Source organism: Terrapene carolina, unplaced genomic scaffold (assembly GCF_002925995.2).
Source record: "Terrapene carolina triunguis isolate 2854851 unplaced genomic scaffold, T_m_triunguis-2.0 Scaffold104, whole genome shotgun sequence".
Taxonomy (NCBI): Eukaryota; Metazoa; Chordata; order Testudines; family Emydidae; genus Terrapene; species Terrapene triunguis.
The window spans coordinates 652,007-724,095 of NW_020664455.1; the positions used below are offsets into that span (position 1 = coordinate 652,007).

The following is a 72,089-nucleotide window of genomic DNA, read 5'->3' on the forward strand; positions in this document are numbered from 1 at the left end:
ATTCTTGCATATAGTTTTGTTAGAACCTATGCAATTTAAACGAAATATAAAGATGGTGACATGAGTACTACTTTAATGCAAATAGATAGTAGTAACTAAATTCAGTCCTTTCACACTGTAAAGCGAATGATCCTGTACATTTAAAATTCACTTGAAAATTTAAAAAAGTCATACTTTGGACTTCAGTGTTAGTTTCCCCAGATGCTGCTATGAACAAGGATAGTAAAGCAGTTAATCAGTGTCATTCAGACTTGTCGCTTTTTTCTTTAGCAGATTTCTTTTATCGAGAACTCATTTTTTTTTAAATTCACTTTTGTTTGGGGGTAGGGGAATTTTACCTTTGATTCTTACTAATTCAATCAGTCTTGTGCCCATGTGAATGCTCCTGGAAATTCTCCCTCCATACTAATGACCACTTACAACTGATATTTCTTCCACACACCCTGTACTTGTTTCATTGGAGAAGAACAAACTTGGAACAATTATGTGCACTTCGAACAAGTTGCAAATCTTTAAGCCACCCCCTCCAATTCCCAAGGTGGGGGAAAACATATTCTCTGTAGAAATGTTAACATGAAGGTCTCTTGGCATGACAACAGAACACGTACATTATGTGGTAAAGCGTTTACTGTGACAAATATCAATTGCACAATATTTTGAAAAAATGACCAAACAAGCAAAATGACTCTATGTAGCTAGTCTTGTGCGAGCATAATGTTCTGTAAGCCAAATTTAAGTCAGTCAAGCACACTACGTGACCTAGCTGGAGACAGAGCACTTGAACTCTACAGGCAGAGATACGCACAGTGAAGTGGGTTATCCTCAATTTTCAGGAAGACTCATGATGATTTATCTAACCTGGCCCTCAAAAATATGATGACAGGCATCTTTTTAGTGAACTCCTCACTATGCTATATAGGTGCCAAATAGAAGAATTAAAAATCTGTGTTGTCGATCCAGGTACAAGCTATCTTCTGTGCTCCTCCTCCAATGAAGATGGTGTTTCACTGGTTTTCATGGGAGTGGGGAGGAAAGGGGAAGGCAGGTGGCTGGTTTGTTTACTGCTGCCTTTGTTGGGGAGGAAGCTTTTGCAAAGAGGTGTATCTTGCATTGTGTTCTGAAGGAGGCAAGATATGAAACCCATCCAATGGCAGAGAATTTCGGTTGATGGCCATACATCAAGAACACCATATTCCCATCTCTGGAGAGATTTATAATAGCTATCATTGTCCTTGTTGACTTTGGTATGATGCACAGGCAGAGATGCCCCCTCAGGTAGTCAGGCCCAATTCACGAAAAGTCTTGAGGATGAGCACTAGACCTTCACTGGGTATGGTATTGAACAGGATGTCAGGGCAATGCATGGAGGGCCAAACGGGATATGTTGCATCTGTCTCTTCTGCTCAAGAGAGGGGACGCTGGGTTGATCAAGCAGTGAGTAAGGAGTAATCAGAAATGAAATTTTGGATGTTTGGGCCATCTCTTCCACATAATGCACTCAATACAAAGGGAGCGCTGCACTCAGTCTGCGCCCAGTGTGAAGAGCGGAGAGGATTGTCCAGTTGTTAAAGCGCAGGACTGGAGTCAAGGGTCCTAAATTCTATCCCTGTTTCTACCACTGATCACTGTGTGATCTTGGAGAAGTCTAACCTTTCTGTGCCTCATTGTTCTCATCTCCAATGTGAGATGAATACCTAGCTAGCTTCACAGAAACGTTAGGAAGCTTAGTCAGTCAGCTGTAAAATGCTTTGAGAGCCTCAGGTTAAAGGTACTACAGAGGGGTGCAAAGCATTATTTTTAAAACAGAAGGGTGGAGCTTTGTCCAATATGGCACATGAATCCAATTTTACTGGGGAGAGCTAGTGCGAAGCACGGATTAATTTATTTTAAGCTAGTGCCAACCCCTTAGCTCTAAACTCAAAGTGCCTTGCCGTACACATTTGGGAAAACAAAAACAAAACACCTTTCGCTGCATTTCTCCATGGGTAAGTAGCAGTAGATCAGTCAAGATGCGTAATAACACGCCAGTATTTTGAGATGAGAATGGGGTTCTTAGAATGAATGGTGAGTTTGGTTTTGCAAGTGATTCCCACCTTCTTTTGGGGGGAGGGATAGCTCAGTGGTTTGAGCATTGGCCTGCTAAACCCAGGGTTGTGAGTTCAATCCTTGAGGGGGCCACTTAGGGATCTGGGGCAAAATCAGTACTTGGTCCTGCTAGTGAAGGCAGGGGGCTGGACTCAATGACCTTTCAAGGTCCCTTCCAGTTCTAGGAGATGGGATATCTCCATTTATTTATTTATTTATTTATTATTTTTTCCGGACAATATCTACCAGCATCCAATATGAGCAGTATTTCTTTTCTTTTCTTTTTTAAAGAAAGCTTTTAGTTGCTACCAAGAAGGAAGAGCTAATTCACAGTCTATAATATTTAAAGGGGGAAAATAGAGTGAAACAGACTAAGAGTGAAATCCTGGCCCCATTGAAGTCGATGGCAAAACTCCCATTGACTTCGATAGAGCTAGGATTTCATCTTAAAGCTGACGGTATAATATAAACACACAAAGCAGAGAGCACATAAGGTTTGGGGGCGGGGGGGAGGAGAGGTCATGAAAAGCACTAGTTACGATGCTACAAAAGTACTTTATTACTAACACTATTACCTGTGCATTTTTTTAAACTGAAATTTCAATTTTAGTTCAAATGGAAAAGGTCTGTACCCCTGTAGTATTAAAAATTCTTCCTAACTTTTTAAGAACTTTAGTTTCAAAATAAAATGGCAGCATTACAAAATGCTGTAGGAACGTGTTACTCTGGATTATATATTAGGATACGTGACATCCTAGAGTATTTAAACTTTTTTGATGCTGTGAAGCTGTTAGAGGTTTTTTAGCAACTAACCTTTAAACAGAGCAAAACAATAACGTTTACATTCTACTATATAATGCTCAGGTTAATTTAAGGATGAATCATGCAGGCTGTATATTTAAAAACAAACTCATTCCATGGCCTGAAATTAATTATTCTAACCAACATAGTAATTCAATCATAAAAACATGAGTTTATTAGTAGTGAAGCAGCTGAAGAACTGCATAGTCCACCGGTTGATACATTTTTTTCTATACTCGGTTATGAAATGCAGTGTTGCAATTTTACAAGGTACATATTTTCAATTAGCAAGAGAATGTTACAGAACACAAACATGGAGTGAATATTTGTATTTAATGGAATTTAAACCAATAAGTCAACTGAAAGAGAGATCACCTCTGGCTATAAAATGTGGTGAAAAAAATCAAATTTTGAATGAATGTGGCAATATATAAATTTTAGAGCCATACAGCAGATATGTATCCTTCATACTGTATGACATTCATTGCATATCCATGTCAAAAAGAAAAGTCTAACTGATGGCTTAAAATTTGTATAATAATTAAAGCATTTAATATTTTTGCTTAATTTTGATATTGACTGAGTTAATACTTTCATTGTGTAAAAACATTGTGTACATTAAAAAAAAAATCACACAAACCAATTTAAAAAATATTTAAGTACAATTACTCTGCTGCAGTTAATGTTAATGAAACCAACTCCATTTGGCTACGCTAAGGTTTTGGAAGAAAAACATATGAACAATGAATATGCTTCAACTGTTTTGTTTAGTACCTTAGGATCTCCCTTAAAGAACTTTCTACTGCAATTAGACTATAATATCTCCCTGCTTTATTGTGTGGCTGTGGTTACTAAAACATCTGAACACATTTAAAAATCTGGAAAATCCATAGCCATTCTACACACTTTCATTTATTGTCCGGACAATTAAAGTACAAATAATTCAAACACAACAAGGTTATTAAAAAACCATTTACAATACTTTCCCTCAGAAATGATCTAAACTAGCAAGGTTAACATGAAGTCATTCATTATAACTAAAGTATACAACTGCCTGGTTCTAAGAAAGTTTTTTTCCTTTAAATTATTATTCAGCTAGTAAAACACATTGTAGAGAAAAGATTCTGACATGCCTTCCCCACTAATGCTTAGCAAATGCATCAAAACTTTCCCAGCGAACTGCGCTCATTCATAGCAGATGATGTATAAAGGTTTCCCTGAACATTGAATGAGTGTTCTTTAGAACTAAAATATTTTAAAAATAAAAAAAAACTAATAAAATTATGATGCTTTTGTTTTATCTGTCTACTACAAAAGTTTGCCTCTTCAGTGTGGAAAAAAAAACAATACTTAATCTACGTGCAGTTAGTGGGTATAGCATGGAAAAAATGCACAAAATAAGCACAAGTTATAAATAACCATAACGTTTTATTACCATTAAGACTAAACTTGTATTGAAAAGATTTTATATAACAAGACAAGAAAAGCAATAGCAAATTTAACTATCAACTAGATTATGCATAGCGAGTAACTGTTTCTAGTACTCAGGGAAGAGCATGACCCTTTTTTGTTTTAAATATATAACCGTACAAAGCACAAACATACTAAAATGATCAGTGCACTGGACATGGGAGAGCACCCCCTCAGTCATTTTGTTCCCTTAGCTCTGTTTTCCCCAATCTGAATTACATTAAAATAAAGACCCAGTTGTTTTCTTTTCTACTGTGCAGTAAGAAAAAATATTCACAACAAACATGACAATATATCAAACAATATTTCTACACAAGTTACCTTGATACCTCTGTCACTTAAGTATCATAAGAAAACATTTTAAGACATATACAAACAAAACTAGCAAAGTGTTACAACTTATAATAAATTAACAAAAAGAAAAAATAACTTTATATATATATATTTATATTATATATACACATACACACACAACAAAATGACACAATAATATGCTTCTTCCCATAGTTTAAGTAAACAAATAAGTAGACTAGCCAAACTAGCTATATTTGATTTTGGCCATATGCATCACATCGGCAATTAAATAAATAAGTGTTTCAAGCAACATAAACAGTGTTCCAAATGTGCCAACACAGCCCAATTTATATCAGCATGGGCTATAAAGTGAATTTGAAAATTCTTAACAAATTTTAAGCAAATTATTTTTTCTAAACACATTACATTTAACTATGATACTAAGATATGTAAATAATTCTGTAGCACCTACTGCTCAAACCAAGGAAGTTTTTGATCAAAACAATTATTTTTTTTTAAACTTTTGTTCTGCTGATATCCCATACTGATGACTTAAAGAAAAACTGTCTTGCAACTCATCTCCTTGCTTTTGGGTTTTGACTGTGGGTAACTGTGTGCCTGGGAAGAACACTCTCCCGTACTGTATTTAATATTTTTATTACATGCTATGAAAAGATACGAAGATCATCTGTTTGTAGCCCATCCTTCAAAAAACAATCTACTAATCCAGTTTAAAACACACGTCTTGATCTCTAAAAAGTTACCAGTGCAGTATGAACATGACAAAGTTGTCAATTTCCCCTAAATTAGCCAGTCAAAATATTTTTTCTCAAATCCAGATTCTCTTGTAAAAATTCTTTATATTTTATAAAAATAGATTTTTCTTGAAACCCATTTTCAGCAAAGAGACCACCTCTTTGGCAACATTGTTAATGTTATTTAAATTGTTCTGTCATCAGGTATCCCCCTTTTACCCCATTCCCTAACAGAAGACTGTTTAGTTCACATGATATAAAAGAAAAAAGGAAAAATAAAAAAGGTTGCAAAAGTATGTGTTTTTTTGTTGGTTTTTTTTTTGCAATTTTTATTGTTCCTCTTTAATTTATAGGGGGGGTTTACCAATCTGATTGGATCAAAATTTGAAAAAAAAAAAAAAGAAAAATATTTTTTTTTTCTTTCTTTTAATCCCATTAGTTTGTAAAAATTGTTTTTGTTTTTTATTTTTTTTCAAATGAGCGAATGGTCGTCTTAAAAAGAGCCACCTTCAAGAAAGGTAGTAAAACTAACTGGCTGGGTAAAAATCCCTGCACATTGTTATCGATGTATATTATATTCAACAACGACAGCTATGAAAGAACATTCAATGCATCAAAGGTTTTTTTTGTTTTTGTTTTTTTTTCTAAGCATTATAAAATCCTTTCCTGTTCATCACAGGATATCCAATGTTTTAATACTTAGGCAACACTGGCTTATAAAGTCCATGGTTGAATATAAGCCTTGCAGAGTTTTTGTTTGTTCGTATATATATTTATATATATATATATATGTTTTAGTAAGTAAGGATATGAAATTCAGGATTTGTGGGTTTTGTTGGTTTTAAAGGAAACTTGCAATACTCTGTCTCCTAAACGGTATCCATTAAGGCTGGCAATTGCCATGGCAGCTTCGTCATAGTTGGTCATAGTGACAAAGCCAAATCCCTTGCACTTGTTGGTGTTGAAATCGCGGATCACCTTGACGTTATTAACTGCTCCGAAGGGGCCAAAGAGCTGCCACAGCACACTTTCATCTGAGTCGGGAGACAAATTGTAGACAAAGATACACCATCCAGTCCCAGTGTGGCCAGGAATATTCATTCCAACAAGGCTCGTCATCCCATCAATTGTGATCGGGGAAAACCTACCAAATAAAAAGAGGGGACTATTCTAGACATAGCGCTTAGCACAAATTACACGGAACTGAGACTTAAAATAAAGCTCATTACGGTTTCATGATCCAGTCCTTGGGATGTAAACTATATGTCCATCTTTGCTCTCAGTTACACAGGTGCCACTAACACCTACTGAAATGAATGGTAGCTGGGAACAATGTAACAGACGAGAACTGGGCACAATGACGTTTCCCTTCCACAATAAGTTCTAGTTTGCTGTGTCTGAGGTCTAATAAAGGGAATTCTTAAGGAACATCTAAATAAGCATGGGCCAAATCTTGCAGTGCTAATTAGGAATTTCACTGAATGAGTAAGAAATGCAGCATTTGGCCTGACATTTCTATCAATAAAACAACTCAGCTAAAGGACTGTGGACAGAACTGCAAAGTTACCAACGATTTAACACGTTACATCCCCTACCAGACCCTCATGGAAAAATGGATCTCTTAGGGCTTGGTTTTAACATTGTCAAATTTCAGCAATATCTCTGTATTGAGCCTTTTTATATATCCTAAAAGCATTTGAGAGATTTTTAGATAGAAAACAAGAAGTTTTGTCTGTTTCTAGTATACAGACTTTTATTCAAATATATTTTTTAAAAATTAATTGTTGGTAACGTTATCTTAAAAATGTCTGTGCATATCAATGAGCATATGTGTAGTAATTGTAAAGTAGGAAAACCAGTGCATGAAGACAACTTGCTTGGTTAAATCACCCCCTTTAGCAGTTGATAAAACACCATCATTTTTGAGGCCATTATCAATGGGTTACATTTAAAGTAACTGTTACATGTAAGAAAAGTCTTGCTAAAAATCGTATTTCCACACTGAATTTTAAAGCAGGCATCCTCAATGAATTTTAATTCCTATACTGAATAATTCTTACCTTTGTTTTGCAATGCAGATGTGCAGACTGCAAGCTCTCTATTAGAAAACTTGTAATAATATTTATAATATTTTTAGTTACATTTAGTGAATAGAACTCCTTAACATTACTCTACTGCAAGTGGAAGTGAACAGACAATACAAGGAATTTTAGTGTGTTGATTGCTTATCTTCTATGTGGAATTACACTTAAAGTCTTGACTGCCCTTTGACGTACATCCAGAACACTTCTGGATATTGCACCTAAATAGAGAAATATCACTCAATTTTTTCTACAGCCTGCAAACACTTATGCAAATCAGCAACTTTATTCACACACATAACAGCTTGGAGGACTGGGCCCTCTGACTCATATGCAGGCTTGCAAAAGTGTTCAGGGTTGCAGTAACTCTACTCTTATTGAAGTCACTGCAAACAATTCCTACTGAATTCCACTTTAGAAAAATCCCACCCAGAATATCTGTAATGCTTTTTTTTTCATTTTTGTATACTTAAACTAATTATCATACTGGCACAGCACCGTTTTGCTAGTGTAGACTTCTTTGTGCATTTCCTCAGCTGGTGCAAACAGACAGCTAAAGCTGTGCGAATAACTGATTTTTAAGTTTGCGAATAGTTGAGTCTGGATTGAACTAAACCTTCAGTTCAAACCAAAACAAAATATTTAGTTTCTGATTTTTACATTTTTAATTTTTTTGTATTCTAAAATTAAAATAAATTTCTAAATGAAAAGTTGTTTTGAATCAAAAAATCAAAATGTTTTGCTTCAAAAATGTCTAAATGAATCATTCTGATTTTTTGGGGAAACCTTTTAGGGCTTTAAAAAAAAAAAAACACAACACTGAAGCAATTCAGCAAAATCAATACACCTCTACCCCGATATAACGCTGTCCTCAGGAGCCAAAAAATCTTACCGCGTTATAGGTGAAACCGCGTTATATCGAACTTGCTTTGATCCACCGGAGTGCGCAGCCCCGCCCCCCCGGAGCGCTGCTTTACCGTGTTATATCCAAATTCGTGTTATATCGGGTCGCGTTATATCGGGGTAGAGGTGTACAAATATGCCAAATGTTTCTGTCAAAACAAATCCACCGTTTTCAATGAAAAAAAACATTTTGTCTGAAAAACGTTATCCAGCTCTAGACAAAGCTGGAGCTATGTCTTTTTATACCAGCTGAGAATCTGGCCCATTAGATAGTAAGTTCTCTTCTCTACAAGGAATACATTTCAACAAATTGAGGGTACAGCTAATTACTGAACAAAATCCTTTCAGCCAGCAGAACAGGCTTCTTTGAGTACAATCAGCAAATGGGATCTTGAAGTTTGCAAACTTTAACAGCCTACATAAAGGCCAGCAAATACTATTTATGCTGTTATACTTTATACGGAGTGTGTTTGTGTAAGAATATTTGACTGTGTACTTCCATACAAATCATGTTAACAGACTGATTATATGGTGCACACACAGTTGTGCAGTACAACAGTATGCTAGTTTTTTGGATCTAAGGTTGCCAAATGCACAAGAAATACGATTATATAATTAAAGACTTGCGATGCACATGCACCATGAGTCAAAGGTTCATATTCAACCTTAACATTATCATTTTTTCCAGATGTTTGAGAATTCAACTGTGCAAACTTAATCTTCCCTTAATATAATTTTTAATAGAATTTTCTATGTTTATTTTTAAACTAAAATAGAGCTATTTAGCTATACATCACCAGAATGCCTTCTAGCACTTTCAGAGGTTCACAAGAGAGAGCCTCTCTCCTCCAAACCTCAGGAGCTGTGCAGCTTTTACCTGCTCATGAAACCTTAACTACAGCAACTGCTTCATCTCTCACTATAATATAGGCTGATGTGGTATAAAAGTTTACTGACATGAGTTTGGGATGGCGTATTATTCACTAGTGGCAAAGCCGTGAATTATAGAAGTCAACCCCAATGAATCTTTCATTCCATGCCAAATCATCCTGTATTTTGTATAGGATACATATTTTATAGCAAAATTTATCTGGGGATGTTTTAGAGACGGTTTCAGAAGTTTTTATTTATACATCCAAATAACACAGAGTTTTCTAGGAGGGTAAGTACAATTCTTCAGGACTTGCAGGGAGAAGAAAATAACTAACAATTTTAAGAAACTTCAATAAACACTGAAAAAAAAGCTGTTGTGATGTTTAATGCCTGATGTCTCATGATCTATCAGTGCCAGAAACAAAAGCCTTAGAACAGCGGAAAGGAGATACCTGGCTCTCTAACGATATTAGTCTGCTTTTCCTTGCCTTGATGAGTCACATGAAATCAGAAATTAAACCTTCCGCAGTCTAGGACAGAACATGGTTTGTCCTGTACCACAGGTCAGTGTAATTCTGGGTAGGAAATTAAACATTTGGGAGAAAAAAAAATTCTCAAACAGTTATTTGTAAGTGGCAGCTGTTTGAAGCTGCTAAGAGTTTTGGAACGTTACTAGCAGGACTGAAAGATGGATTAGTGGGCAGACTGCAGGTGAGGCAGTGAAAGGGGCATAATGAATTGCAGAACCATGCAGCAAATTTTGATTCACGTGCTGATCATGGGACACATGATTTGGGTTTTTTGGATAGATGTAAAACATGTAATTTGAAAGTTACTTTGGCGTACAAGTAATCTTATGGTGTACATGGCATTACGTTGCTCAATTGCCATTACTGTAGTAGTTAAGACTTACTCTACTGTCCACTTCTGAACAGTTTAAAGATATACTTACCATGCCATGTTTGGGATGAGCTTTATAAAAGAGCACCTAGTTTTCATGAATGTGCACGGCTGACCATTCCTGTAGACTAAGGTGCTTCCTCAGCTCATAGTGCAGGGCTATAGGTGCACAGCTCTGCATAATGTCAGGAATGAGACTATGCCCCTATAGTTCTGAAAGGTTCCCCAGTGTCGATGTGTGTCGTTAACAAAGAGGAAACACTAACATATATCAACTTCTTTTTTCCGATTGAACATGGAACACACTCATTATGGAACATGAATGTTTCAAAATCAACTGAGCTTTAATTCCAATCTGAACACACAAACCTGTGTAAATTAAAACAAACACACAAAGAAACAAATCACAAGCACTAAGAAATATTGGCAACAATTGTTAAACCTGTAACAAAAGAAACTTAGGGCTGATTAAGGTGCATACAGTTACACTTTTAAAGATAACTTTGTGGTAGGACACAGCTAGAGGAAAGGATGAGGCTATTTAATTCTATTTTCCTCTGACAATTTTCACAGTATCAGATCAGAGATTAGCAAAAACTTCAGTTTAATAGTTTTGATTCAGGAAAATATGCCATTTAGCAGCACTATTGGTGTTAGAATACTTATAGCTGTTGCACCTAAACCATCTGAGAAGCCCACCTGTAAATAAAAGAAAAGGTGAAAAAAACCCACACACAACTTTTGAGTGTGGCCTTAAAGTAACAAAACCAACTGAAGTCCAAACTTAAAAAAAGAATTTGACATGCTGGTGGAAGAAAAGAAGGAATTAAAAAAAATAAAGTTAGTGATTTAAAAAATAAATTGTAGCACCAATCTGTGCCAACATGGACATCTGGCAATCTGTGGAATTCTAATTACCTCTTTACGCCATAGGCCATATTAAGCAAATTGTCCAGCCTGAAAAGAGAAGGAGGGTCTTTGGGTTAATGTCTCACAGATGGCAAGATCGCTCAATGGAACTATTATTAATAATGTTCCATTTTCAAAGAAGAAATGTTCAACAAGTTTCTCACACATCTAAGGAGTTTAGGAAACAGGAACTCTCTTGAGTTTCAAACTGCATTCAGATTTCAATCACAATATTTAATGCCATTTTTAACATGCTTTGAGATTTCAGAAAGGTGAACTCTCACTAAATAGCTATATCTCAAGATTTGACTGAGTGTTAAAAATTCCCCTTTGATTTTTCATTTGTAGATTATATTAGTATGAAATCATAACAAGTACAATACTTCAACAGTTCACCTTTCATTGCAATAAAACTTGTGAATAAAATGTTACAATCCAAAATTAGAGGAATAGAAACATACTGGTTATAAGCAACTCTTGCTTCCCAGTTTCACAAAACTGTTTAGACTTTTTCTTTTGTTTAGAAACATATTTAGTAATAACGATCTCCAAAAGCTGCCAATGTAAATTACCATTGAATTTGGGAAATTAAATTTAATCTACTTTATGTTTAATACACAATATGAAAAATCCTTTATCTACATAAGGAGTCAGTGGTAGCCTCAGTGGCTTTTATACCCTTACCAAAGATGTTTTAAATATACACTTGTTTTCATATAAACCAGGCAGGTGACTGACCTTTTCTGTGTTCTTCTTTAATTCATTTCAGATTTTAAAATTTGCAAATTTCACAGTAAAATAAATTTAATAGCTAATATTTATCTTAACCACGCAAGTAAGTCCAAGCATTCCTATTTAATATTTTTTAAAGAAAGACCTTTTGCTAAAAATGCTAGGTTGCCTAAATATTATACATAATCAAAATAACACAGAGAGAACCCAGTACTGCTAATACTGTGTTACATATGAGATACAAGCAGTACTTTCAAAATGTAAATCATAAAACATCACACAGCATCTCAGCACTCATATCAAAGACTACACAAGGTCTCTTTATACCTTGAGCAGACATCTGAAGCTAATAATGTCATAAAACTACTGCTGAATAGAATAAACACTCAACTTTTTGCCAGCCACCAGCCCTACACTCAATGTTAAATTGAAAGTTGCATGAAAACCACAATAATACTGCAGAAAAAGTTGATAACAAAACAAAAACAAAAAAAAAAAAACAGAAAAGTCACTTTCCATTTCAGTATCAATATAACCTTTTATTCTGTCATCCTTTACCTAAGGCCTCATGAGATCTGATTGTATAGTTGAGATGTTTTAGTCAATATGGAATGACTATGGCTGTGAGCAGATTTTCCTGTTCACTCACTTGGAAATAATGTTTTATTTGACAAAGAAATTGAAGTCAATCTACAATTCCAAAATACATTTTTAACACAACCCCTACCCCAAGTCATCATAGATGGTAGAGCTCCAGTTCTTTTGCAGATCGATAGTTACCTGAATCTCTGAGCCTGGTGGTGTAGTGGTCCAGGGTAGCGTCTGTTGGGAGACTGGTACAGCTGCGAAAGGAGTGCCTGGCTTGTCTTCTGACTGGGGTTATTGGCGAACTTCACAGTAATTGGTTCTGTAGCACCACTAGGTTTCTGGCCATTTAGTCCCTTTATGGCTTCTTCTGCTTCTATTCTCTTATCGAAACGGATAAATCCCACACCTCGAGAGACACCTGGGAATAAAGAAAAGACCTTGTTAAATAAAGGTTAAAAAAAAGTAAGAACAGCTTCAGGAGTCTTTCACATATCTAAGGAAACAAAACAACATGTTCATTTTGATCTGAGTTCAGAACACACTACTTTGTGATATAAAAATTATTTTCCCCATCAAAGGGAAAAAACCCTGCTCTCTTAAGATCATTTACTGAACCTTCCCTCCTACGTTATATTGTGATAATTGTAGCAGATGACAGACATACAAGTAGTAAATTGCTTGATACATTCCCCTTAAATATGGATTACCAGTAATTTTTAAAAGATTCTGCATTTAAAAAACACCCAGTGCATTTACTTCCCCTTAAAGTTACATATATAAAGAACTGTGTATGTACAGTAACATCTATCTCTATACGATTACATTTTACATCCAAAGTCATGGCTTCTTACTGTACATCTGTACAGTTTGCTGCTTCACTATAACCATTCTGCTTCAAAAGCATTTAAGTTTGCCATTTTCTGAAAATACTTAAAGTTTTAAAAAAGTTTTTTTAACCTGTGACTTGATCAACCAGAATTCGTGAGGTGATGATGCGCCCATATTGTGAAAATAACTGTTCTAGTTCTTTCTGGGTCATCGTTTTTGGAAGGCCGCTAACATACAAGTTAGCATCTCTGATTGATGCTGAACTTGGACGGGCGTATGACACCTAGGGGATTAAAAATAAAGAATTAATACACTTTCCATGAATGCATGTACCTCATACATTTAAATCAACAGATTATTTATTGTCTTTACAATCCATAGCATTGGTTTAAATAACCCTGCAATTCAGATTTTAGCTGTTCTTTTACAAGCAACAAGGACTAGGAAAATGTGAGGGAAAACAAAAGGAAAGCAGGAGATAACTTGAACAAATGTAAGGATAAGGCCTCTCTAAGTGAAAGCACAAAATAGCTACTGTACAGCGGTAGATTAACGCACAACTTCCCACGCACAGCTTTGTAAATTTACCCCATAGTCTGTGGATGTACAGATAATTTACTGTATTCAACACAACAATCTTTGAATATACCAAGCTTTCTGAGGTTCCAGTGTGTTTTGTTTCAAGCACTTGAAACAGATCAGGTTAGTTGCAAAGAGATCTTTTACACTATATCCCTTTGTATTTTCATTCTAAGCTGGCAACATCTTTCCTTGCTGAATTATAATGTACTAGTGTATCAGGCTAAATCAACATCTACGTCAGGAACCATAAATACAGTGTATCTGCCATTTTATTTCAAAAAGTCCCTTGCAATGTAAGCCTGAAACCAGACTGTAAAAATACTATGCCCAAATAAGCAAAAATCCAGTTGATGCATTACGTATGTATTGTGAAAAAATTATTACACCAGATTTCTGTTAAGGGCTTAACGTTTTTCTACCAAAACGCAAACACAATCCAAATAGAATTTCAAATGGGTTTACATCTGTACCACACTCATAAGCAAAACTTAACACTTACTGTATTCAGAATTCTTTTTTTATTTTAAAAGAAAAACACACTCTTAAAAACAATCTACATCTTAGATTAATAAAAGCACTCCCTGATAAAGGTGTTTCTTGCATGGCTAGTATGAAATAAAGATTGTGAAGAGATTTATTTTACAGCACATTTGAAACACTGTTCGCTCTAACTTTCTGAACAATTTGAATTTCATCTAATGCAATGTATTTAAATCTACACATCTATAAATTCCCACTGTCTACACATACGGTATACGCAGGTAGGCAGGGGAGGGAAGGTCCAGTCACGAATATGATGCATTAAGCAAGCCTGTCTCCCTCTCCCCAACACAATGATAGATGTCTTTATGTGCTCCACACCTAAAAATAGATGTTGACTCAACACAGAAAAGTACGTGAATGACTAATATTTGCTTCCACAGCCTTTTGCATGTAACAGGAGACAAACTCTCTACTGATTTTACATTGTAAAGTTTTTGGTGACTTTTTTTTTTTTAAATAACTCACGTGTTTGTACATAACTTTTGTTAAAACTCATGTTAAACAATAAGACTAAAGGGAAATGGATGAAAAGTAAGGAAAATGCTGAAAAAGAGTGTAGCTAAAACATTTACACCCAAGATGGCAGGCACAGACAATGCTATACCATGGCACTGGCACAAGTAACCAGTCTCACAGTTTTCCAATATCAATGGAGTAAAGAACATTGTAGGTGGGATTTCAGTAAGTGCCCCCATGACTTCAGAGCTTGAGTCTCATGGACTTTCAATGGGTCAAGTGCTCCTAAGTCACTTACAGGCCTTGTAAAAGCCCACCCTGGGTGTTTAGTGTGGCGCTGAGAGTACAGTCCATGTAGCTCAGCGTTCCTTCATGTAATTCCTACATGATGCCTGATGGTTTGGTGGAGAGGTCCAAGGGTTTCATAGACTGGCCTTTCATCTGTGGAGAACACAGTTAAAATCTTGTCTTAGATCATACATGAGTTTGGTGGTTTCTTATTCTCAGTTTATGTATAATCACAAAACCGCCACGTATTTTGGAGCAAGTTATGGGATAACTGGCAGGCACTGCTTAAGGCGGATCCAGAATTAAAATAGCTGGGGTGGGGGGGTCACATGCTAACTCTGGAGTACACTTGCAGGGCAACATCTGGGAGATTTCACAGCACTTGTTCACTCTACGCCAGGCTTCAGATGCTATGATTAACCTCTGTTTTCAAGAGAAATAAACTACGTCTTGGCGTAAAATCCTGGCTCCACTGAAGTCATAGAGAGTTTTGCCACTGACTTCAATGGGGCCAGGATTTCACCCTGAATTTTCAGAAAGAATCTACTACCTCAAAATAATTTTCTATAAACAGCCTATCTTAATAAGGGCACACAGTCAAGGTTCACACCTCTAGAATTCAACCTACTTTAGGGGGAAAAAAACACTTTAAACCTACCCTTTGGAAAAATCTATCTGCTCCTAAAAACTGAGAACTGCAAGACACACAAAATTCTTTGGCAAACTGCCAAATCCAGGTCCTGGGTTTCTTCACATTAGCACATTCAGCAACCCAGTGCCTTATTCTACCCTGAGCAGAAAAGGTATATGGATAGAGGAAAATACCACTTTTGGGGGCACTGAAAGACTGGGATTCTTGTATATTTTAATACTCTGCTCTGTTCTTGTGAGCCATGCAGACAGGCAAAGTGGGTGGAGAGAGAGAGAGAGAGATTGTGCAAAGTTCACTCTCACACAAACACATCCACCCACACCGCATGTAAACCACATCATTAACTGAGATCTAATTTTAGTTCCACCTGCCTTAAAACAGTCAGGTTGCAGGGGATTCTGGGCAAGGAGCTGCCAAAGGTTAGTCAGCGATCCTCAATCTCCAAGACATAGGGTTCGGAGTGTGAGATGGACACAAGGCTAGTGAAGGCTATTTCTTCTCCTCAGTCTTTTCCCGACTTCCCTCCCAGGTCAATCAAGTACAAATCCATTGGTTAGACAGACCCATCCTCTTAAGTTATTGTTCAATTAGTAGTGTGCACCCACATGTTTTTATAAGGGGTTACAGGAAAAAATCCCAACACTTCACCATGCTGCGAAGGGGTCAGAACAGTTATTATGGAGATGTGCCAAAACAGGCTCCCGTTTTGTTACTGAAAATTGTAGAACACTCCGAAAATGTGTCGCACGAATTCTTTATGTTTACACTTATCTCCCATTAGGAACCTTAGTTTGCTTTTACCAGCATGAGGGATCTGAAATACAAAAGACTAGTTAAAAAAGAAAAAAAAATCCTTACAACTGCAAGTTCATATTAATGATTGCGAACAGGACAACTGCAAGAGAAAGGTTGGTCCTGGCACTTTATAGCTTGGAAGTGGAGGGCTGTTCCACTCCATCAGATCATTTTCAAGCTGCTTGGGTCAAATTGCCAAGGGAGACAATGTGATATTGTTGGGTTTGTTTTATGGCTCACCAGTTTCCAATGTTAATTTGCATACATATATACACAAAATAATTATGGAGAAAATATTTTTGCTAGACTACTACCAATCCTACAAGAAATAGGATTTCAAAGGACTGTCTCTTCATTAGACAACCTTCCGTTCTTAAGAGACTGCCCTAAACCCTCTCTAAGAATTATAGGACAGATGCTAGCTCCATCCCCTTTGTGCTGCTCAGTGCTTTGTGACTCTGTTTGTCAAATGACACCACTGTACTCGGTGCTGGATCAATATACTTCTCTACTCAAGCCACTCAGGAATGGAGTAATTTGCTGCAGCCTCCCTTTGGCAAGTGTGCAGTACAAACATCATGCCTCAGAGTTATGTGTGTTCCAGAATTTCATGTCCTCCATGGATGAAATTACGTAATATTTTCAGTCCACTGGCCCAGAAAAATCTTCAGGTTCAACAGGAAGACAAATTCCTCCTATTTCCTCATAGCCCTCAAGAACATAAACTGATACAGTCTAGTCTTCCTATTACACAGACCCTAACAAAAGCAGTAAAGGAGGTGTGAACTTGTCCCATTCCTCTCAACAAGGCCAGAACTCTGACGCTTAAGAGCAACAATTTAAATGCTGACAACCATTTCGCTGCTGATACGCTCAGCTAATGTGTTTATCCAGTTATTGGACATACTCAAAATATGATAGACTTATTTGTTCATCTGAAATAAGACTAGACAGTTTAAGTTAACAAAATTACAGAATAGCCTCAGACTTCTTTTCCCCATTTGGTCCTTTAGAGGAACTTGTTCCTCTTGCACTGCAATGATGTTCCTTGTCATAACACAGTGGTTTGGAGTACATCAGCTCATCTCTATCTGGCTGCAAAAGCTGCTTTATGTGACATAAGGTGCTCACTTCTTGTCAAGAAATTAGTGCACTGACTCTTGCACTGCTCCCAGTCAATGTCAGCTTGGAGCTCATGAGACTAGTGTTGAGCATTTAACCTGTGAATGTCGCATGCACAAATGCCCTAAGACCACGGGAACAACTCTTATAGCACTATTATTCAAATAGCTGAGACATAGCTACAATCTTTGTAAGTTAAGGTACAAGCAATGTTTGCTGTGCTGCCAGTGCAGCCCTGGGATTTTGTAGACTGTCTGTGAAATGTGGTCGAGTGACAAAGACAGTTCACTCTATAATGACCTTATTAACAATTCTGAAAGAGTCTACTTGTCCCTTAGATGGACCTAGGGAGGAAGGATGGTCTTCTGTTCAAATCATTAGACTGGGATTCCAAAAATCTGGGTTCAATTTTTGGCTCTGCCACAGATTTTCTGTGTGGCCCTGGGAAAGTCACTTAACCTTTTTTGTCCCTCCGCTCTCCAGCATTTACTTCCCCTTGCCCAACCACTGTCTTATGTATTAGATTGTAAGCACTCTGATCGTAATTGTCCTTTATTAGGCATATGTCCAGCACAACAGGGTCTGATTGAGGTCTCAACCTGCTACTGCAATACTACACCATGCCCACTCTCCCAAAAAATCCCGCTGATTTATATTCATTACTATCCACTTCCCCGTATTTCCATTCGTTACAATATTTTTTTTATAGCTGCCTTCACTTCTCCTCTAAATCACATTTTTTTTTTAACCATTATGGCCTTCTTGTTGATTATGGGATTTTGGGCATCTCCTAAGGTGTTCTTAAATGATTGCCAATTATCATTCAATATAATTTCTTCATCCCAGCTGATTTGGCTCATAATTGTTTTTCACTTTGTGAAATTGGCCCTATTAAAGTACCAACTATAAATACTGTTGTTCTGGACTTTATTCTGGTTGAATATTATAAATGTGATGAAGTCAGGATCACTTGAACCTAAGCTAACATTAGTTTTAGTTCTGTGATCAGTTCCTCTTTATCTACCTTTAAAGAATTTCCCCATGTTGGCCACAACACTTTTTGAGTTAGGAAATTGTCATATATAATGTTTAGAAATTCCAAGAAACAGAACCCTTGCCTCCACATTTCCAATTGCATGCTCTAACTCCTGCAAAAATCCAGATTTGTGAAAATACCCTGCAGAAAAAAACCCTACTGATTTGGCCAAATTCCTTGCATATTTGTGTCATTCCTGTCTAAGAGCCAGAGCATCATCATCCCATAAGACTACTCTTTTTTCCTTGGGGTCGTGAGTTGTTTTACACTTGGCATTTCAATGCAGCTTTATTGAGATTAATTATGATTATAGATAAGAAAGAAGGGTCTGTCCCATTTCTTCAGGGAGGCTATCCATAGATAATGACCAGGCAGCACTCTGGGAAACATCAAGAGTAGTGCTAAGAGAAATAATTGCTCATGATGCGTCGAATGGAAAGGACTCCTTGGCAAAAGTGAAGCAGTTAGAAAGTAAGAGATCTCAATTAGAGCAGATGCACAAAACTGAGAGATAAAGACTCTCTGGTGCACGCTGAATGCAGCAAAGCCAAATTAGAATCTTCACGAACGTAAGCACTGAAAAGGTCCCCTTCGTTATAGCGACAGTGCTATTATGGGCAGAAGGGTGAAAGAGAATGTTAATGAGCATCACGAAGTCCAGAAGGTTAGACAGACAGAGCCGCCTCTTAAAGACCAAAAAACCAGGAAGCAAGTTAGTAAGTTTTCTGAGCTCTGCGGTACCGTTAAAGCTTTTTGTCTGAGATTTTATCACCATGGCTTTACAATCACAGCAGAAAGTCTCTCTGTTATGACTAATACTCATCTGCTACACAGTGGAAAAAAATACACTTAATTTTAAAAGGAACAGGCGGGGAAAAGCTATCTGCCAAGTTTGCAACCCATAATCTGTATTTTCATAAAGAGAAAGCAACAAATGCCCATTTGTTCCCTTCCCCCTCCCAATACTTATAAAGCTTTCCTGGGGCTGGGGAGGAAGAAGCAGGGTGCCTGAGTGCAGCTAAACGTACTCGACAGATCGGTTAAATGCACCTTAGGTGCGGTCACCCTATTTCAGAATGAAACGCCATTATTCCAAGAGAGCATCAATTGGTATGTTCAGCCACCCCTTTCCAAGGGAGCACCCTGCTGCAATTATCCATGCTTTTGTCACCTGGAGGTTAGATTACTGCCATGTGCTCTACATGGGGATTATATACTGAGACCATGTGGAAACTGGAGCTAGTGCAAAATGGAAGCACCCACTTATTTAGCAAAGCATCATGCGGAAGGCACACATCGTCAGCACTCTGTAATTAGCATCACCAAGCTGCCAATACATTTCTGGCTGGAGTTCGCTATGTTGGTTTTAACCCACCAAGCTCTAAATGGTTTGGGACCTGGTAACATACTGCTGCAGCTATGACCAGAAGCCCACCCTCAATCTGAAGGGGATTGGGTGCTGCTGGCAGAGCATTTGTGGCTTTGGAAATCCTTGGTCTGCCTGAGGCGTCATTTGTTAACATTTGGGCATGCTTCACAGCCAATTTTTTCTTTTCAGCATGACTGGGTGTGAGGGGGACTGGTGACTATTATTTGCTTGCCTTGCAGTAAGGTACAGGCAGGTCTGAGTGTGCAAATAATTTTAAAATCTGGCATGGTGAAAAAAACTAAAACAAATACATTAACATTTTAAAGTAATGCTGCCACATTCTGCTGTAGAGAAACACAACAGTAAAGTAGCTAATCAATCTTTCTGGTCTTAGCCAACATTTTATCCGATGTGTTTTAAATTATCATCATCACCAACACCTCCAGTCCCGGGGACCTACACAAAACAGAGTTTAGCAACAGCAAACATTTCTAACTAACACTAGAAAGTATTAAATATCAGCACTTATATATTGCACTATTAACTTCATTTTCAAAAAGCGTGACATTGTAGTAACTTGAGATGCACAGAAAGCCTTTGATCACACTGAATGGTCTTGGGTGTTGAATCTGTCTCTAAGCACAGAAGTTTAAAATACTGGATTATACTAGCAGGAATCAGGAATTTAAGCCAGGTTGGTTCTTTATGCTAGCCCAAATTTTGCCTGATAAGATGCTATTTGTCAGGACCTCCCCCTGCACCTCTTCTGTTTGTTCTCATGAGATAGCACACTGCTTACTTCTGCCAGAGAGGGAGGAAATCTATTTCTCTCAAGGTAGGGCAAGGGAAAGTGAATAGGACTGTGCTTTCGGCAGACAATACTATTCTTTTGATTTCAAACCTCCCTTCAAAGTTCTATATCCCCTCCTTGTTCTAACGCCCTTAAACATAATGCTCAGATCTTCTGAATCATTTGAGAACATTATGAAACACTTCCTCCACATCCTCTTAAATGTTATCCATTTTATTCAGTGCTCAGGAGCAGAGTTTAAGCAATCTGTAGGTTATGCAGAGTACATCTTGCTTCCTTTCTGATATTTCATTCAACTTCTAGCCAATCTTCAGCATTAGCAGTGACCTTTACAAGTAGGCTGCCATAGCACTTTCTTGGATGGACATAATTAATCTTTTTAAAATGGATACCAGCTCCAGCAGATGGATTTGTTTCAAACATGAGACATATCTTCATTCACCCAAAAGTGTTTTGTGGAACTACATAAAAGTTTTCACTGCAACTATAAATAGTGTCCCCTCCCTCACAAAAAGATGACAATAATATACAATAGCTTTGTTGAAATATGCAATATGATTAGCGGAATATGATTACCGCTCATATAATCATCTACACCTAAATACATGAATATACACGCACATCCATTATCTGGACTCTTCCCCCGGAATAGATATTCTGCTAAACAATCTCCTCTCAGCTCTGATTATAAAGGACATTGAACAAAACACTTAAATATGAATATTTTAGCTCTTATTGATAAAAGGGATTACTTATTATAATACCAAGAGATTAAAGACAAAAATCGAATTCTTCAATTAATATATTCTGTACATTTGACAGCAGATTGTGCATAGTCAGTTTTGTTGATTCCCCTGCAGTCAAAAACTTCTCTTGTTTACATGGGTCTCTCATAAGTATCAGGTGAGAGAAGAACATTAAAAATAAACAAAATTCTACTGTAAATCCATAAACATGAGAAGACTGGGATGTAGAGACAGGTGTAGTACCTGAACTAATTTTAATTCTTTTTTTAAAGGACTAAATTTCAATTTGTTAGTACTTTATTAAACACAAGATTTAAAGCCAAAAATTTAAAAAACAAATTAAAAGAAAAACAACACCTCTATTCCCCATCCCAGAGCCTGAGGTCCACCTGGAATTCTGTGCAGATGGCTGAATCTGTAACTTTTCTTGTGTGCACAATATTTTTGCACATGGACTTCTACCTTTGCTTTTAAAAATGTGTCCCGGTTCAGGGTCAGATTGCTTCCCAGCCTTACACAGCTATGCAGGGGCAAGAGAATGGGTGAAAACATTATTCAGCCACATACTCCCAGACAGCCTCCCCAGACCTTGGTTCTGGGTGTAGGAGCACAGGAGGCTGCACAAGGACAAAATCTGTGTTCAGTAAAGAGGAAGAGATAATAAAGGAAGCCTCTTCCCCGGGGACGTATCCAGCTACATACCACACCTTACATTGCCACTGACCAAAGGCTCAATCTGGCCCTAAATAGGTCAGATTACATGATAATGACCCCCTCTTGGCCTTAAAAAAATACAATCAAATCTATGACGTAATCCAAGAAAGTAATCAATACTTTTGTTTTAAATTTTATGCTACAATTTAACTGAATCAAATTCGTTTTCCAGTCTGCAAAACAACTGCGTATTAAAAACGTAATTTTTAAGTACCGATTGCATTATTAAAGATCTGCAAATGGCACTGACAGCATTAGGTAGGTGCGCTTATATTTTTGTGCATTAATCCAATACATAAATAAAAAGAATGAATATAATAAAACCAAACAAAAGTGATCCTGTCTGAAGCAGTGGCGCAATGTGAAATGGGGAGTGCGATGGGAGGGACAAAGTAAAGTGGTCTAAAACTTTATTGAATATGATTTGCTGCTGCTTTGCAAGAGTATTTGGACTCTAAGATGGAATTCAGAGGTAGTTTCCTCCAATATATTTAACTGGCATGGGAGTTGGAGAGGATACTAAAAATATATTCTTCACACCTCAACAACTTCAACTTTGTAAAGCCTCCAAACTGCGCTACACTTGGCAGAAAGGGCCTATTTTAAGAGAATTAATAAATACAGTAATAGGATAGGTTTACCGTGGCTTTAAAAGGGTTTGTGGGGATGGGGCAGGAAGTTTAATAAAAGGCCATTTTGCTACTTCAAACACTTTTTGGGTGCATTTTATTTGCAATAGATGCAATTCCAAGCTGTATTCAAACTGCCCAAAAAGTATGCATACCTTATTGTGTGTTATTGTTTATATGATGTTGTTACAGTCAACAAAGCCTGGAGATTCAAAAGTAAGGCTCCTTCAGATTAATTTGGGTGATTTTGTTAATACCTATTTAAAATGTGTATTTTGAAGACTGTGTATGTTCTACTAATCCTTGTAAAACGTATACAACTCCTATGCATATAAAACAGACTTGTTTCCTTGTTTACTATTAAATTTTAAATGCCTTCAAAATTCCAACAGAATTTCACTTGTGAAATCAAAGTAATCAATAACGTGTTTATAAGCATAAAATAAACCAGGGGTCAGCAACCTTTCAGAAGTGGTGTGCCGAGTCTTCATTTATTCACTCTATTTTACGGTTTCGCATGCCAGTAATACATTTTAACGTTTTTAGAAGGTCTCTTTCTATAAGTCTATAATATGTAACGAAACTATTGTTGTATGTAAAGTGAATAAGGTTTTTAAAATGTTTAAGAAGCTTCATTTAAAATTAAATTAAAATGCAGAGTCCCCTGGACCGGTGGCCAGGACCCGGGTAGTGTGAGTGCCACTGAAAATCAGCTCGCGTGCCGCCTTCGGCACGCGTGCCATAGGTTGCCTACCCCTGAAATAAACCAAAAACCAGTAAACTGTTTCCATACAATTTAAAAAAAACTTATATTAAAAAAACACTTCCAGAAATGTGCGGTGTACCAAGTTCCTCCCTAAACCAAAACTTTTACTGCAGAAGTTATAACTCCTTTAAAAGACACATGAATAAAATAATTGTGAATTTAAACTATTTAAGAAAAGTTACAAAAGCATAATAACTTAAGTAGTTTCATGAAACCTAGAAAGATTTAAAATGTTCTTTTGCAGTTGACATTCCCCAGCAGCACAGGAAACTCAAATACAACAGCACAGTTCTTCCTCAGGAGAACCAGAAAGTGAAAGCGATTAAAAATAGAAATGTAATTAAAAAAAAAAAAAAAAAAAAGAAATTCAAGTCAGATTGGACAAAGTGTCTAATATGCAAGTAGTAAATGCACAGCATTAAAAGTAGGAAGTAAACTAGACGTTTATTTGAGTTTTAAATCTAAGGCATTTAGAAAACAGGTAAGAACCTGTTTTTTAAAACTATGATATTTATCTGGTCAGTGTCCCTTTAAGATAAATGTGGAGAGTAACCTGCAGCTCAACTTTATAAGTGGAATGAATAAATTGCTGAGTCTCAGCATTAAATTTCAATCTGCAGCAGTTGATAAGAATAGTTTATTTTATTGCTTTACTTTACACATTTGGATAAATTAAATAAATACAAACCTTAACTGCATAAAAACCTGTGGCAAGGATTTTGGTACATGGTATAAATACATGCATGTGTGACGGTCTTGCTCCTGCAAGATGAATTTTGGAAAGAATATTTTATATATAATCTCAAGGATTAGTCTCTTGTTCTCTTAAAGCTCAACACTTTTGCTACTGATTGATTAACTGAGCAGATCCAGAGGCTATTTGTCTGAAATCAGAGATGCAGTAAGAAATTCTACAGTGCAGAAATTTGCTTGGACCACTGAGGAAACCAGGGAGAAACTAATGGCATGTTTGCATAACAAACTGGGTGGCTTCTACTTGATCTCTAGTCCCTTTGGGGGAAAGTGAATCAAACAAAGAACAGTGAAACTGGAAGAATAACCCTTGAAAGAGAGTACTGTGGTTTTTGAAAATGGCACCTAACTGGGAAGAAGTGTATCTTGATTAGAGGATGCCTTTTATGAACTGAATGTTTGATAATCACATGCCAAATTAATTGTAATTAACACGTGTGTTGTGGTCATTTATGAATGATACAACTGTATATTTCACCTTTGTTCTATGGGTAATGTTCTCTCAATGGCTGTTTTATCCTAACTTCAAATCCCATTACAACGCTATAGAATACTCGACGAGGGTTCTCCCCCCCCCCAATAAATAAAAATAGTAGCAGTTTGAAAGAAAAAAGATTCCATCTGCCATACATCCTTTGTTTTAAGGAACAGCTAGTTAGCTGTGCCCTTTACATTGTCAGATTAAAATACTGATGAGATTTCCAAAAACTGTCTTAACTACTTACTGCTCTTCCTAAATTTAGCAAAAGGCTCTTTGTATTCTCTTACCTTTATGGTTTTGGTCTGGAGTCTGAGTCCATTTAAAGTGTTAATGGCTTTCTCTGCATCCTTTGGATCAATATAGTTAACAAATCCATACCCTAAACTCTGCCCTGTTGAAACATAAGAAACAAAACAAAACAAAAAAGGACTCAGTATCTTTTCAGCACATGAATGACTTCCAAATGTGGAATCAAAATTCTCTTCTACTGTTTGTTTTCACCACACTTCCACCTAGACTCTCTACATACAGCAGGGTGTCAGTTTTTCACCATTCAACTCTGTGGAAGCTAACAGAAAATTTTTAATTAGCCACTATAATGTACATACCTAAAAGAAAAAAGCAAGCTAAAAAAAAAATGCTTTTCTACAAGTTATCTGAAAAGCATGTAACGTGTTGATATCAATGGAATTAGATAAACACAATTAATAGCTTTGTGTTGAGTTTGTAACAAACTAGAGGATCAGCTGTACAAGCAACATGGTTCCCATTTAAAATGAAATAAAAATAAATGCTCCTCATGCCATTGTTTATAGAGTCTGTCTGGTTTTCATAATGTGAAAGTTCAGAAGCCTCATATTTTACCAGACCCCTCCAAAACACATTGCTCAGTTGGTTGTAAAATCAACTTAAACTTTCTATATTGTCTTATTGACTTGTGAGTGGCAATGCAGAACTGAAAAGAAAGGACAGACTATCCCATGCCAGGATAAGCTCTTACATTATGTTTTCTTTAGTATGTTGGTGATGCCGGCAAAGACAATACGGTACAACTGCTGCTGCATCCGGATGGCAGGAGCCCATTTTAGCAGCCAAATCATTTCAACAGCTTCTGTTTTACTGGTAATGTCTGTGTTTATGTTTGTAGTAGAAGGAGGAGACCTGGTTTAACAACTCAGTTTAGTAACATGGAGCTAGTGATGTACTATTATTAACGCTATACATATACACACACAGCAAGGACAACTAGGTGTCTGCAATGGAGTAGGATAAGGATAACATAACCAAAAGCTACACCAAAAAATATTAGACCTTTCTCCCAATGATTTTACAATATGAATGTTAACGGAACACGAAAGACAACAGCAACACACAGGCAGATTTTGCACTCAGGCTTTCAAATTCCTCTGTCTTATGTGCCATATTTAAATTATTTTGGGTATCTGGAAAATGCAATCATTTGCTGTATTTTTTTTTAAACCTCAGACACTTACTGGGCATGCAGAAGTGAGTACAGATAACCAGGCTTAAAAAAAAAAATTCTCAGGAGGCAGGCACTTTCTTGGATCTCACCCATTGTTACACACTTTTTAAATGAATTTTGAAAATGCTAGGTCCAAATCCTACCTGCACATGGGGTCAATGTGCAGAGGAATCATCCTGATTCTGCTCAAGAGGGGTAAGAGGAAGAAAGGTTGTGAAAAACCCACACAGGGAGAGAGATAACAGGCTGTGAAAACTGTACTCCATAGAGGCTCTAACTGCAATAATGCAGAAGTAACTACCCAGCTCCTTCTCACACTCCTGCATGGGGGAAGCAGAGGTCACAAAGCATCCTGCACATGAGGAGCTATGCCCTAGTCTGGTGGAGGGATTCCATCTCTGCTACATAAAACCGTGTTACTTTGTCTTTGTGCAGAGAGAGAGAGAGAGAGAGAGAGAGAGAGAGAGAGAGAGAGAGAGAGCGCGCGCATTTGGCCTACTGAATTTGGGAAAAAACAACATCACCTAGAAATGTTGTGTTGCATAATCCATATATAATAGGAGTGTCTCACTCTTCTAAAAATCAGATCAAGGTGCTCAATTTTTAAGGTTTAAACGCATATTGCAGAACTCCTTTAAAAACCCACAGAAATGCTTTATTTCACTGCTACGACCACATACAGCGTTATAGACAGGAAATTGCTATTTTAAATTACATACATCAAGGGAGCACTTCCATTCACTAGGTCTAGAAGTACAAGCATAAAACACACCCATTCTTCCTGAATGGCTAAATTCATCTCAACAAATATATTCCAACCCCAGTTCGCTGGCATTAACAAAAAGTTAAACTGAGCAAAGAACCAGGAGCATAAATAGCGTAACAAATACTTCTGATGTCACCCCTCCCCACTCTTTTCTGTCTACCTAAGGCAGCGGTTCTCCAAAGTGGGTCATGACTCCATTTTAATGGGGTCGCCAGGGCCAGCATTAGACCCAGGGCTGAAGCCCAAGCTCTCCCTCTGCCCACCCCCAGGCCGCAGCTCCCTCTTCCCCCACCCGGGGCGGCGGAGCTCAGGCTGCGGCCATTCATGTAGTAACTTTGTTGTCAGAAGAGGGTTGTGGTGCAATGAAGTTTGAGAATCCCTGATCTAAGGTATTTATATGGACCCCATTGCAGCTGTAGGTGGGCCCCTCCCAATCTTGAATATGTTTACCCTCAATACCTCTGGCAAGTGCGGTATGCACTGTGGGGCAGGGACAGTCTTTGCGTTGTGTGTTTGTATAGTGCCTAGCTCCATAGGGTCCTGTTCCAGGACTGGGGCTCGTAAGTGCTATCACAATACAAATAAATAAAATAATAATAATAATAATAATAATAAATAACTCACTCTTATACAGCACTTTTCATTAGTAGAGCTCAATAAAATAATTAGTATTTCACACATGGGGAACTGTCTGATGCAGAGAGAGAATAAGGCCCAGATTTTCAAAGGTATTAAGGTGTTGCTCTGCTCAGCACTGTGAGGCCTAAGTGACTTAGATGGCTAAGTCCCATTCTGAAAAGAGACAAGCTTTTAGACCCAGATTCTCAAAGGGTATTTAGGCACCTAAGTCTAATTGAAGTCAATGGGATATAGGCTCCTAGGTGCTTAAGTCACTTTTGAAAATGGAACTTAGCTGTCTAAGTCACTTAAGTGTTGCAACATACCTCATATAACATATCTAGATATCAATAGATACCTTTAAGAATCTGGCCCTGAATTACTTGCCCAGAGTCACACAGGGCATAAGAACGGCCAGACCGAATCAGACCAAAGGTCCATCTGGCCCAGAATCTTGTCTTCTGACAGTGGCTAAAGCCAGGTGCTTCAGAGGGAATAAAGAGAACAGATCATCATAAAGTGGACCATCTCATTGCCCATTCCCAGCTTCTGGCAAACAGAGGCTAGGGACATTTCAGAGAATGGTTTTGTATCCCTGCCCATCCTGGCTAATAGCCATTGATGGACCTATCCTCCATTAACTTACCTAATTCTTTTTTGAACCCTATTATTGTCTTGGCCTTCACAACATCCTCTGGCAAAGAATTCCACAGGTTCACTGTGTGTGGTGTGAAAAAATACTTCCTTTTGTTTTAACTTCATTTGGTGACCCCTAGTTCTTGTATTATGAGAAAGAGTAAATAACTCTTCCTTATTTACTTTCTCCACACCAGTCATGATTTTATAGGTCTCGATCATAGCCCCCCTTAGTCATCTCTTTTCCAAGATGAAAAATCCCAGTCTTATTAATCTCTCCTCATACGGAAGCTGTTCCATACGCCTAATCATTTTTGTTGCCTTTTTCTGTACCTTTTCCAATTCCAAGATATCTTTTTAGAGTTGGGGCGACCAGCTCTGCATGCAGTATTCAAGATGTGGGCGTATCATGGATTTATATAGAGGCAATATGATATTTTCTGCCTTATTATCTATCCCTTTCCTAATGATTCCCAACCCGAAGAGTTCTGTGTGGCTCAAAAGCTCGTCTCTCTCACCAACAGAAGTTGGATCAATAAAAACATATTAGCTCACCCACCTTGTCTCTCTCATTTCTCAAAGACATTTGCATAAATACCTTTTTAAGGAAGAGAATATAGATAAAAGTAACCTAAAAGGAACTTTGGGAAGGGGAGAGAGTGACATGAGACAGCTGATACAAGAGGAGAACAACACTGACCTGGAGACAAAGCTTCTCATGTCCCCCCATTCCTTTCTCTGGAGTTCCTTAGTTACATCATTAAGGTTACTTTGCACTGGCCATCTGCCATCCTCCACACAAGAAGATATCTACATGGATGTTTCCTCTAAAGTGGAAGGAGGCAATTCACATGAGCAAAGTTACTCCTTTGCATGTTTGCATAATCTGGTTCAAAGAACAAAATTCCTCAAAAGAAGTGATTGATAATGCATGTATAAAAGCTATTCATAAACTTCTATTCCTAAGCTACTGATTGTGTTTTTATCACATGTATGCTAATTCCTACATCAGCGATGTTATATTGTATAAAATTTCTTGTGGAAAGAAAAATCTAAATTGACCTATTCAACATTCTAAACACTTAATTTCAGGGAGTCCAAAAAAGGAAAAATACTGCTTTACTATGATATGAACCATTAAAGCTCAACCCACAACAATCTTGATGCAGTTGGTTCAATTACTAAATTTTTGTTGCTGCATTCTGTCATATGATTTAGCAGTCTATACTTTATATCAATGATGCTGAAGGAAAAAAAATTCTACCTCAGTCAACAGAATGCCGGCCAACAGAGCCAAAAGGAAAAATCCACAGAAAAATAATTTTGTGAAAACCTATGCTTGGTTAGCATATGAGATGGCTAGCAGACACTGTAAATTTTTAGTGTACTAAAACATTCACAGCCAAGAAACAAAAAAAATGGAACAAATCATGCTAAATATAAATTATTTTCAAACTATTCTCAATAGCAATAAATCTCATGACAATAAAAACAGACTCTAGATTCACGTGCACTGCAAATGGATACTGGAGGAGGGGAAGAGGATTTGTTCAAAACCATGGCCAAGAAATATGAGCTTTCATTTATTTGATCGTATCTTTTTATTGCATGTTCTGAAAAAGGAAACCATTTCTTAGGCCCTGATCCGGCAACATATAGCATGCAGTTGGGCATCTCAATGGGATTCTGCATAGGCACAGCAGTCCATTCACACGTCACATCACAGCACCAGGTTAAATTGTGAGTCTCGTTTTCTGTACTTGGGAATCCACTAGTTCATTAGACACCACGATTAGGTGGGGCTAACATGTTATATTTCTAGATCTTCGCACTGCTACTATTCCAGCTTGTTGTTCTCTCTCCCCAGCCCTACCTCCCCTCCCAGTTTCTAGTGCAGCCATTCCCCAAAGCAAAACAAAAAAGACAACATCATCCTCTGAGCCAAGCTGGGCCTTTTCAGGTTGGTGTCCCACACATTGGATGCTCTTTTGAAACCCACATGTGAAGAAATCAGACTCTCTTTGGTCTTGAGACCCATCAACGTGTGAGCAGCATTAAGCCAAAACCAAAAATTTAGGGGCCCCTCCTGCCTTTTTTTTTTTTTTTTTTAAATAAAGGGAATTTCATCACATTCACAAACAGTGCTAGGTTGTCTGCACTGGACGCTGGAACCCTCTAGTTATTCACAAGACCAGGTATAATATGGATACCAGTAATGCCAGGTTCCCTACACCACATCTTCCCTGTACCTCACCCAATCTAGAGGTGAGACACTAACTGAAATCTTTGGCTGCTCTCCCGAAATCGTCAATGTGAATGCCAGCTGGTGTCCATTACTTCAATGCTCTTCTTGCAATGCAATATCTCCCCTTCAGTAACTGGACCACAACTACTAACCCATTTTACATCAGTCATCAGATGGTAACCACATTCAGTCACATGTCACCTGGGGATTTAAAGAGACCCCTACAGATGAAATGCTGTACATCACACATTGCTCGGTTCCTTAAATCCAATCATTGCCCCCGCATCTGTACTTAATCCTGTGATATTTAGTGAAGGATTTCTTGCCAAATTGAAGTTCAACTTGCTTCCCTATTAGGCCAGCTGAGATGATGCCAATTAACCAGCCTCCACTGGTCACTGTTACATTTTCAAACAAACAACTTCATGCTTTCTCCAGAGCTACCCCTTATGCTTTGGAGGAACTCCCCATAAACATCTGCAAAGCTCATTAGCCTCCTTCAAACACTCCTATGCCAGGATACCTACAAAAAACTTGACAGCGGTTAGGTTTCTGGTATTCTGATAAAACTGTGTCATGCTGACCAATGTTGTCTCATGGTTTCATTCTACTACCCTATCTGTCTCCATTTGTTGTCTTTTGCCTTATATTTAAAGTGCAAACTCTTTGGGGTAGGGACCCATCTTTTTGTTTTGGGTTTGTACAGCACCCAGCACAATGGGGTTCTGGTCCATGGTTAAGGCCCTTAGATATTATTGCAATTAGACAATCTGAACAAGAACAATGGATCTTTCCATTTTACAAGCTTTCCAAACACAGGTGCAAATCATTAATACAGTCCACAGCAGTATCTTTCAAACTCAGGTCTGCACTCCCAATGGAAGCAGCAAACTCACCCAGGAAATGCAGAGGCAAGTTTGGGGGGGGGGGGGAAGTATTCCTCTCCTCCATACCATTTTTGATTAATAGTTTTCACTTACAAATCAGCAAAGGCATTGTCTACAGACTGTTCTGCTTTTTACCATATCCTAATGAAAGCCAGCAAGCAAACAAGAAAAATTATCAAATGGCTTCTTGACATGTTTAAAAGAAGCTTGCAAAATGCCATATTTCTTTTTCTTAACAAAAATTAAGAGTAGCTGGGGGATTCTCCCCCTTTAAAACACTAGCAATACAAGAGACCTAATTATATTTAGGGTTCCCATCCTGGATGTCCAGTGCTTGAGAAACCCAACATATTTCTAGAGGATTTTAAACACATTCCTGTTTTTTCTAATTATTCTTTTAAAAAGATCAGCTTACTTTAGGGGGATGTGGAAAGAAGAGGGAGGCACAGGGAAAAATTAGGAATGGCAAAAATGATCTTATCTCATTAGAAAACGTATTTTGAGGGAGACGACGCAGCATTCACAGAAGGTTACATGGATACTACAGAGATGGACACATTCAAAATGCACAGAGACAGATGTGCTGCCAAGTTCTTCATTTCAGTTGCCATGATAGTTCCCCAAAAGAGAAACTGACTGCAATCACCTAAAAAGGGGAGGGAAGCCGTGGAGAGGCGATTCAGACCAAGGGAAAGTAAGAACTAAGCATAGGTCTTAATTTAGGCAACCACCAAGAAGAAGCAAATATGAAGAGTAGAGGCCCTCCAAATGTAAGTTTTATGAATGGAACTTCTTTTAAGTTTCAACTAGTCAATAGTGGGGCTTCTAACAAGCTCTGGCCTAGGCCTCATCCCAGATTTTTCACAAGGAAATCCTGCATACCGAACTTTTTCACTCTAAAGTCTCATGCATCCCCCTTGGCCCCCCAAAAAAGGCTGGGGGGGGGGACGACAATCTACCCTGAGGAAGATAGCACTGAGTTCTGCAGGGTTCTGCAGAGTAGATGGTCAATTAAGTAGCATCAGTCTTTACTTTGGTATCAGCTGATGGAAGAACACCTCAGTAGGCATTTCATCGTGTGCAAGATCTTACATTAAACCATCCCTCACCAAACTTTCGTACAAGTATTTACTTATGGTTTATTGATTAGATGGCCTCCATGAGCAGTTATACCTACAGAAAGAGGAGGAAGCCTTTTGACTCTCTGATAATCTTAAGTGTCCCCTTCCTGCCAGACACTGTCTACAAAGAGCTGACCATATTCTTATTAGGAATAATCTTTGGAAGCGAGAACACTTCCTGTTCAGTCCACTTGTCCTCTGTATTCTTGCTCCTAAAGTGTGCCCATTTTCATAGTAACTTGATACGTCATCTGTCTTTACATCCCTTTCACAGAAGGGCAGAGGAAGCTGCTGTCATCCAAGGAATCTGTACTGAAAGAAGGGTATGGTAACACAATACACAATGCTATCAAGATCAGAAAATTAAGGTAAGCCCCTCACTGCCATAAGCCAATATAATCGGAGTGTGAAGGTCATTACTTGTCTTGTACCAGGTGTAGCTTTCTAACACAGTGTCTAATTACCCTGCAGGCTATTTAAAATAGACGTGAACTGCTTCAGAGTAAACTGAACTTTGTTTAGGGAAGCTGCTGCTTGTCCAAGAATGGAGAGAAAGCCTGTTTCTACTACAGTCTAGCTGTCACATCTGCTAGAAATTTAGCAAGCATTTTCAGGGTCATTCTCAAAAGGGGGAGAGAGATAAACTGTGAATGGTTTGGTCCTTGACAAAGAAACAAAAGTATTTTTGATGGGCGCAGAATGGTATCTCCTGAAAGAATACAGGTCATAGGAAATAGTCCAGTACTACTGATGCAATAACTATGCTCCAATTTGAAAGTGACTTATAAGTGTTCACGTATCTCAGATGTTACAGAAGGCAGGCTGGGCCCAAGCAGAGTAAATCCCAGCCAACCTTCTCTGAAATAGAGAACTCTTATGGTTTATAGAGAGACAATGCCAGAGCCACCTCTTAATATGCAGGTTCTTACAAGATGCAGTAGTGCTCTAAACCACGGGAACAGCCAGTTGTTGCTAAATAAGTTGCAAGGACCCTTCCAGTGTCCAAAGAAATGCTGAACCCTCTCTCCTGCAGGCTGTGGTACAGCTACAATTTGAGAGCGCTGCTTATTGCTGCTTAAAATGGAGATGCCAGTAACAAAAATCTTAAGCTAGAAAGGGGGGGGGGTCTTATAGATCAGGGATACCTGGGATTCCCAAGTAAAACAAGGATGCTGTTCCCCACTCTCCCCTCCCCTAAAAGTCACTAATTGTCTGGGAACATAATAAAATCAGGAAAACCAAACTTAAGAGGAAGCTCATAAGTTTCATGGTTTAAGACTGCATCTAGCTGGAAGCTTCAGTAAGGCACCAATGTTTGAAACACAAACACACTGACATAAAATACTGCTCAAAGGATGGTATCCCTCAGAAAATTCTTCCCTAAAGGCATTGAAGTCCTGCAATCAGAATGGCAAAGGTTGCACTCTCCCGTAGGAAATCTCACAGAAAGTGAATTTCTAGACTACCTAAACTCTAGTAATGCCAGAGGGAATCCGATAAAAGCTCATCTGTGCAGGAGAAGCAGCTGGGTGGGGGAGACTGGTTCAAAATTGTGAAACGAACTCTCACAGGAACTAAGGACTATCACAAACCTCAAGACCTCGCCTTCCAAGTGCAAGGTACGCTCCTTCTCTAATATCATGCACAAATTGCTGAGTGTTTAAAAACAAAACCCTACCAAACAAAAGACACTACACGTCCTAACTGTCCCCCGACAGTACATATTTTAGTCCAATTGTTTAATGCACTGCTGAAAAGTGCTCAGATAGTATGACGATGAGGGAGGTACAAGAAGCTGTACAAAAATAGATAGAAAAAGAAAGACAGACCAGATAGTAAAAAGACTTGTTCAAAAACTCAAAAAAGATATCCTATAATCCTACGTGAAACAAATGTTTAAGACTCACCAGGTCAAAACCACCTCATGAGTTTTAGAGCCTCTAGTCTGCAGGGAATAACTAGGCCTCGAATATGGTGGCCCTAGACGAAGAGCTAAAAGAAAAAGACCATCCATTCAGAGCTGCACTAGGCTATAAAACCCGGCTTTCACAAACTACAGCAGGGAGATTACAATAACATTTGCTTTGTCCGCCTTCATATTTTTGACACAATGTTTTAATGTATGATAATAGCTTTTAGCGGCTTGAATGGCAGAGATGTTGGGCCCTGGAAGCGCCCAGTGAATTCAAATGGAAGTTGATTATGCTCCGTGCCTCTGAAACTCAGGCCATAGCTTTATACTGCACAAGGCTTTTCATCCTGAAGTATCAAAGAACACCTATGAAATGAAGCAAACTAACATACAAAATGGGCCTGACATTCAAAAACACTCCCTGCTGACCAGTTTTGGAAATCTCACCCAGTACGTATAGGGAGCATACAACTGAAACAGGGGCACCGGAATGGGGGTGGGTGGAGAGTAGCAAGGGGGGGGCGGGGTCTCGGGGGGAAGATGTTGTGTGGGAGCAGGGCCTCAGGGAGAAGGGGCAGCGCTGGAGGCAGGGTCACAGTTCGGGCACCGGTGGCCCCCCCACTTTTAGGGACCTTCTGCAGCTGAAAAACAAACAACTTCGAGAATGAAGTGCACAGTGACCAAGACACAGCACAACCATTCAAAAGAGGAAATGAAGACCAGGGTGTCCAAATGGAAGTGCAAGGGAAGATTACTCCAGTTGGACTTTGACCAGGACATCAATTACAACATCCCTACTTTTGCAGAAAGCGTCCCATGGTCTTTTAATGACCTCAAGTATTTGGGATTTCTATTTTACATCTCATCTGAAGTAAGTATGGCGCTGTAAGAACGGAGGTGACTGTGTGTGATCACTGCACCAGTTAAGACTTGGAATATTCTGAATGCAGAGCTCAGAGAAGAGACATGTCGGTTGGAAGCAGTTGCAGCCATGTTGGTTGGAGACTGAATCTATCTATTTCTAGGATACGTATAGGCTCCCACTATCTTAGTGCCGCACAATTTTTGGTGCATTAATCCTCAGAAACACGCCTGTGAGATAGAGAAGTACTATAATCCCCATTTCACAGATGGAGAACTGAGCCCTGGTCTACCCTGGGAGGTGGTGGTGGGGAATCGATCTAAGTTATGCAACTTCAGCTACGTGAATAACGTAGCTGAAGTCGACGTACTTAGATCGACTTACCATGGTGTCTTCACCACGGTGGGTTGACTGCTGCCGGTCCCCCGTCAACTCTGCTTGCGCCTTTCGCGGCGCTGGAGTACAGGAGTCGACGGGAGAGGGCTCGGGGGTTGATTTATCACATCTAGACTAGACACGATAAATCGAGCCCTGCTGGATCAATCACTGCCCGCTGATCCAGCGGGTAGTGTAGACATATCCCAAAGACAAAGAGATTCTGTGACTTGCCCGAAGTCTGGGAACTGAACTCACATCTTTCAAGTGTCAGGCCAACACCCAAACCATTGGACCAACGCTCCTCTGCTTGAGAATGAAGTTGGGTTAATTCAGTTAAGCTATTTTGGTTTTCAATTTTTCACTGACAAGTTGACGTTTTCAATAGGGAAAAAAACACCTTTTTCTGACTAGTTGTAATCTGAGGTCGGTGTGTTTGATTTACACTACTGCCTCCTTACATCTCACTGGCAGGTAAAAGGACTTTAAAAGTGGGTGTAAAATTTGCCTTTTACCCTGCCACAGCAGTATAAATGAGCATCTAGCTCAGTGTAGTTAAATTAAAAGACACAACTGACAGATTGAATTTTGGAAGTCTTAACCTTTAAATTCCTTCTCATAACAATGCCCCCGAATCTGGAGACAGAACTACTGTACTGTGAAAGAAATTAACACAAACAAAAACAGGATACACCCAATTTAAGATTTGTGCTCCCCACAGTGATTTAAAAAGTTTTATTTTGGTGATTTTTTTCTCTCTCTCTCCCCCCCCGCCCCACACACACAGTGAGTCCCAATGATCTGAGTCAATAATTAAAATCTATGATACATTAAAAAACCCTCATATGAGGTGGTTATATATGGGCTACAAAAGGACTATACTTATGAGAGAATTTGGAGTCCATTTCTTGAGCAAATATATGGATTCCCCCCTCCCTGTGCACTTTGTATTTAGTTCTCTCTACCTCCCCTCACTTTCTTTTCCTCCCTATCTCCCTGTAAGAAGTATGGAGTCCTGAGGACTAGTGGATTTTGTGTTCTGGAAAGAACAGTTTTTCCAAGAACAGAATTGAGCTACAGCTGTCCACAAAAATCCAATGACCTGGAGTAATGCACAATTGGGACAGAAATCCCCATGAGTTATTACTTCTGTCCACAGCAGTGAATCCGAGACAGAAGAAAAGCCGAAGACAAAGAGTCACAAATTAGTAATGTAGGTAGAAATAAAATAAGATTCAGCATGGAAAGATGAAAACTAATACATTGGGGAAAAATACTCATTCTCTCTCCTCCTCCTTCTCTCTCTCTCTCACACACACACACACACACACACGAGGAGATAAAATGGGAAGCAATGATGCTAAGAGAGACCTATAATGTGGGCAAAGCACAAATCAAATTATACGTGTTTGCAACATGAAGTAGCTGCCCTCCTACTCTCCACCTCAAAGGGGGCTGCATAAACAAATGCATCACATCCTAGAGGAAGGAGGTGACAGCTCCCTCTCTCTACAGCTTTGGCCCAGCTAGACTTAGAATAGTGCACTAATTTTGGGACATGAGAAAAATACTGACAAACTGGAGGCAGATTTCAGAAAACAGCAATGGATCTGACCGGGGACTTGAGAATGGCTTATGAGGCAAGACAAAAAGCTAAATATTTAAGTATTAAAATACGCTGTAGCTGTGCTAAGCGATGACTAAAAGGAGGCATAACAGCCTGCAAATATTTGAAGTGTGTAAAACCAAGGAGGGAGAGGAATCATTAGTGAGATATCTGTAGCTGTAACTGCAGGAAACGGGATGAAATTAAGAAAGGCAAAAAAAATAATAGGCTAAATTTCAAGAGAAAAACTTCCAGACAGCAATAACTGTTAGGCTATGGAACAGTCTCCCAAGGGAAGTGGTGCAAGCTTCATCACGGGGGACACTGCCTCCTCCGGATTCCTAAAACTCAACACTGAATGTGGAATTCATCAAACAACTTTAGCTTGTTAAGGTGAAAAGCAACTGAATCCTCAATTGTGAACACATCACTGTACCAATCAAGATGGAATGAAAACTGGAGGCAGCACACAGAAGCAGATTTGATTCTGAACTTTCATCAGCCATATCTTGCTCAAGTAACTAATAAGATTAATGTATATAATTTACAGATGCATGGACTGCACTGTTCATAGGGTAAATTTTTTCAAAGTCTTCTACAACAAGAAGGGACTTAGAGCACTTGGGAGCCCAAATCCCATTTGCTAATGGGACTTAGGGCTTGTCTACGTGGTGGGGTAATGCTTACTATGGGGGTGTGATTTCTAAAGAGCACTAACAGGTTCCTCATTAATTGGTCTGCGTGGACTCTGCAGGTGCACACTGCATATTCCCTACTGCGCTTTTAATACAGTGCTGTTGAAACAGTACTACATTAAAGCGCACTAGGGAACCTTTAGTGTGCATCAGCAGGGTCTACATGGGCCGATCAATGCACAATGTGTTTATGCTCTTCAGAAATCACTCCCCCCACAATGGTAAGCATTACCACCATGTTGATAAGACTTTAGACTCCTAAGTCACGTCAGGCTTTCTTGACAATTTTATCCAGAGTCAACGTTTACAAAAACCCAACTACTCTAGTGATTAAATTATATGTGCACTATTTTATTCAAGAGAAAAGGCGGCATAGGGGTAACTAAACCAGGTGAGTGATACAAGTTCAATCATTGCAGATGTCCCTAATGACTGATCAAGGAATTGTATTGGCAGGGCTCAGCAGAAACACTGTCTTGATAAAACATTCTGCCTGGTCTACAGAAGAAGTATTTTTGCTGGAAGGCCAGGAATGCATTCTGTCATGCAAGGAGAACAGGTAAGAAGAAGAATCACCAGAAGAGAGGTAGCCAACTCAGAGAAGGAGGTATTTTATGTTGTCGTGGTGGCAGTGATACTTGCATTCAGAAGCACATAAAAGTATTGGAAAAAGAAGAAAATACTCTTTTACAAAGACAGGATTGGCATACAGTATATAACAAAATATTCTAGTAACCATGTCTAAAATCTGCTTGGCTGCTAATTAAAAAACCTAGTGCTTCTGTCATTAAATTATTGCATTCAGCTACATTTATGCAATGCTCCCTGTACCCAAACATCCTGCGTCAAACAACAACGGAAACGAGAAAAAGAAAAACAATCCAACACTGAGAAATTTCAGAGTAATTCTGAGCAATGACTCAGAATACCTATTCTGTTTCACAAACAGCCCACTAATTAAACTCTCTTATGAGCTCTATTAACCAGTTTTTCCAATGAACAGAGGAAAAATAATTTATTATAGACCGGAATACAAAATTTAATATTAACAACACGATCTGTATCTGCAGTATTTTAATCTGATCAACCTAAACATAAATACAAGCTGTAAACTGACATCTAAGAAGGTTCATCTGTAGTAGCTAAATTTTTTAGATTACTTTACACAGCATCTGGCAAGACACTGAAAGGTGATGCCGACTTTATCATATGTGCATATTCCAAAATAAGTTTATCTATAAAATCTCACCATCCATAAAAGGGTAGACTACAATGAGCCTTAATTTACAAATACAGTGTCCTGTCTAAGCTTTAAAAACAGCAGTACTTTTACAATCTTCATGAACTGTGAAAGAAAAGGGACTACTGTGGTGCTTCAGGTATTTATAATACTCTTTAATACACGGGTTCTCAGGACAAATTTTTTGGTGGCCTCAGAGTGCGGCCACCAACTCTTGCTGGTGGCTCCTCTCACACTTTTTCCTAAAAGACTTAATTCGCTTTAGGAAAAACAAATAAATACGCACATATGCCTGTTTAAATCATTGTAATTTATTTATTGGTAGCTGATAAGTCTGTTGTGAAAAGTGATATTAATAAGCATACAAATATGCTTTTCACAGCAGACTTACTCAGCCCTGTCAAGCATGGGGACATAGTAAGCTGTGGATGGGGGGAGGGGGAGAAAGAGAGGGTCGGGGGAGGCAGCGGGGGCTAGGGGCAATGGGGTAGGAGGGGGGCTGGAGCCTGAAGCCCTGTGGCCAGAGCCTGCCACCCCGCTGTCCTGTCACCTCAGGGCTGCTGAAGCCCAAAGCCTGAACTCCACCACCCCCGGGAAGGTGGGGAACTCACCAGCTGCCTGGTCCTCCAACATTGTGCCCGCCCCAGGTGTCTCCAAAGGGGGAGCAGGCCCAAACCACTGCTGGTGGCCCCAGCAACCAACACCAAGGCGGTGCATCCATGAGTAACAGGAAGGGGCCGCTACTTTGCCTGCCCTCCCCCCCCAATAACAGCCCAAGAGGCCGTGGCCGCAAGCAAAGCCCCTGGTGGCTGCATGTGGCCATGGTGGCCGCGTTTGAGAAACACTGCAACATACTGTGTAATGGAAGAAGAAGGAAACATGCTAAAGCAGGGAAACGTTGCCAGCTCATTGTCCACATGTACTAAAACTAACTAGGTCTATCACTGAAATTTATGAATAATTTCAGTGGAAAGTCAACCACTTCTCATTAATTCTACCTCCGTCTAACATGCAGGATTCAAAGTGATACTTTCAGCAAGTTTATTAAAAACCTCTTCAAAGAAGAAACTCTACTTAAGAACAGCAGCAACAACAAAACTCCCATCTCATTCTCCTTAGACTCGGAATGACAGATTTGTTACCTTCAACTGTGCTCATTTGCTACAGGTACCACATTTGGGTATTCAATTGAAGACACCCAATGGCCAGCACTGTTCCCTTTCACAAGGTTAACTTAAAAAAAGTTATCCTGTTTAATTTGTGTTTTATTTTCCTACTTTGGGCCCCAATTCAGCAAGGTACTTATACAGCATTATGATTCCAATCGACCAGGAAGCAAAAAGGCAAACGATCTGTGAGTCAAGCCCTATATAGAAAGCTTCCAGTCTGCCCAATTCTTTTTAGAAAGAGAGGATGCAGGAATAGAAAGAAGTTTAAAAAGGTAGAAATATGGGGAAAAGCGACACAAGGATAAACAGAAGTGAGGAGGCAGGTGCATGTAGAATTGGAGAAGAAAGGGCTATGAATAAAAGAATTACCAGGGAATAATTTTCCCTTGGCCTATGTCCCTCTTCTTCCATTGTGCCCATAGGGACAGTGAGGATAGCCAAAAGATGTAACAAATAGTACCCTGAGGAGGAGGGCTTGCCTTGCTTACAACCCCAGGATATCGTCAGCTCCAGCTGATGGCACTTTATACATGTGTGGAGACAACACAGACACTTTCTATGCCTGGGAAGTAGGTGCATCAGCCCTCTCAACCTAGGAAACTGTGACAACTGACCAGCTGGGGTTCTGGCACTTGGTTTGCTTGTAGGAGAGTAGAATGCAACCCTTCAGCCATCCGTTTTCATGGCAGCCTCAAAACAGACAAACTGGCAAACTTTTCCAAACTCTTGTGATCACACACGTTTGAATGCCTGTAATAATGAGAGCACTCAATTCTATCCCCCCATCTGGTGGATGTTTCATGGCTGAAACAGCCACCTGAGGAGACAGTAGTTTGAAAGGGACTTCCAGGGGGTCAAATGGGAGACCCAGGAGCATTAACAAAAAATAAATAAATCAGTGACTGATCCCAGTAAAGGTGAAGTCTTTTTCAGTACTTGTTCAGACCAGGATGCACTTGTGAAGGAGCAGGGATACCCATGTCTGACTAAGAAGATGGTCTGAAATGTGAGTACGATAATGCGCTCTCTCTCTGATCCTGTGACGATAAAGTCTCCTGGGCTGAAATGGATCCCAAGAGACTGGCATCTGTGGCTAGAGAAACCGGGAAATGGTGGGGAAGTAAAGAGACACCCACTGTGATGGGGCTAAGTGGGAGCACTAGGTAATCGGGGGCGGGGGGACAGGCTGTTGGTGAGAGAGAAAGAGCCACACAGGTAACATATGCGGTGGTATCTGGGCAAAAGGGAGGCACATCGGGGCTTAAGGTGGAGAGAGGTTAAGAGAATCAGATCCACAATGGCTGCGAAGTAGCCTAAAAGATCAATCATCTCTGTCTGGCGCGAAGGAGGGAGCCAGGACTTGAGACAGAATCCAATAGAGACTGAAGCCTGTTCTGAGAGGAGGGCCGCGGCCATTCGGGAATCCAAGCTTATTTAAAGGTGCAGAAGGGTCTGACAGCGAAGCGGATTGGACTTGTCCTGAATGATTATGAAACCATGGGATGCCAGGTATCGCAGTACCCTGTTCCGTGATCATTCTACCACAGGAGCACAGAGCACCTGAATCAGGATGTCACTGAGATAGGGATGCAGGTGCTTCCATCACAGCAACCAAGATCTTCAGGTGGTGATCACAGATGGTGAAGCAGAAAAAGCGCCAGTGGACTGGGTGATTGGAATCATAGAAGGTAGGCATGACAAAATTCAAATGAGCAAAGGAAGTCACCCTTCTAGAGAGTGAAGAAAATGGACCCAGGTGGTTAGAGATGTGCAGGTTCAGGAGATGGAGGTAAGAGACGGGGCAGAAGTTCCTCCTCTTCACAGGCTCGTACACAAGGAAATAACAGGATTAAAATCTAACCCTTCTTTATCTAGACAGAGAGAGAGGGCAAATGCTCCCCTTGTCCAGAAAGTCCAGAGTTTCACAGCACGGGGTTTAGGCTTCTGACATTTCCCAGCACCAAAGGATTGGAAGAAAGCATTTAGACCTGGGAAGATGTCAATGCAGTGACAGTGGAACTGTCTCTTGCGTAGGCATCCTGAGAGGAACCTTGTCGAAGTGCTGAAGCCAGTCTCTCTTTGTAGGAGAAGATGGAAATTGGGCTGGCTTGATCTGGTCAGGCTCAAACAGAGTAATGCTGTCATTCTTGAAGAGGAGAAAATTTGAGGGATGGGGGCATCAGGGAGCCCATTCTGAAGAGACAGGCTATTTTCAGGCGCTGGGGCTGCCAAGAAATCTGTGGGGCACAGAGAGGAGAACTGGGGATATATATACTACCACAAGCAACAGATCCCAGCTCCCTGACGGTCTCTCAAGCTGGTAACTCCCAGAGGCCCAGACAGAAGAAAGTCTGGTTGTGCTTCCCATGACTGTAGAGAAAGTGTGTCAGTGCTTCGGGGAGATGTGTGGAGGAGAGGCGGCTGTGGTGTTGGCAGGAAGGAAAATTGCGTGGGAAGTGGGAGCATTTCAGTATCAGCCATGCTGATTTTGCACCGCTGGTTGTGCAAGCTGCTTGAGATAAGCACCAGGGACAGAGGCAGGGGTGCAGTTAAGCTGAGCCAGTTGCTGGGAGGGATGGAGGATAGGAGGTCTCTAGCATGGCAGACAGTGCCCCCACTGCAGCAAGGGGAGGATGAATGCTGGGCAATGTAGCCTTGGAGCCTCCAAAGGTGGCAGATTTCTTGGTGCGCTGTCTATTGCTGCCCCTCCCGCATGAACCCAAGTCTCATTTGGAAGCAGGGGACTCAAAAGAGAGACTGGAGCTCCACTGCTTTTCTGGGAATCTTTTCTGTCCCTTTCCCTCTCTCTGGCCTTATCTTTCTATCCTCAGCTCTGGGCCTAGAAGGGAAGGAAAGAAGAAGGGTTAGGGAGAGGAAAAAATTAGGCATGGAAGGCCATGCAAAGGAAAAAAAACACAGGAAAGAAGATGGCAGACTGGGGTCATGATAGATTCTTTGCCTTCTTGTTTCCGGATAGGTGGAGCCACATAATTCTGCATGTCCTATTTGTAGGATGAAAAAGCCGGCCATAAGACACAGATTTATTTCATTCAGTAGATACAACGGAAAACCCCTTAAAAGTAACATTAGACCTGGGAAGCATGATTTCAGAGGCACAGGTCTGTACTTAGTTGTTGACCTACACTATTATTGCCAATCTTTACTAATTAGAGATGATGGGCAGGTGGGGTTATTTACTCAAAACAAACAGTTATTACATAAAGAATAAGGTACACAACCATTATAGGTATTTAAAACACTTCAAAATAATCTCAGTTTGAACCTGGCAAAGTTAATTAGGAAGGTCTTTCACAGCACAAGTGTCAGGCTTTCCTATTCCCCCCCCCCCCCACTTGCCCCACATCTCTTTTCAAATTTAAAGCCATGGCTTTTTTCCTACAGTCAACAAATCAAAATTCTTTTGTTCGCCTGTGTAGAATATGCATAAGACTACTGCAGTGAGGCGATAAAGAAAATGACGGATGCAAATGTGACCGTTTTTCCTCTGCATTCAGAAGAGACATCAAGCCATACCAAATACGTTTTAGAAATTCAGCACTATGATGCTGATTGCTATTTTCCCCCCTCAAAGCTAATGAATACACTTCAGATACTTAACACAAATGTTTATTTAGATAATCAATATTTGGAGATTTTCTTGGATAGGCAGCAGTGAGACTAGGTTTATCTATGCTCAAGGACAGAATGCACTTGGGGAAATACAGATATAAAAGGGAAATAAATAGGGCACCAAATTAAGAACAACATATCTGAAAAATAAGGTTGCTAGTATCATTCAGTATCACATATTCAGAGGTTTAAAAAATAAGGCTGTTTTTAGATATAATGGATAATCCAAATTGTATCTCCACTATTAATATGTTAAATATTTTTTGTCACATTTTAATATTTTGACATACTACTACAGCATTTCTGACTCAGGCATTACTCCCAGAACCAAGATGTTTTAGAACAAAAATCAGAGCATGTTCTGTACTCCATTTGATCCACTGTAATAATTTTCCTTGTTCAGTCCTAACAAGTAGTATTTTATACTTCAAACCTAGCCTTTTGTCCATCTGGGCACATCTGAGTTTTAGCTGAAGTGTGCCTGCACTCTTTTTCATCACTGTTTCATTCACTGCATTTCGACTACGGACACAAAAACATAAAACTAACATTTAGAGAAATAGCCATAGCGACAAGACTAACCTACCAGTCACCTCATCAAAATTGAGCTAATTCACTTAATTCAGGATTTGTTTCCGGATAAACGGACTCTGGCAGAGTAGTCACTCTGCTGTCCACAATAATGATGTTCTTCTATTTCAACAAATATTAATCAACCCAGAGTCCTGTGTTTTCAACAAAGCCACATACAGAAAAATTAAATATTACATTTTTCAACAGAATTGTAATCTGGCCTATCTGGGAGGAACTAAATCTGACCTTTAAAAAACAAAAACAAAAAACCCAACCAAACCATCATTCTAGGATTGTTAGCTAATTATGTAATCTCTTCCCTGGTGGTGGCACAAAGTTTCTTCTCTTCTGAAAGACCACTAGGTTTTAGAGATATTGTAATTTATACTGAGGCGCATTGGAACATAGCCATTGCCATATTGAATCAGATTAGTGGTCTGTCCAATCCAGTATCCTGTCTCTAAATAGTGGCCAGAATTGGGCGGCTCCAGGCACCAGCGCAGCAAGCGCGTGCCTGGGGCAGCAAGCCGCAGGGGGCGGCCTGCCGGTTGCCATAAGGGCGGCAGTCAGGCAGCCTTTGGCGGCGTCTCTGCGAGAGGTCCGCCGGTCCCGCGGCTTCGGGTACGCCGAAGGCGTGGGACCAGCGGACCTCCAGCAGGCATGCCGCCGAATCCACGTTACCGGTGGACCTCCCGCAGGTGCGCTGCCGAAAGCCGCCTGACTGCCGTGCTTGGGGCAGCAAAATACATAGAGCCGCCCCTGGCCAGAATCAGATGCTTCCGAAAAAGGTGGGAAAAAAACCAAACCCAAACCCATAATGGATGAAAATGGAATAACCTTAATGGAGTTTCCTTTGTAAATCCTGTCAGTAGCTGGCTTATGCCATGAAGCACGAGAGTTTATATCCTTTCTAAACAATTTTTAAAATCTCATCTAATGTAATCCCTATGTAATATAATCCCGCTTACCTAATGTACTTAAAATAGGTCATATACTGCTGGAACTGGTAATCTCAAAAGGGAAGACATTTTTTTAAATGTAACCACTGTTTTAGCGATACAAAGTCTGGAAAAATAGTTTATATGCAAATTAGGGTTTCAGTTGTTTCTGATCAGATAAATATAACTGATTGTGAAGCACAGTACTGAATTATCTGCATTTAGCTCATGTATCTTTTTTCTTCCAGGATTAAACATTTGAGACAGTCTTTTTTCCAAGTGTTCTAGAGAAAATTTAAATAAAGGGCCCAAGACTACAAGCTCTGTGCTTGCATAACTTTTAGTCAATGTTACTCCTGGGAGAATTCTGTGCCAAAAAATTAAAAATTCTGCATATTTTGTCAAAGTAACACAAAACATGCTGGTTTCAATTATTTTGGTAAGTTTTTTCCAAATACCTCTCAGCAAGTATGTCTAACGGTACAGGCAACAAGAGAGATTCCCTCAGAAGTAAAATTAAAGAAACCCTTCTGACAACCCAGTTCCTTTTCTGTTATGCTTTTGTCAGGTACCTCAGTCTGGGTGTGTCACAAATGCCAGCTGGGCACATCTTGGGGGAAAAGTCTGCCTCTCCGGTCTTTTAGTCAATTCTTGTGTTTTCACACCGCACCCCATAGGGTTACCATATTTCAAGTTCCCAAATAGAGGACACTGCTGGGGGAAGGGAAAGTATAAGTATTTTTTTGGGGGGGGGGGGCCTGTACTAGAGGGGTATGTTTGCACTGGGAGGAGGTATTTGGGGGATGCTTGAGGGGGCTGCATGGGGCTCCCACGGCTCAAACACCTGCAACCCCTGCCCTGCAGAGCCCCGACGCAGGCTTCGCGAAGCTTTGTTACTGTAACACCGGGCAGAGACCACCAGTATCTGCTGATAGTGTGTGTGTGTGGGGGGGGAGAGGGGTTTGGTGGTCACAATTTAAAGGTTCATCAGCCCCCAGAAAAGTTCATGTCATGCCCTCCACTGCCCCAAGTCTTCCCTCCCGGAAAGCAATGGCCCCTCCCTGCAGCTCACAGCTGTTGCTCCTGCCTCTCCCCACAGGGCATAGCTCACCAGCTCCAGTAGCTGCTGCACACAGAGGAGATCTGGCCACACCATGTAACCGAGCAGGGCTGGCAAACCCGGGAACTGCAGGTGCACTTCGAGCTGGGGAGTCAGGCTCTGCAGCATCCGTTCTGCAGGAAAAAAATGTAATTCTGCGCAGAACATTAATTCTACGCAAATTCTGTATTGTGCAGTAGCGCAGAATTCTTCCAGGAGTAAAGTATTCCACCTGCAGCTCCTGGAATCAGACCCCAAATAAACAGGGGCAGGAGGAAACACACCAGATTCAGATATCAATAATTGTACAATCTCTTTCCCCATGAATAAAGAGAAATATCTTTCTCCACGATAAAGAAGCATATTTTTACCATTCTATATAAATATGTCTAAATAACTTAACTGAGTGCTTTTGCCACAAAAATCAAGGCTTCAGTATAAAAATACTGAATTTTCCATTAATAAAACAAAAAGTTCCCATTACCTCTTTCTAGCAATATTATTCTAAGTACAGGATTCACCATGGTATCGTTTTCTATCTGCATGCACTCTATTACCTAAAAGATCTTTCCTGTCATAACTTTAAATACCATTTTTGGTACTGCTTTATAGGCTTTACATTTTGGGGTGTGATGTTTTGTTACCTTCTTCAGAAAGTTCCCTGTTCTCCAGCTGCATATTGTGACCACTTGCCGACCTACTCTACCATTCACCAAACCCTCCAAGTAAGTTACTTAAAGTTTGAACATTCCCAGCTACAGGTGGGCAGGGTGAAACTGGAAGAAGAATGTTTACTAGGAAATGACCTAGTGGAGTCTCCTTATTATCACCTGCTTGTTATAGCTCAGAAACTTCTCCCCTGCAGAAGAATCACCATTATGTAACACTTCTATATCTAGTTTTCCTCCTTTCTACTTCCCAGACTCTCTGTTGCAATTTAACGCCAGCTAAAGGCTTCTGCTTGTGTGGCATCAGGACTCCTGATGAAGACCCCAGCTAGGGCTTTCAGAAGTGTTTAGTGATTCTGGGTGCTCAAACTGAAAAACTCTGAAGGGGCCCAAATTTCGGAAAGTGTCAAACAGCCCATCTATTAAAAAACAGGCCTTATTAAGACATCACCAGTTGAACACCAAAAAATTGAAGCATCCAAAACTACTAGTCAATAAATAAAATCTAAACCCGCCACTTCAACCACACACTATGTTCCTCTTGTGTTTGCTGGTGAGTCACTAGCAAAACAGATGGCCAGGAAAAAGAAATAGTCACACCTGCTTGTCTATGGAGTGATCACCTCAATAGCGCCAGCCTCCTCTTCCCCTTGCCTTAAAAGCTTTTTAATGCATGCTTTGTTATCAGGTTACTCACTGTTTTAGTGTAGGGGTTCTCAAACTGGGGGCCAGGACCCTTCAGGGGATTGCGAGGTTATTACATGGGGGGGTCGTGAGCTGTCAGCCTCCACCCCAAACCCCGCTTTGCATCCAGCATTTATAATGGTATTAAATATATTAAAAAGTGTTTTTAATTTATAAGGGGGGGGGGTCACACTCAGAGGCTTGCTATGTGAAAGGGGTCACCAGTACAAAAGTGTGAGAACTACTGTTTTAGTGCCTATGGGAAAAGACCTGGAAGGCAGCAGCATTGCTTGCAACAAAGCTTACTCCTGCACCCTACAATGACACAGTACACACAACGCACAATTGGAAATTGCTTCCAATTTCCTCATGTAGATAAACTTTGGGGCAATTTGATCAGAGCCTTTTGCTTCTTTCCTCCCCTCCGTGTCGTGGAAGGCGAGACAAGGAGAGGGGAGATTTTAAGGCCCATAATTTCTAGCTAGAATAGTAGAAGATACACCCAATAACCAGACTCTAACCATATGCAGATTAGAGCCTACTTCAGTGCTTTCACTCAATGGCTGGCACATTCTCTCTTTTCACTTGAACCATCAAGAGGTTAGTGGTTGAGACTCTTCCTGAACTGAAATCTTACAGCAACACTAGACAGATCCCAGTCTCTACCTCTGGTGCATATTAATAATCTGACATCAAATGACATGTGGCAACCTTTATGCTTCGTTCACAGAGTTGGGTACAAATTTTAAAAATTGGCAGCGGAGTGGGGTGGGGATGAACTTCCCGTACTGGAATATTCCTGATTGGACATCTGATTTCAAGATATAAACCAGGACTATTAAAACTCTGTCATATGCTGCATGTTTTACACACAGCAATCCTGTGACACACATTTACTCCGTAATATGTCTGGATCATTATGAGATTTTACCAAAACAAAACCTACACCTTGAAAATCACTTTTGATATTTCTCTACAGATTAACAACAAATAAATCTATAAACACCAGAAATATAGTTTATCAAAAAAAGAAAAGAAAAAAAAAGAAAGAAACTGCCTTGGCCCAAAATTTAGCTTCAGATTTGGCATTGCAGGGGAAAGCCTATTGTACATGTATAGAAGATTCTAAACAGGTGTTTGGGTTTTTTCCCCCCTTAAATAACAAGCATTATGTGAGTCACCAGTAATAACCAATTTGGGTTGCCTCAGATTTTTCTTAGGGATGCTACATTGTTTGAAGAAAGGTCCAGTCTATGTTAGTATCTGGACCCATACTGGTTAACGCTGACCCTTCAAAATCCCCTTTCAAATTCAGGGCCTGCTCCTGTTCCATTTAAGTCAATGAGAGCTTTGCCACTGACTTCATTTGGAGACAGATCAAATAAAAATATGAACCTACAATTTGATGCAATTTAGCCTAATTTTTAAGCACTGAGTTCCAAAGTCATTTAAAGCAGTACCTTTCCCCTGAAAGGCCATCTCCTTTCATATACTTGTCTCTCTCTTTTCCCTTCTTTCTTTATCCTCCCGCACCCTAAGGTGCATGCATATGGCATCCACGAGTTTCCATAGTTTATTTTGGTCTGATGCTCGTTTGGTACAGGCTTCTGAGTGTCATGTTGATAGATTTAGCTTCTTTCTCTATTGTGCTACATAACGTTTCTGTAGGTCACCCTCATTTTCTCTTTCCAGTTGGTGTTCATTTTCTCTTTCATGGAAGTCACATTGATGGCATCCTTCTACTGTGTCCTAAATATGTTTATCATTGTCTTTTTTCTGTGTTTGATGGTTTAAACTGGTGTGCTCCACTTAGTTTTTCTGATGTTGCAATAAACTGTTTCCAACAGACTGAAAATCTTCTGCTGACATTCAAAGTGGAATGAGTTGATTTTTATCAATTGCTGTTGTGTATTTCCATGAGTCTGCTCTACAAAGCAGGACAGTCACGATGCCTGCGTTAAATGTTCGTACTTTTGTATCAGTGCAGATCATGCTATTTTTCCAAATCTTTTCAAGTTTATGAAAGTTGTTTGCTGCTTTTGATATTTGTTGCTTACCATCTAGTATGGTGTCACTATCATAGCACATCTTGGTCCCTAGATGAGTACAATGACTTACTTCTTCCAGTGTTTCTCCATCTACCCCGATGGTTGCTTTTGGAACGTTGATAGCCATATAGTTCGTCCTTCCCCTCTTGATGAACAAACTAATTTGTTTTGCTATGTCTGTCAAAAGCTGGGTCTTTTCTTCCATTAAGCAATGTGTTGAACTGAGCAGAATAATGTCATCAGCAAAAACAAGGTAATCCAATTTCCCGTTATCATATGTCCATAAAATTCCTTTGTTGCCTTCTGTGGTTATTTTCCTCATGATGCAGTCAATGACCAGTGCAAACAACAGTGGAGACATAATACACCCTTGCTTCACCCCAGTTGTCACTGCAAATCATTGGCTGATGTTATCTCTGACCGCACATTCAGCATCATAGAAGTCTTTGAGGATTCTAGTTATTTTTGTTGGTATTCCATAATATACCCTTATTTTCCATAGACTGTCTCATGTACACTAGCCTTCTGGAAAGCTATACCATTTATTAAAAGAGTTGTTTGCCACTCTGCACACTGTTCTATTTATAACAGCAACAGTATTGGCTACACAATCTGAATGGTCTAAAATCTGCTTGTGTTCCCCTCTAAGTTGGCAATCTATTTCATATATTGCTGTTCCAAAATGTTTGTGCTATTTAGTTTCCTCACTTAAGTCCCTTCTTTTTCATTTTTGGAGAGCAGCTGATTAAACCTGAACAACTGGATTGTTGGACGAAATATGCTGTAGCTATGAAATGGTTCAGCAGGGACCAGTTTCACTGTTAATTTAAAATGCTAGAATTAATTAGGTAGTGCAAATGAAGAATTTAATAAGCACACTTTATAACCACAAGTTCTGCTTTTATTAAAACTCCCTGCCAAATGATGGCAAATATCTTTGGTCTTTCTGTTTTTCCTTGTCTCGTTTCCTTACATTCTCTGCAACTAAAATACATTTTTCAGTTGAACTTCTCCCCCATAATTAAAATGTATGCCTGAGTTTTATCTCCACTTTCAAATCATTAGCATCTTTTTAAAAAGCTACTGTATATCCTGCCTGTTCAGAAAAGCTACCAAACAAAACTGAAGTTCACAATTTTGGTTTTGAATACCAAATTAAAGGCTGTCTTGGAACCTGTCATTCCTGTTCAATTGAGTTCAGCATACTACCAAATTAGCATTTTTTCCCAGTAATAAAGGCGTATGCTTGTTTAAACATGTGTCTTTCCTAAGCAAGTGGTAACATCATGAATTAATTTTCTTAAAAATCTTACAACTGATCCAGAAGACCTGTATGAAGACTGTGAACAGATTACGATTATTATTGTTGTTCATATACAGTAAATTTAATCCCTATTAAAATAATGGCGTAACAGTCTTGAATATAAATTCTCTCAAGGGGATCTTGTATGTTTAACAGACTTTGTTTAGCTCTGAACTCCTTGTAAAAATATTTTGGGAGTCTAAATATTATCTTATTAAAGTCTGTGCATTTCCTTAACAAGGTGGGGAACACTAGATCTTTTGCCCAGTTAAATGGTCACCCTCCTATTTGAGATTTTTCTAATATGATTTTGCCAGTCTAACAATTTTAGATCACATTTGAAATATGCCCTTTTATTCTTCTGAATGCACTTGTTTAAAAATCCCTTAACCACAACTTTAATTCAAATTTTGCTTTTACTTTATAATCGACGTTTTATTTTATCAGCAAGGAGAAAGCGATTTATTGTACGGTATATGAAAGAGGTCCATATTCTTCACAGAAACTGTGCCAGTTTTTGTTAAAATGACTCACTTATCAGTCCCTACTTTCTATAGTACACCTTGTATATATTTTTATGTTATTCATTCGCTGACAAAACAAAGAACTATCCACCACAAAAGATGGATTTTCTGAACAAAAATATGCAAAAATCCACAAGCAGATTGAACATAAACTGTTTTAGAGCTTTGCTTAAGTCCACAAGCATGTCAAGAGAATTTACTGTGTACTGTAGTTAATTTTATTCTGCAGTATATCTTCAAAAAATTATGCTGCCTGATGTTAATAATAAAATAAAGCAGATAATCATTGAAAAGGCAGACATTCTGACAAGCTCTCACTCCTACAAAGAACACTCACAGAACAAACTTGAAAGATATTTCAGCCTTGACTTTTATTCACTCGCATTTCACTACTCAATACATGGGCCAAGGGTTGATCAAACTTGTTAACTGGGTCTGTAGTATGAGTCTGGTCTTGTCTTTTTATTTGTTTATGCTCATCTTGATGAAAATGACAACTGTGTGTGTTGGTGAGCCTCTTGGGGGGGACACACTTCTTATCTAGTGCTGTGTACCATGACCAGAGGCCAACACCCATAGTTTAAACATAGTTTGAGGAGTCTTATTTTTGCATTTATTTAACATTCTAATCCCTGGTACTCCCCAGGCTTCAAGGTTAAGGGGCCTGGAAAAAATGTGACTGAAGTAGGTGGAGGGAAAGAGTGGACTGGTCTTCCAGTCTTCTCGCTGGACACAGGGAGAGAAGACCAGTAGCTAAAACTGCACGTCAGGTCCCCCACCATTCTATTTGCTCTGAGGACTTTCTGATGTAGGGGAACCAGGTTTTGATGTGGTGGCAGTTGTTTCCATTGCATGGTGAATTCAAGATGAAGGGAAAATAAAAACTCAGAAGAAACCATCATGGTTTTCTATCAGCATAATCAAAGTGAACAAGGTAATTCTGAAAATAATTGAGTCTCAAAGAGCCAAGTCCATTCCCCAAACTTCAAATCACTGGGACTCTGGAATGGAGAGAAATTATCTGGTGTAAAGATTTGAAAGGTGCCTAAGTTATCTGAGATTCTAAGTTCCATTTTCACACTTAGAAGCCTACTGAATTCCATGAGGCTTTGGCACCTAAGTGCATAAATCAGTCTGGAGAATGGGACGGAGGCAGTAAATCACTTAGGCGCTTTTGAAAATTTTACTCCAATCTAATTTTTGGAAAACTGGTTGCCCACAAATCCTTTCACAAAGAATGATCCAATTTGTATTGAAAGAAAATTTCTAGGGGGACAACCACCCAGAAACATATCCAAAGCTAGTACACGCACGCTCTTACAGCATCTACTATTGAGACAGAATCCTTGAGGCAGCATGAAACCAAGAGGAAACAGTACACACAGGAAAGAAAGTAAAGACTAAGACAACATCCAGGGTTCTCATCCCACCAAAGAAATAACAGATGGCATTTTTCTATCCATCTAAACTCAGGATTACATTTAGGGAAAAACCTCACTAATTTTGAGATGTGTAGAAAGCTAAAAATATGCTGGTAGCTACTGAAAAATAGGATTTTTCATGATCAAAATCCAGACTGGAAGCACGAGTCTCTAGTGGCACTTGATTTAAAAGTTATACTTGTTTGTCTACTCACATCTAACACACTTGAAGTTACTTGTAATTTTAGTTCCTTAGATGAGAAAGAAAAAACACAATAGTTTTGTAACTAATTGACAGCTGTGCTAGCAAATATCCAGGGAAATATATTCTAGTAGTGTTAGGTTGCTGTACCTTGCACGCAGCTCTGCTCTTAAGAAAAACACTTGGAATATTCCACAATCTAAATAAAGCCCAAGCAAAGGCAACTCACTGCCCTTTTTTTAATCCTCTTCCTCGCACTCATGAAGCTGTCTCCCAATCAGGACGTACTGAGGTAGATACATAATGACCAATGTGCAAGAGAGAGCTCTGATTAACTATATTTTTGAGAATGCAATTTGCTCCAGGGCTACTGCCATTTATTATGTGCCGCAGTGTTAAATTTGAGCTTTGTTATACAGCAAAAAGGAAATAAAAGGAATCATTTCACATTTAAAAGCACTAAGTGGATCGCACTAACACTGTCAGGGCAAAGGCTATGTGAGTGCTAGAGCAAAACTATTTGTCTATATCCTCATTCTCAAGATAATTCTCTCTTCTCAAAATGAATACTCTGGTTTTACATCCCACTTTCTACCCACAGCCCTCTATGTGTATGTTCTATGGGGGAAAAAACCCATCTCTTTTGGGAACCCTTCCTTTTCCAAGACTGTCAAACCCTTTGCTATAGTTAAGGAAATGTGGTAAGAGCATCTGTAGTTTCTTAGGGGCAGATCCTGCGCTGGTTTACTTAGAACATGTATAGGTGTGGAGCTAGCTCATGCCTGGCTGCAGTACGCAACACAGCAGAAATGGAGTTCAGAAACTTGCAAAAGGCTGAATATCACTCACACAGATCCTTGCATAACCAATACCCTGCTATGAGCAGGGCATGAGGGAACAGGATGTTCCAGTATAGTACAGAGTCTGGCAGGGACTGCAATCTCCACATATGTATGCTACATCATGAACTAGGATACTGGTGATGCACCAAACAGCAGCAGAAACATCAGCCTCTCCCCCTTTAGAGTGGGAGTAATAAGGCCACATAGCCTTCACAAGCAGCCATAAAAGCTGATGTTCATCCCACTGCTTTTTTTAATATAGGATGTGTTCCACTGTATGACTATGGCTGCAATTCTGCAGCAAAGATGGAGAACAGAGCAGGTATTTCCTTACCTGTTCATGCCTCCCCTATGGGTGGACATGCACATTTCTTTTCTCTTTGATACAGATCTAGACTATAATGAGGGGTTTATTTCTGAAACTTCTGCAGATAATCCTATCAACAGATTTTACTCCATGAGAAAAAGGGCTATGACAGGGTAAGAGTATCGGAGAACAAAGCTATAAACAAGACCCAATAATCAAAAAAACACAGCACAAGATTTAGACTACCCTTTTTAAAGTTAGGGAAAAATAAATAAAGATGAAGGAGGACTGGGGAAGTAAATGGCATCAAATGAGCTGTGAACTTGTACAAAAGGCGCCTCCCAATTATGTTTTATAAATACATTATGAATTTTTCAGAAATCCTAGTTATTCTTTTTTTAGCTCTTTATGTGGCTTGGAACACAATTGGCTTCTCCTGCAATTTGTATATATACACAGTAGAGACCACTGAAGATTTACCACCTGCAGGAAGTTTACTGGGGTATTGGCAATATTTCCCATTCTGGGAATATGCAGTAAAGGTAATTATTGTGGCGTCGACTGTATGGACTTAGGCACAACTCAACAGATCTATGACTATTTTAAAGACACCAAAGTTGTGTTGCCCAAAGTAGAAGTGCGTATCTAAGCCAACATCAAAAATATTTAAGAGCATACCTGTAATTTTGTCTCTCACAAGTTTGCAGGATTCTATTTCACCAATGCTCCCAAAGAGACTCCTGAATTCCTCCTGTGTCATATTCTGGGGTAAATAGTTGACTATGAGGTTCGTTTTGCTGTCATCTGTGGCAGCCCCTGTCTGCATGGGGGAAGGACAGTTTCTACTGTTGCTGGAGGGTCCATTGGTCGTATTGGATGTAGGGCCATTCGACACCTGAGGCTCCATGGTGCTAATTATCTAAATAAAAATAAATAAAAAAAACTGCCTGAAGTTTCACATACAATTGCTATTTTTAAAGATACTTACACATCAATGAGTAGGCAGCTTTCATGGCCAATTCAGACACTTTAACAAACAAACAAAAAAAAAAAACAAAACAAAACAAAAAAAAAGACATGGGCTTGATTCCTCTGTTATTGTTGTAAAGTAGGTCATGCTAGTCTTTGGCTGTGAGCATATACTAAGAAGCAGTGGAAAAAAACCTCCCTTTTTTGGTTAATGCAAAGCTAATTTCTGTTTTCATCACACAACCATTTTCATAAATGTATATTTAAGCATGAATTTAATTATAATTTAAGGTAATAATCATGATTAAAATTACAGTTCAATTAAAGCAGAAGAGGTAAATATAGAGGTCTATACTGAAAAAGTAAAATATATTGCCTATTTAATAACTGTATCACAAAGTGCAATGACACCAAATTAAGTGGGAGCATTTAATCTGCAAATAGTTGTTGTTTGGATCACCTTCGAGTAATAACCCTGCGATCACACAAGACACACTTTTTATTGGCTCCAATGATTACTTGTATTCTCCGGTAATATTTTTCATTAGTGGACTAACTCCTCTTTACAGCATCAGGCCCTGAACCTGCAAACTTCATGGATGTGAGTACTCTAGTGTTTGCTGTAATGGCAAAGGGCCTTTTGGATTCTACCAGAGCCATTACTTTCAAATGGCTCACAGGGTAGGAATACAGATAAAAATCAAAACACCTCTCCATCTTGAAATTTAAGGCCACAAAAACAGATTCAAATGATCTTTTTTTAGTTACAAAGTAAGAGTCCAGTCTTGCAAACACTGATGCATCTGAGCTGCCAGCGGGACTAAACACACAACTGAAGTGTATGTATGCATTTGCAGGATCAAGATCTAATAATGCAAGAGCTTTTCATCTGGAAGCTCCATTAACTTCAGTATAATTGTACCAGTGCAATCCCGGGTATTGATGAGGAAAGCCAGGATTTGCACTGGTGGACACTACCTTAATCGGGATAAAATCTACCAGTGCAAACTGTGCCTTTCTCTGTGTACTCAAGGGGTTGCACTGGTGCAGCTAAGCAGATGGCAGTAATCGTGGAAAATCTCCAGTGTAGGCAAGGTCTCTGTTTCTGAAGGCATCAGATATTCAGTGATATAAAGTACTATCAAGCAGGAGAGACTCCCACTAACACAGGGCAAGGAAATGTAAAGATAAAGGAAAAATCCAAGAGAGACTTAGAGTAATGAGATACCATACAGTTTGAACCCTGTGTCGATCTGATCCTATAATTACAATAATTACCTAAGACTTAATTTTGGTTTCTTTCTTTAAAGTCAGGAAAGTACATATTGTGACAAGATAGATTTAATAATTCCCTACAAAACTTTGGAGGGGAAAAAAAAGTATTCTAAACTAGACTGATACCAGGCGAATTAATGTTTTCTACTTGATTTAAATTAAGGAAGCACTAGAAATAACCAAACCAAAATGATTGTGAATTTATGTGTTTCAGTATTGCTTCTGATATCTCACCTATGAAATATCCCCTTTGTTTATAATTGGACATAAACAGTTTTGAATGGCTATTTTTAAAGTATTTGGCACAACAAGTAACAGCAACTTTGTTTAACAGTTTTCAACGAATGAAGACCTTTCACCATGGCTAACAAAAAAGCACGGCAAATATATGAAATAGAACTATTTGGAAAGTAAAATCAGAGCACGTAGGTAGGTGATGGCTTCATAACAATGGCAACTTCTTAAAAACATCAACAGATTCCAGTCAGAACCGCCACTGCCAAATCAAGTGACCGGAAACTGCCTAAATCTTTAGCTAACCACACTGAACATTCCCCCATCCCTTGTTCTGGACATTTACCAACAATCAAGTATGTTCCCTACTTCAATCTAGATGATATCTATTTCAGATGCATATTCACCTATACATGCTATTAAAGGATTTAGAGTAAAGAGACTATGCTGTACTCCGTTCCATTTCTGTACCTCTCTAACCTTAAATCCAATACTTATTCCAGTCCCAGTAAGCTTTGCTGGTAGTCTACTGTAGAAGTGGTTATCTCTCGCTCTGGTGAACAAATGTATTCTGGGAGTTACAGCTCAATTGAGCATAATTCTTTCATCTATGTTGTATGAACATAACTGCATCAAATTGATTTAAAAAACACAATCTTGGTTCGTACTTTCTACTGAGGTCCTGAGCTCTGCAGCATCAGGTCCAATGTTAGCATTTTAACTCAGTTTTAAACATCCACAAATATTAGTGAAGTAGTCATCCTCTTCTGATAAAATATGTCTATTTTACATACCCGTTTTAGTGAACGGCTATCATTTCTGCATTTTCACTGGTTAATTTCTACACTGTGCATTCTAATAGGGGTTATAATAGATCTGTGCTGTTACAAAAGTTTATACCAACCACAAAATTCAAAACCCAATATTTTACCCAATGAATAATTTAGAGACTGGAAATTCTGAGTAGGTATGGTTAACTAAAGCACTTTATGGATATATAAACCACTGCAATGGATTTAATTAAAAAAATAGGCTGAAATGTCAGATAAATTGTTTTAAGGCTTGATCCTGCACTACTGAAGTTAAAGGGAATCCTACCATTGATCTGAATGAGAACAGGATCATGCTCTCAGAGCAGTGCATTGAGAAGTAAAGGCTGACATTCTATTATTAGTAACAGAAGCAGGAGGCATGCTAGTTACCCTTGTTAAACATGTACCCCTTGATCTTTGATTTTAAAATCCATAAAGGATGATAAAATTCAATGCTAGCTATTCTAGTGGTTACAAATAATGCAAAGTGTTATATCCTTTAAAATTTTATCTTCAACACCAAGCAAAATGTATAGCTCACCTTTAAGATTTTTAAAATTACAATATACGACGTTTTCCTCACTGCTAGTATCTCAGCATTCATTACTGTGGCATCTTAGGGCCGGATTCCCTTCTCACTTACTCTGGTTCAACTCCATTAACCTTCAAAGAAATGTCTCCTCATTTTCACCAATGTAAAGGAAAATCAGGCCCAAGATTTGCTTTCTACTGAATTACTGTGTGAGTTTCTAAAAGTAACTTCGTCTTCTTATTCTCTACATGAGAGAACAAGAAGAAAAAAAACCTGATGGGAACTCAAAATATATTACCAGAAACATTCATAACAAACATCTGAGGCACTGATTTTTCATTAAATAATTTAAGACTTTCCTTCGTGTAGAAGAGATTTCTGAGGATTTATGTATAAAAGCAGTTATGTATCAGAGAAAGCACTCCAAGTTCTTATCAGCATGAAGGGATAATGTTTACTTAGGCTATATTCTCTGACAAACCACTTTTAAAAATTTAAATTATTTATGACAACAAAAATAACAGTCCTAATACTCCTTTTCAGACATACCCCCACTTAGCACTTCTAAACTCAGACGTTCTGTAGGTTAGTTCTGTGTAGTACAGCTTACTATCTCTTCAATATCAAAATGTTGTTGGAACCTATTGTGTATTACTTAATAAATACATTATTTATTTAAAAAAATGCTCGTCATCAACCCACTTCTTTCCTCTCCCTACTTATCACTAACTTATTATTCACCACATCATCAACATTCTAGAGAAGGATCTCCTGTTATTTCCTGGACACACTCTTTGCTTTCTCAGTGTTTGAATTACTATAAATGTCCTTGCATTGCATTATTATTATTTTTACCCAAGTCACCTCTTATTAGAGCAGAATCACTATGGAGATGTAGCTCATTTCCACAAATGTCTTGCAGAGAGAAGAACCATACATTCATCTTCTCAGGTCTAAAGGTCTATTCAAATATTGACAAAATCAATGCAAAAATACAAAAGAGAGTCACTTAGTCTCAAAGTCCCCCCTCCCCACACACACTTTCCCTGAAACAATGTTTTACATAGTTATGTTTAAAACTTAAGCCACTGATGTCTAATTCAACATTTCCGTTGTTTTTGTAGAATAATTTATTTAATGCAATTTAGGCAGATATTGCTGGTCTTAAAATGTTACACTGCAAGAGCAATTCCACATATCTACATTCACACAAATACAGGTATTATGAAAAGGTTTTTTTTTTGTTTGTTTGTTTGTTTTTAAGGAATTGGCAGTCTGGGCCATCTCTAACAATATTATTCTCCATACACAGCTTAACAAATATGTTCCCTAAAAAAAAAAAAAAAAAAAAAAAAAAAAACCCTGTCTCTACAAAGGTGCCTTTTAAAAAAGCTGTTGGTTATAGTCCAAGATGAAGTGCCCTTCAAAGTAGATGAATCCTGGTTGGGTTTTTGTTTTGTTTTGTTTTTTTCAACTGTGAAATGACCCTATATCCTTTGTCTCTAAATTATTCAACAAGGGCACTTTGTGTTGTAGTCTTCTGGTATAGAAACAATACTAGAGATATAGAATTATAATAATTCTATATGTGCATAATATCCTAGAAAAAAGGAGTTATATTATAGATACTGTATACATTTATAATTTAGAAACCAACATTAATTTGATTATCTATGTAAGCACAAGCAAAAGTTAATTTGATTTATACTAATCTTCCATGGGATCAAAACAGAATTTCAAGTTTGATCGTTATTTTATGTCTATCAATCTATTTCAAATAAAGGCAAGTCTTGTCCTCAATTCAGGATGTGTTTCATCAGACCCCCCAGTTTCTAAAAGTATTTCTTGGTGTACTACTTTTCTCAGTATGGTGATATATCAGCAAAGTACAGGGTATTTTAATTTGACAGGTTGCACAAAGAAATACTTTGTTGCTTGGGAAGACTGCATAAGCTTTGCCAGTGTTTTGCAAAGCACAGCTAATCACAAAGCGCGGTATAAAAATCCCAAAGAACGTCAACAACAAAAAAATCGACCAGAGCAGATCCTACATTCTAAAAAATATTTAAGAAATATTCTTATGAATCTTCATATAAATATTTCTAATGAATACAGTGGATTTAATCTTCCTGCTAAAATATTAGTTTCACCAATAATGCAAAGAATACCTGCATGTATAATGTAAATAAAACTATTATAATGCTTAAACAAGCTACTGGTAACTGACATTAATCTTTAGTTGTTAGTACAGTAAATATGTTACATCCATCTACCCTTACAAAGAACAGTTAATGAATCATTTAGAAAACTACCCACAAACCAATTAGGACAGCCTTATCTTCCTATTGCATGCATAAACAATAGCCAATGGCTCAATAAATGTAAATATACATTTTACATTTACAAAATTTGTTCTCTGTAGTCTCAAAAAGAGTCCATGTGTTGAACTGAGAAGAGTGTTGAAAACACTGAAAACTCTTTATAATAACAAAACATTTCCTTAAAAAGTCACTCTGATCTGAATTACGTGTGTGTACACACTTTTTATAGGTAATAACCTGGGAATCTGCTATACACAGCAAATGATACAATAATAATTAGAGTTTCCAAAACTAAATATTGGTTTATAAAAGCCAAAGGGCAGTGTTTTGCAAAGATTCCACAAACGGACTTTTCCTAAGAAAGCAAAATCTGAGAAAAATTCTAAGAACTATGGAAATTACAGAGTTCATATGAACAGATTATTTCTAGCACTCAGAAGTCAAAAATATTATAAATTGTTCACAGCACCTAAATGCCAGGAAAAATGATCATGGTAAATTATACCTCATGAAGAATTCATGAGGTCTAATTTTATATTATTTCTAAGTGTTCATTAATGAACAAACTCAGAACACTCACCCATAAAAGAGAATTTAGATAAATAATGCAAAACTCTTAGATAAAATAAGAGAGCGCTTTAATTAGCATTGCAAGTTGTTTGCTTTACATGTGAAAACAAATGGTGCTACGGTGGAGGTCCCATAGCCATATTTAAATAAAATGTTAGTAGACATTTACAAGGAAAACTGTTTGACACGGGATTACATCAATGTGAGCTAAGCACCTTTTTGTTCACTCCAGTGGGTCTATATGGGGCAATTAGAGTGCAACACTCTACAGCACTCTGCAATTCACAACCCCATAGTCCAGACTGCGGCGCCATGTACACAAGTCCTTAGTGAAAAACAATTTTTTTTTAATAATTCCCAGTATACCAACAGTGTTGACAGCAAGGATTTTTGCACTGTACAAACCATGATCCTTCAAGAAGCTTTCCCCAAGTGCAAGGGACCCAACGGGGTTTAGCTGATTTCAGGACTGGAGTCTTATGCCCCAAACCAACAAACACATACATGCTTAACTTTACACATGAGTATTCCCACTGAAGCCAAACGGGCTACTCACAAGTGTAAAGTTAAGCATACATAATAAGTATGTGCAGGATCGGGGCCAAAGGCACTTACACACATGCTTAACTACACTGCTGTAAGTAGCTCCGTGGATTTCAATGGGACTATTCATGGTAGTAAAAGCAAGCAGGTATATTAAGTGTTTGCAGGAATGAATCCTTAGATTATAAACTCTTCTGGGCCAGGACTGTGCCTGCCTATATCTTTATACAGCACATGGCACAAAATCCTTTGGGCACAACCACGATAATAAACAGTAATTAAAACTATTTGTTTTTTCTAAAGAACAGACTGGCAAAAGTCAGAATTAAGGGCCAAATGCTCCCCTTGGATGTACATGCACACTTCCCTCACAGCTAATCTTAAGAGAAGCAAGGAAAACGTCTTTGTGGATCTTGAACACACACATTTTCCTCTCTGTAACACAACTGTCAAATTTCACCGTCAATTACCTTTTTACTAAAGCTTATGTACTACACAGCTAGACTTGTTATTATTTACTTAATAAATACATCATGAACATGAAATAAAAGAGGAAAACTAAGCTACAGAGCAATTCTGCCTCAAGGGATCTTCAGTATCCCAGAAATGAATAATTATCTAATCTTCTGTATTTTGACATACCCTCCCCCCCCACAATTTTTACATGCTTTATCTTCCCCCTCTTCCTGTAAAAGATATATTTAATATTTACACACTCACGTATAGGAAAGGATTAGCCAGGAAAATAAAATGCATTAAATTGGAAGTTCTTGTTACCGCCATTTTATTTCACATGACAAAACCTTAGTTTCATTATAAAATTTTGTTTTCAGAGTACAGTGCAGTAGTTTTAAAACAGTGTTCGAATATTTTCAGTGAGTTCACGATTACTGGGTGCCATAATTTTACTGCGCACGAAAATCACGCTAACTGACAAAAAGTCAAATTCATTAATTTTAAAAGGAAAAGCTTCATTTTAATAAAATAGTTTTCTTCTTTCTAAATGGCTAAACTTGTTTAGGACAAAAATGTTTGTAACATTAAAATGATACACAGAGGTGTCGAGGGGTTTTTTGTTTATTTTTACATTCCCATCATCTGTGATGCACCTACCAGTGCAAAGAAAATAAAAATTATTAGTAATACTATTTATATTACAGTAGTACCTGAGGATCTGAGATCAGAGTGTTCTCATACCAGGCACTGTACAAACAGAGAGAGACTATCCTGCCCTAAACATACTATTAGTAGTGTGGGAGTGAAATAAAAAGTATATTATCTTCCCCCCGCCCCATTTTGCAGAAGGGGAAACCAAAGCAGAAAGGAATTATTAAATGACCTGTCCAAGGTCATAGAGAGAGTCTGTGTCAGAGGTAGGATTTGAATCCAGATCTCCCTAGTTCCAGTCCAGTGTCTTAATCACAAGAGCATCTTTCCTCCAAGCTCTTTTCCAACAATGGAACCAATGGGCCAAAAAAAGAAAAAAAAAAAAAAAACCCCAACAATGGGCCAAATCTGGCTCTTTATCTTCAACATTTGTTCCTACTATACATTTCATTGCGTCTCGTTCCCAAAGGATACTGGCCTCTACAGATACTCTGCCTGTTTGAATAGGATGGAAAGTCTAAGACTCTCATAACTACCTTGTCATTAGTCAACATATTGCACAACAGATAAACTAGTCAAAGAAGCCATTCTCAAAGGATAGGATACATGTCCTTCCACTATGTAGAAGAAACTAAATAGGTACATCACACATTCCATATGGCTTCTACCTCTCTCCACAGAGATTTTGGGGATGGCCAAGAAGTACAAGACCCTGCACCTGCTATACAATTCCACACAAGTCAGAACCCCAAGTGCTATCAGCAGCCCAACTGCCAGAGATGGGGTAAAACCACTAGCCTAGCTTTCCAACCACGTGCTACATGTGCTCTGTCATGTCTGCAGCGATTTCTGAAGACATGCAGGAACCTACTGTTAAATTACAGCCTTGCCTATGTCTGAGAATGAAGCCTTTGTTTTCTTCCAAAGCAGGATGTGACTTCTGTTGTTGTGTGCCATTTAAACCTCGCAGAATCTCTTTTCTTGTCCTTACGTGCCTCCATTATGCAGGATATTAATACCCATTTGCAACTTCTTCACTTCTTGATGAGGCCACAAAGAGTAAGTCCCAATTCTATGTGGTTCTATTTTTAGTACTTTGCAAATGTCAAGTTTGGACTCAAGCATGAAACAACTTTCTGAGGTTTTGTACATTATACAGGAAGGAATGGCTGAGGAGTTATAATGGGTGTCCTACCTGCATCTTAACCATAGTTAGTCACTCTTTTCACCAAGGCAATCTACTTCGTTGGTGGAAAGCAGAGTCTGAATTACCTTTTCTATTTGGACTGGTTTCACTGAAATTTGCCTTCCACCTTTTATGCCACTAAGGTCAGAGATGGAGAATACAGCCCTGAATTTACTGGAATTGAGGTTTAGAAGAGATGCCACAGCTAAGCACACAGCATGGCAAAAAAGGAGCCACCCAGACTGCGATAACGGTGACACAATAACTCAGGTTAAAATCCTCTACTCTGATCATAACAAAATGCCACAGACCATAACAAAGCTGACCTGGTTCTGTGTCAGGACACTTGTAACATTGGCTACTCTGCCCTAGAATCTAACCACTTAGTTCTCCCAGAAGGTCATGGGGCTACACACACTAAAAGTTCCCTACATTCTATCAATTAGAACAAAGGAATCCAAGGTCGGGCTCCACTGCCCCTAAAGCAAACCTCATTCTTCTTCAATTACCCTTTCTTTCATTTTGCTAAGCTTGCATGCTGAAGTCAGGTTATGCTCTACCTAAGAGTTTTATCAGCTTTTTGATCATACCATATTGCACCTCATTTCCCTCCGTTTTTTTGTGTTTAATATACTACTTGTTCTTTCAAGTTGCATCTGAAGGACAAGAGAGCTCTGAAGAAAAAGAAAAAAAAAGTCTCATAACCAGCAAGCCAATTTTTCCTTGATCAGGTGCTCCAAGCCACACTGTATCCTGGGATTTCCCCCCCTCTTCCCCAAAAGATTATACCTGTGTTAGGCAGTGAATGCTACAAAGGGAAAAGAGGTCTCCTATTGACTATACTATTCCTTTTGATCTATCCATGAACTCTTAAAAGGCTACATTAACCAGCAGTGTATTTCCACTCTGTGCTTGCTAGCAAGGTGGTAACCTCAGGTACAAAACACACCACAATAATGGCTGCGCTAGACATGAACTTAGGCAGACATAACAGTTTACCTAGCTAGACAAATAAATAAATACAAGATTGTGCTAAAGCAGGGATGGGCAAACTACGGCCCGGGAGCTGCATCCGGCCCTTCAGATGTTTTAATCCGGCCCTTGAGCTCCTGCCGAGGAGCGGGGGGCTTGCCCCGCTCTAGCGGAGGACCGGGGGCTTGCCCCGCTCTGTGCATGCCGTGGCGCCACGTAGCTCCCGGAAGCAGCATCATGTCCCCACTCCAGGTCCTATGTGGAGGGCTAGCCAGGGGCTCCGCATGCTGCCTGTGCCCCAAGCGCTGCTCTCGCAGCTCCCATTGGCCGGCGACTGCAGCCAAGGGGAGTGCAGGGACAGCGCCTGCGGACAGGGCAGCGTGCAGAGCCGCCTGCTCACGCCTCCGTGTAGGAGCCGGAGGAGGGACATGCCGCTGCTCCCGGGAGCTCCTTGAGGTAAGCGCCCCCGGAGCCTGCACCTCGACCCCCTCCCACGCCCCAACCCCCTGCCCCATCCCCGATGCCTGTCCCGCCCTCCGAATCCCTTGGTACTAATCCAAAGCACCCTCCTGCACCCCAGAGCCCCCACCCCCCAGCCGGAGCCTGCGCCCCCCACCAGGACCCAAACCCCCTGCCCCATCCGGCATCCTGAACTCCTCATTTCTGGCCCCACTCCAGAGCCCTCACCCCTAGACGGAGCCTTCACCCACTCCCTCACCCCAACCCCCAATTTCATGAGCATTCATGGCCCGACATACAATTTCCATACCCAGATGTGGCCCTCGGGCCAAAAAGTTTGCCCACCCCTGTGCTAGAGACAGAGACATAAGACAGGTCTCTACCCTGAAGTGCTTACAAACTAAATATATACAAAAGCACAGGCAAAGAAGCAGGACTATTTCATCCTTTTTTGTTTTCTTTTAGTTTTTTGATACTAAGCTGTTATGCATTTGATTCTTAATCTCTACCCATTAGTTCAGTTTCCTGTTAGTTTTTAATTAAATTACCAACTTTTCATATTTGTTTTGTGTGTGCGTGCATATTGCACAAGTATAATGGGCCAGGTCCCCAGCTGGCAAAGACTGACATAGCACCACTGTGGCCCCAAGTTTTTAATCGCTTTTTTCCTTTTAAGAATCATCTACTCTAAACTCTTTCCCAACCCACAAGTTTAGACAGAGAACCCCATATTATATAGCTATATAGTTTGGGTTTTAAAAGTTTGGAGAGATACATAGTAGCTGGAGGCCAGTAAAGAACACAGGGCTCAGAAGAGAATCGTAGGACTGGAAGGAACCTCGAGAGGTCATCTAGTTCAGTCCCCTGCACTCACAGCAGGACTAAGTATTAAAAAGGCCAGGTAGAAACTGCTACCTAAGCACCAGTGAGATTTGAATGTGCAATCCTCGGTTTACTAAACCAATGCTCTAATCCCTGAGCTGTGGAAACAGGTCCCAGGAACCTGCTAGGTCCATGAACATCATCTTATTAAGAACCCCTGCTGCTGGAATTAATACCAAGGTGTACAAACAAAAGGTGAAATTTTCAATGGCTCTTTTGTGATTTAGGCGCCTAATTCTATTTCAGTGGGACATGGGCTTCTAAGTCACATAGGCATTTTTGAAAATGTTACCCTTATGTGTTTCGTTTACATGAAGGCCTACGTTATGCAGAAATTGATGGCGTATCCACACATGCACTGCACCAGTTCTGTACAACATAGTCTAAACTTTACTTTCAACAGAGCCTTAATGAAAACATAGCAGTAACTACATCTAGAGAACCTTAGTAGATGTGTGAACTTTTTTCCCTCTTGCAACAACAACTACTGCTTTCAGGTCTAAGAGGTGCAGACCGGGGCAAAATAAGACATGATCTGATGCAATGCAAGTCACATCTCTTCCATCAGGAAAGTTAGCGTGTTCTGAATTGGCAGTACTCTTATTTGTTCAATATTAAGGAATCTAAACCTATTGGATTAGTTCTAGAGTAGGAATATACTTGCTTTTAACTTCCATTTATAACTCATCCATATTGCAAGGATCTCGTGTCATGCTGATGTTGCTTGTGAAACTGATGATATTTTTATGGAGAATGATTCCTGCTTCTGTAGCGCACACAGGGTGCCCAAATTTTTAAATTTTGAATACTGTAAATAAATATTGAAGCTATTACAAAGCAAAGGGTCACATACTGATAATCAAAAGCTGAATATCTGAGGACTATCTGGTGGCAAAAAAGCTAGAAATCCCCTACCATTACATATATCCCCTACATCTAAGTTCATTCTCATAATCTATATTATAGAATAAATATTTATAGTATACACTAAATGAGAAGCATTTCAAGCCAGTGGACTGTGAAACACTTCAAGGAGAAGAATATTTTATTTATTTACATTTAAAAATCATACACACGAAAGAAATCCTATGCTGGGCTGTAAGCAACCTTAGCATCAGTTAAAGATATATTACACTATCATTAAGAGACAACACAATGGCATATACCTCCCTACCCCCTACAGTTCAGGCTAAATAATCATAATGATTCCTTCTGGCCTTAAAAATCTATGATTCTGCATACAGTCACCAGACAGTGAAACATGACACAAGCCATATCAAAACCTCCTCTCCCACAAATTTCCAAAGAAAATCCCACCCCCATCACCCTCTGCTCTCTCCAAATATCTCCTCAAAAAGGTGGGCTTGCAGTACACCGTGAAGTCAAAAAAGTCAAACTATGGGGAAGAGTAAAATTTCAAAGTTGAGCAAGCCTCAGGGAAACAAAAAAACAAAAAACCAAAACCTGCAGGGGGAGGCGTCTTTTCTTCTACACTAAAAGGCCTTCCCCAACACTTATGTTGATTTCAACTACGAGAAAGAGGCATAGCCTTAGAGAGACTGGGGTCCCAAGGCATTTAGTGATTCATAGGTCAAAGGCAACATGCAAGATCTTATGTGGAAGCCAACAGGCAACCAGTGCAGTTCATAGGACACCAGCCTCGTGTTCATGGTGGGATACTCTTTTGCAACATGTTGCTGTCTCCGAGCTAACTGCAGCTTCCAAATGGATTTATGGTTTAGCTGTATGTGAAGCACAAGTCAGAAGTCCAATCTAGAGGTGACAAAAGCATTAATCCAAGTGGCAAAGTCCACATCCAAGAGAAAGGGTGCAGCCAGATGCATATGGAAAAGAGCAGACTTTCACTGCTGCCACCTGATCATCTAGAAGCAATGGGGAATCTAATCAAATACATCCTATGTTCTGCCCACCTGCCTATCCACTCCCAACCAAAAGAAATCTTTGTGCCCCATAAATGCCTATAAATAAATTAATATGTTGTTGCCATTAGGTGGTATCATAACAGCCTAGGATATCACATCAGGAAGCAACCTACTGAACATCACAATGCCATTTATCTCCAGCAGATGGAGATGGAAAATATTTTTTAACAGCGACATATTTTTAACTTGATGTCATATAAGGCTCAAAACCACAAAGCCAGGTTCCTTTCCTTTGGTTAACAATGTCAGTAACAGTCAGCAAGACTCAAATGACCCTTTGGTCTCAGCCAGATGGACTATTTGAAGTTGTTTACAAAGCTTGGGCAATCAGGGTGTTTCACCCATGTGGGAAAAGGAAAACAAGTTAGGGCAATGTAGGTGGCATGGCATCACTTAAAAATATTTTCCATCTCTGTCTGCTGAGGGTAAACAGCATCATGCCAGCCTCTAAGCTGGTGCAAAAACATTGTAGAAAAATTTTGGTTCCTGCATGACTAAAATGGTTGTGCATTAATGCTCCAAATGATGTTTCAAATGTTGATAATCACAAATAAATAAACCATTATAAATTTGAATACAGCAAAGATGGGTTGATGGCAATTAACCCCAGTTTTTCCCCCTTTTCTTTTTTAAGTAAATGTCTTAACATATATATGAATATTTCCTTCAGTAGTTAGGTCATAACAAGTACTGACAATAAAAGATTCTAAAAATATACTTTTTTCGTGGATTAGTGTGTTTACAGTTAAATATAAACTGTGCTCTATAAATTATCAAACACAATGTCAAATTCTGAAGTGCACTCAGGAAATCTCTCACTGGGTATAAGAAACTGCAGAAAATATTAAGTTTGTCCTGCCCCAGTTATTCTAAAGAAGAAGTTACTCTGCAGATTAAAGAGTTAGTTTCCATCACTGATCATATTAAGAACTGCTGCAACCACTACAGTAACTCTGTATTGAATTTTCCAGGACTTTCCATATCAAGCAAAGAGATCATTTCCTGGAACAGCTGTTCTTACAGTAAGGAAATTAACAGCAATATTGCCACAGCATAGCTGGCACACGCACATTAGGAAGAGTTTCTAGCATTCATGAATTCTGCTAAAATGTATCTTCCCTACACACTACTGCCAGGATCTTCATTTGGAACAAAGACCTCTAAGAACAGTATTAAAACTGCATTTATTTATGAAGTATTTGTGTCTATACATTATTATTTCTACAGTGCCATAAGCGTGCATGATGCTTTACAAGACAGGTGCCCAAAGGTGCTTGCAGTCTATGTTGAACAAAGAAGAGCAAGGAAGTTACTGATTAGCAGTAGAAAGTCAAGGATTATCAATAGCAAAAGATGAATACAAAGACAGTAATAAAAAATTTCCCACTTACGAACAATTAATTCGGGTATCTGAAAACTGGAAATTATTTCCTATTCTGAGTGCATAATACTGTGTTAGCACTTCACCACAATATAGGAACTTGGTAAACATGGACTTCTTAAACTGTGACCATTGTGAACATTTTAGGACCTGATCCTGAATCGCAGATGTCAATGGGAGTTTTGACATTAACATAACAGAAACAGGAGTAGGCCGCTAGTTAGTATACAACTAAGTACTGCAATTCATTAGTATTTTGACCGTGCATTTTTTTGTTTTAAATCAGAACGACTGTAACCAGGTTGATTTCCAGCCTTATAAACGTAAATTAGATATGAAGGTTTAAAAATCAAACTGCCCACTGAACAAAAATGCCCATAAACAAGAATGGCTAAAGTTTAGTGATTCTTACATAAACCTAATGTATATATACTAAATAGAAGAGGAGTCACTTTTCACACACACACACACACACACACAAAAAAAATACAAGGGAAATCAGCTGTTGAGAAAGATTACTATAAAGACAATAATTCTGACAGTCACAAATTTCACTTTTGTTTTGGCATTACCGGAAAAATGGGGACTTCTGGGATTTGTACTGTCTGTATTATAATGCGGCGACACAGATAATTAATATTAAAGACTACAATTCCCAGAACTTTATATTCTGGTTGGGTGCATTACAACATGATATTACAGGATGAGTCAGTTATAGTTAAAATTATAAATTGTGGGAATTGTAGTCTTTTGCTGCTTAAAAGTACTGTAATAAAGAAAGATTCGATAGGGAAAAAAAGAACAAACTTCCTTCATCCACCATCCAGCTTCAGAGGCTTTTAAATATCACTTGTTGCTGTAATTTACCATTATAGCTCTATTTCCTACTGCTAAGTCTTCAGAAAAAGACATCTTAAAAAGTTCAAGTCAGTCTGTTGTTTTTCATGTGCATCCTAGAAAAACACTTAGGGTCTTTGATTGGCTGCTTAGAAAAACAGACTGTTCTAAATGAGTATCAACATACTATAGGCCAACATGCAAAGCCCATGGCTGTTAAACAGTATGATTCAATTACCTGCTCTGCTAGCAAATTTCTAGGTCTCTACACAATGGGTGAGACAGGTCAACATTCTGATCAGCTGTTTCTGAGAGAGCTCACACTAGCGGAAGGTGTTTGAGTCTCCTTCCATCATTCTACAAATTCACCCACGATGCTGTGAAACGACTGGAATTATAGGACTTTTGCTATTGGAACGCCTCCAGAAGCATCACTGCCCACGTTCAGTATCACTTAGGTGAACAGGAAAGCTTTTTGCATAGAACTTTCTTGCACAGAACTTCAACATTCATTTACAGCTGTTCCAAAGCAAACATATGACATAGCACTTCCTTTATTATCAAGATTTATGGGTGCTGAAATGCCACTACACTGCTACCAAGTCTTTCATGATACAGTACTAGTACCAGTGCATGTCCCCAGACAGTGAAAAGTGCCAGCGGCATCCTATGAAATTTTTACTAGCAATATAAACCACTTAAAATGAAATTTAAAAAACTAAAAAAAAAAAAAAAAGAAGTACTTCTCAGGCCAAGGACATATTTTTTTTCCCCAATCACAGCAGAATGTCTGACACAACTGTGTGTGCCTTAGCAACAAAAGAGTACTACAGCATTTGATACATCACCACTCCAAATATTGTCAAAGCCAGCCTTGCATTTTACTGGTAGCTGCAGAGAGTTTCCAGAAAGCACACCCCCCCATTTAGCTGACCTTATTTCTTCAACATTCTCACTCTCTTTTCATCCAATTTAATTAAGGATTCCTTACTGGTTCTCAGCATTTCCTGGCTCTTATAGATTACTTTCTTCATTGGGGAGAAAGTCTTCGTGCAAGACACAATCAAGGGCAGAACAATGGGTAAGAATGCCTCTCCGCTTCTTCCTTGTTTTATGGGGCCCCAAAGAAAAGATATGCATAAAAGCTCTAAAATGGCTAGGGCAAACACAGATTGTCATTACAGAAAAATAAAAATAAACCTAACAGCAGTACCACAGAGCTAATTCTTAATGAACATATGCAAATATTG

At 39.1% G+C, this 72,089-nt stretch overlaps 1 protein-coding gene across 5 annotated transcripts; it reads right to left on the bottom strand.

The window, feature by feature from the left end:
- Positions 1–6,221: 6,221 nt before the first annotated feature.
- On the bottom strand, positions 6,222–60,171 carry LOC112112193 (ELAV-like protein 4). Of its 5 annotated transcripts, XM_024207998.3 has the most exons (8): positions 55,495–55,729; positions 25,250–25,353; positions 13,349–13,502; positions 12,584–12,809; positions 11,081–11,119; positions 9,728–9,736; positions 7,782–7,808; positions 6,222–6,570 (listed from the first exon to the last, which is right to left on the bottom strand). In XM_024207998.3, the coding sequence occupies exons 1-8, from the start codon at positions 55,721–55,723 to the stop codon at positions 6,222–6,224; spliced, it is 1,137 nt and encodes a 378-aa protein (XP_024063766.1). In that variant the 5' UTR covers positions 55,724–55,729. The 5 variants fall into 5 exon arrangements, with proteins under 5 accessions (XP_024063766.1, XP_024063767.1, XP_026507657.1 ...); XM_024207999.3 differs by lacking the exons at positions 7,782–7,808; positions 9,728–9,736 and adding an exon at positions 10,501–10,517 and having other exon boundaries at positions 6,222–6,549; positions 11,089–11,119; XM_026651872.2 differs by lacking the exons at positions 7,782–7,808; positions 9,728–9,736 and adding an exon at positions 9,267–9,269 and having other exon boundaries at positions 6,222–6,549.
- Positions 60,172–72,089: the final 11,918 nt, after the last annotated feature.

What these genes read in the sequence shown, in the direction of transcription:
- LOC112112193 (XM_024207998.3), bottom strand. Translation starts at nt 55,723, where the DNA reads ATGGAGCCTCAGGTGTCGAATGGCCCTACATCCAATACGACCAATGGA. An exon ending in TGTGAGAGACAAAATTACAG is followed by an intron (nt 25,354 to 55,494) that starts GTATGCTCTTAA and finishes ATGTTTCAACAG; the next exon opens with GGCAGAGTTTAGGGTATGGA. An exon ending in TCCAGACCAAAACCATAAAG is followed by an intron (nt 13,503 to 25,249) that starts GTAAGAGAATAC and finishes TTAATCCCCTAG; the next exon opens with GTGTCATACGCCCGTCCAAG.